At 38.6% G+C, this 72,089-nt stretch overlaps 2 protein-coding genes and 1 pseudogene across 4 annotated transcripts in view; all 3 read left to right on the top strand.

Moving 5' to 3' along the window:
• The window catches only part of LOC128511663 (inter-alpha-trypsin inhibitor heavy chain H3-like), a 96,663-nt gene extending 94,907 nt beyond the window's left edge, over positions 1–1,756 (top strand). For all 3 annotated transcript variants that reach the window (XM_053484616.1, XM_053484618.1, XM_053484617.1), the window contains 4 exons: positions 1–56; positions 843–991; positions 1,369–1,444; positions 1,533–1,756. The exon at positions 1–56 is cut by the window's left edge and continues 113 nt beyond it. In XM_053484616.1, coding sequence (XP_053340591.1) covers positions 1–56; positions 843–991; positions 1,369–1,444; positions 1,533–1,647 — 396 coding nt within the window. In that variant the 3' untranslated portion in view covers positions 1,648–1,756. The remainder of the gene's footprint in view (positions 57–842; positions 992–1,368; positions 1,445–1,532) is intronic.
• Positions 1,757–12,861: 11,105 nt separating this feature from the next.
• Positions 12,862–39,649, top strand: LOC128510946 (inter-alpha-trypsin inhibitor heavy chain H3-like; annotated as a pseudogene).
• A 26,122-nt stretch (positions 39,650–65,771) lies between these two features.
• il17rc (interleukin 17 receptor C) overlaps positions 65,772–72,089 on the top strand; it is a 13,357-nt gene continuing 7,039 nt past the window's right edge. Inside the window, exons 1-6 of the mRNA XM_053483688.1 lie at positions 65,772–65,909; positions 68,066–68,196; positions 68,619–68,832; positions 70,219–70,313; positions 70,555–70,657; positions 71,175–71,210. Of these exons, the coding sequence (XP_053339663.1) occupies positions 68,092–68,196; positions 68,619–68,832; positions 70,219–70,313; positions 70,555–70,657; positions 71,175–71,210 (553 nt within the window). The 5' untranslated portion in view covers positions 65,772–65,909; positions 68,066–68,091. The remainder of the gene's footprint in view (positions 65,910–68,065; positions 68,197–68,618; positions 68,833–70,218; positions 70,314–70,554; positions 70,658–71,174; positions 71,211–72,089) is intronic.

The raw sequence follows: 72,089 nt of genomic DNA on the forward strand, positions 1-72,089 counted from the left end.
AAGCGTGTGGAGTTTGTATGGGGGCAGACAGAGCCCAGCAGCCTGGAAACAGACAGGTAAGGACGAAATATAAATGTGCTAGCTTGTAATGTCAAAACATCACAAAAAAGTAACAAAACACCTGGAAGTCCAGGATTAAATCTCTAACCATGGAAGTATTACACATTTACACCACCTGCTGAAAAAGCATGCTTGATAATCAGCACAGGCAGTGATTTTGGTACTGAACACCAGTCTGATATGAAGCTACCTTAATGTGAGCTTTCAAGAAATATCGACAGTCTGGACATAGAAGAATCATCTAATGTGTGGAAAATAGTAGGCATACTTCTGTTGATGTGATTTTGCTAGCTGTGCACATTTAAATGACTTACCACACGCAATGCTTTCCTGCATTCATTATGCATTCCATGTAATGTCCAATTGTTTCCTTCCTCTATAGTTAGCAGGTAACTTCTCATCGTTTTTGAATGCGCTGGTGGAAAGTCCCAAACATCAATGGCTCATAATATGGAAAAAAAAAAAAAAAAGGAAAAGAAAAGAAGAGAACATACGTTACAAAGATATTTTGGCACTTACAGCAGCCATTACTCAGTTACTCCTCTATCTAACTTGGTAGTTTGCTTAAACGGATTCACTAGTCCCTGTCTGAGCCATTAGAAATATACTGTAGCCCTGTGAAGGCGAGTGCACACACTATAAAACAGGGGGAGGATACCTGTGTTGTTTTTCCCTTTAAAAGTGTACAGTACATGGTTTTAATTATTACGAAACACCATTAAGATCTTACTGAGTGCTAGACATGGCGTACTTAACTAACTGATCATTTTGTCATTCCACAGTGTGTCGATATTTCTAAGGAGCAATGAATTAGACGTCACCATGGGAAGTGTACGTGTTGTTTTCCTCCTTCATAGAAAACCTGAGGATGTGTTGCTGTGGCCTGTTATTCATCAACAACCCAAAAATGCTAACACCAAAGGCATTCTGGGTAAAAGACAACACAAAAGCAAAGTCAATTTTAAAACACATCATTCTTGAATCAAGTGTTTAAATGTGTTTAAATCAAGAGTAATGGTAAAGTAGTGCAAAATTCCTGTTTTTGTATTCATGACAAAGATTGTCACTGATGTCCACCTGAGACAGGCTGAATAGTTATTCTGAATCACAGGATTTTGGTAGAACCCAATTGCATATGACTGTTAAAGAACATTAGTAAATTAGGGCATTGGTTAATAAGGTTAAATATAAGAAGATGTACAGTACATAGCCATGATTAGCAGCTTGTTTAATTAAACAAAAAATATTGACTAACAGTGACTATTATTATTATTATTTTTTTTTTATTTATTTTTTTTGGTATTTAAGGAAAAAAGGAACTTCAGTATGAAGAGCTCTCAGAATCAAAGCTAAAAGTCCACAACCAGGAAGTTGTGTCATCCAGGTAAGCAAATAGAGCAATTCTACATATTTACATATGTTTTACATTTTATACACATGCTCTTAAATGCCATGTTTCTATTTTATTATAGGAGCTCTGCCATCGACTACAGATTTCATGCAGCCCCTAGTGTGGAGTGTTGGCTTGTACCATTCCAGTCTGTCCTGCAGGGAGAGATTTCTGACTTCACTGTCTCACAGCTGTAGAATGCAATGCTGAATATGTGAATCTTATTTTTTCAACTGAATGTTGGTTTATTGCTAAATATTTACTGAGACAAAATGCAATTAAATTACATTCCTAACTGCAACAATACAGAGTTATCAGGGTCTTTACTTTAAAGATCCAAGTGACTGCCCACAGATCCAGTGTTATTATAATAAGATGTCATGAAATGATACAAAAACTACATACACTGCCAAACCTTTACAGGGAAAGCCAATTGAACATATCCATTCAATTCAACAGAATTTTATTGTATTTGTATCTTTTAACAGTTGTCATTGTCGCAAAGTAGCTTTACATGATCAAAAGAAATTATGGAAGTTTGTATAAAATGTAAATGTGAGATCATGATAAAAATGATCAGATTGTCCCTGATGAGCAAGCCGAGGGTGATTGTGGCATGGAAAAACTCCCTCAGGTGGCAATAGGAAGAAACCTAGAGAGGAACCGGACTCAAGAGGGAACCCATGCTCATCTGGGTGAAACAGATAGCAAACATTGATCTGCAGTCATACTGTGTGTTAGAAGGCTAGAACTTCAGTATAACAGTTGATGTGTTTAAGTTAATATGGAGTGCAGTTTATTATTGGAGGCTCAGGTAGACTGTACGAAACTCCAGTCTTGAACTATTAAGTGATGCAGTCACAAGTCCTCAGAGAACAGCTGTCTGCTTCAGCCGAGGCCAGGACCGTATTCATGATAAAGTGGAACCATCACCACACGCATCCCAAACAGACCAAACTGGGCATCCATGCGACGAGGTCTACAACCAGAACAAGTCAGACAGGAGTGCAGAGAGGGCCTGGATTACTGGCGGCTCAGGAGCAGCATGTGTGGCATGACAGACAGACAGACAGATAGAGGATAAGAGAGACTTTGAATTATGAATTAATTTTACATTGCTTTATTTGTGCTATGCACATTGAACAATAAAATTCATGCGCCTTAGTAAACTGGTCAGTAAAATTGTCTTTAGACAATAAACTTTATTAATAAACCCAATAAAATGTAAACATTAAGTAGAAACAAATTATACTAAAAACAAATTAAAATATGTGAATTAATTAAATAAAAACAGCATGGTTGTTCATTAAGTTCTTCTGTAAAACACAGTGTCTGTAGCCAGGGACAAGGTATAAAAGCATAAAAAAAACTCCCTTTGACAACAGAAAGGGCATTCCTGTGTGACCTCAGGGTTTAAAAATGGACAGAAAAGTATTAACAGCGATAATACCATGTAATGTTTTTCATTGGAGGTCAGTAAATTTTTTGGTCAGTGGTCGTTTGTACAGTGCCCTCCACTCTAGTTTAACATCATCATTAAAATCAAGTACCTCTTACCATGGTGTGCCCACCCTCCCGGTCAGTCTTTTTTTATTTAAAACTTGACACAAGCACTATATAATAGCTTACCCGAGACTGTCACAATGTTTTTGTCAACTTTATCAGTCATCAGTCCAGGTCTGGGGCAAGGTCCAGGTCGTCTGTTAGTAATAGGTCCGTTCCTGCTGTGCTGATCAGATGTTGAAGTGTCACGAAACCTGATGTGATCAAAGTTGCTGATGTGTTCATGTCAGAGATGTCAGCAGATCCCTGTAGACCAGGGGCTCCTTCAGCAGCTAATGTAATGTCCTTCCTTTGTTTTTTGGTCTCCCCTGTTTGGCAGTAGGGTAAGGACAGTACTCCTGCTATCAGGCACTAACCCGGGTTGACCAGAAGACGTAGCAGTGGATGGTAAACCCAAATGCGAAAACAACACGAGTAGGCAGGATAACCACGCAAATTATTCTAAGGACTCTCTCAAAAGGGGAGCAAGGGGAAAAACAAAAATTTCACCCGCGTCCTATTAACACACACTCGAATCAGAAAGTAAACCCAAAAAAGTGAGTACTCACAAAATGGCTGGCAGACCGTCAGATATGACATGGGCGAACTCAATGTCTGAGCGATGTGAAGCGCAATCTTGTCTCTTTTTATGCTTCCTGAATCGCGACCAGACTACTTCCGGGTCCTAGTGCCGGTCATAGAGCAAGTGTGCGTAACACCTGCAGCTCAACAGGAGCATCCAACCCTTCACGCTTTCTTGAAAGACCTCCAGTATGTCCTGACCCACTGCTGCCCAGAAGGCCTTGTAGAATTCTACTAGGAGACCATCTATACCTGGCACCTGGACATTCTCCATGTTTTGATTAACCTCCTGAAGCTCCCAGAGATTTAATTCAATTCAAGTTAATTCAATTAAATTTATTTGTATAGCGCTTTTAGCAATTGTCATTGCAGCAAAGCAGCTTTACACAATCAAAATAATTATTTAAGTTTGTATGAAATGTGAATTTGTATGAATCAAAATGGTCAGTTTGTCCCTGGTGAGCAAGCCGAGGGCGACAGTGGCAAGGAAAAACTCCCTGAGATGGTAATAGGAAGAAACCTTGAGAGGAACCAGACTCAACAGGGAACCCATCCTCATTTGGGTGAAACAGAAAGCAGTAAATGATCTGCATTTATACAGTGTGTTAGGTGGCAGGCAGTTTATCTATAATAGCTGATGTTAATTGATGTTAATATGGAGTCCAGGTAGTTATTGAAGACCCAGGTAGACTTGTAAGAAGTTCCAGTCATGAACTATCGAACTGTCAAGTCCCCAGAGAAACAGTTGCCAACACCAGTCAAGGCCAGAACCATCTTCTAGGTAGAGAGAATCATTCCCAGACACCAGACGCATCCCAAAGAGACACACGGGGCATCCATGTGACGAGATCTTCAACCAGAAGCGGGGCACCAGGATGGGTCAGACAGGTCCGGAGGGCAGAGGGAGTCTGGATCACTGGCAGCTCAGGAACGACATGTGAAGCTCGACAGAGAGAGAGAAAGGGGGAGACAGGGGGAGAGAGGAAAGAGAAAGAGGGGGAGAAAGAGAAGAGGAGAGATGGCAGTTAGGTATGGTCACAGTCACACAATGTATAATGTGAATGAATATTAACTGTAGAGTGCAAGCAGAGTATGGACAGATATGGCAGGACTATGAAAGCATAACTAAAAGGGAGAGCCAGAAGGAAACACAAACATGAGGGCTTCCTGACATGTAAAGCAAACAATCACCTCACCATCAGCAAACCTGAGTGATCAATGAGAGTGAGAAAGACAGCATCCAAACATACCAGTTCACCATAATACTCTACATTCATGAGTCTCCCAGATCTGCTCCTTTACCTAAGGATTTACTCTCTACCGAGTTCAGCGGCTGTGCATCCTGGGAGCTTTGATAGGTTTTTGAGAAAGCTGTCCCCTATTGCTTGTGACCCTGACTACTCGCTGCTATACAGCTTTGAGTAGACGCCGCCTGTCTGCTTACATGTTTTTTCAGTGGGGTCCGATAAGAGATTCATTGATTTTTTTTTTGTACAGAATGCATGAGTCTTTGCTACAACCCACCACTGCTGTAGAAAGCTATAAGCTATTTTATCCAGCTTAAGAATGTTCCAAAAATGGATAAAAGACACTCATCTGTATCTTCTAAAAGCTGTCAGAGGCAACCGTGTGTGTGTGTGTGTGTGTGTGTTTTCTTGTTGTGAGTGTGAGGGCTAATGTGTGTATGCACAAGACAAGAGCTGGTGTGTGTTTGTGTGTGTGCTGTCTAGGAAAGAGCAGGGAAATACCCTGTGATGCAATTAGGGTGCGGATGTTGATGCGCGCAAGAAATTGGGAATTGAAGTAGGTATGGCAGATCGTAAGACATTACCAAGAAACCCAGATACTAGACCTTTTAATGCTTTATACGTCAAAAGGAGTATTTTGAAAGCAATGTGAAATTCTACTGGGAGCCAATGCAGTGTGCATAAGATGGGGTGATGTGCTCATATCTTCTGATTCTAGTGAGGACTCTCGCTGCTGCATTCTGGCCATTCTGCCTGTGGTCCAATGACTAGAACCTCTGTCTTGTTTAAATTTAACAGAAGGAAGTTAATTAACATCTCTTCCTGTCCTTCAAACATTGCTCAACATTGCTCAACATTTCTCATCTGGTTTTGCTGAGACATATAACTGTGTGTCATCAGCATAAAAATGAAAACTAATACCATGCTTGCAAATTATGTTTCCCAGAAGAGGCATGTAAAGAGAAAAAAGCAGTGGCCTAAAACTGAACCCAGTGGAACACCAAACTCCACTTAAGAACATGAAGAATAATTACCATTTAAATCTACAAACTGATAACGATTAGTCAAATAGGATCTGAGCCAGGAGAGGGCCATTACCTTAATTTCTACTACATTTTTCAATCTGTGAAGGAGAATACCATGATTAATGGTGTTAAAAGCTGCACTGAGGTCAAGTAACACAAGCATAGTGACGTAACCCTGATCAGAGACCAATAGGTGGTCATTTACTACTTTAACAAATGTTTTCTTTGTGCTGTGATAAGGCCAAGGTCCTGACTGATACAGTTTGTTTATGCTATTTCAATGAAGATATGAACAGAGCTGCTGCGCTACTATATTTTCCAGAATCTTGGAGATAAAGGGGAGGTTTGATATCCGTCTGTAATTGGACATTTGACATGGGTCGAAGTCAGGTTTTTCAATTAGTGGTTTAATAACTGCTGATTTAAAAGATTTTGAAACATACCCACCGCAGGGTGAAGAATGAGTTATTTTCAACAGGGGATCCATTATTGCCGGTACTATCTGCTTGAGAAAATGTGTCAGTATTCAATTCAATTCAATTCAATTTTATTTATATAGCGCTTTTAACAATGGTCATTGTCTCAAAGCAGCTTCACAAAAAATTAAACAATTTTTTATTTAATTTTTTTAGAAAAGAAAAGAAAAGAAAATATTTGTCTAGATAATAATGAAATGAATGAATGATGAATGAATGATGAATGAAATATCTCTGATGAGCAAGCCAAGGGTGACGGCGACAGTGGCAAGAAAAAACTCAATGGCAATAGGAAGAAACCTTGAGAGGAACCAGACTCAGGAAACCCATCCTCATCTGGGTGATAACAGATAGAAATAACATCATGTGTGTTGTGCAGGTGAAAGTTCAATATAACAGAAGTTGTGTAGATTAACATGAAATCCAGTTCAGCACAGGGAGTCAGTAGGTGCAGAGGGCAGATGGGGTCTGGATCACTGGAAGCACAGGAGCAGGATGTGTAGCTCCAGCCATCAGGAGTATAGGATCTAATACATCAGCCATTACAGAAAGGTTATCATATTTAGTGGAAAAAAGAGGATTCATAACCAAATATCAAAGTGGTTTTGAAAAAGGAAGAGGGACAATGGATCCTATTGTATGTTTAGAAAATGATATTAGAAAGGCACAGATAAATAAAGAATCGGTAATAGCAGTATTTTTAGATATTGAGAAGGCTTATGGTATGATGTGGTGGGAGGGACTTTTGATTAAATGAAGAAAGATGAAAATAGGTGGAAGAATATATAACTGGATAAAAGATTTTCTGGAGAACAGGAGTATACAGGTAAGAATAGGAAGTGAAGTGTCGAGTACGTTTCTGATAGAAAATGGAACTCCACAAGGGAGTGTGAGTAGTCCATTATTGTTTTCTATTATGATTAATGACGTTTTTAACCAAGTAGAGCCAGATATTGGTAGGTCTCTGTTTGCAAATGATGGGGCACTTTGGAAAAAAGGAAGAAATATATTATTTATCAATAGGAAAATACAAGAGGCAATTAGGAAAGTAGAAGAATAGGCATATGATTGGGGTTTTAAATTTTCTGTGGGAAAAACTAAAACAATTATTTTTTCTAAGAAGAAGATGGTTCCAGAAATGAGTTTAAAGATGTATGAGAAATCATTGGAAAGGGTAAAGGTATTTAAGTTATTAGGTATTTATTTAGATGTAAAACTTGTATGGTTTGAACATATTAATAAAATAGTTGAGAAATGTCAGAAGATTTTAAATATCATGAGATGTGTGAGAACTATTTATGTAGCAATAATTCAGTATGTTTTTAATTATGGTTGTGTGGTATATGGTTCTGCCTCAAAAAACCTGTTAGAAAAACTTAATAAAACCCAAGCCCAAGCATTGAGACAGTGTTGTGGAGCAGTTAAGACTACACCCATATCAGCTTTACAAGTCCTGGTAGGAGAGATGCCACTAGAAATTAGAAGAAAACAATTAATGGTTAATTACTGGGCTAACCTCCAGGGACATAAAGATGAACACCCTACGAAAAATGGTTTTAAAGAATTGTTGGGAACAAAATGTAAGATGTAGAACAAGTTTTGGGTGGTTTAGTAACATTTATGCAGAAGAATTGCTGGAAAATATTATCAAAATGAGTCCTACAGTTGTGATTCAGGTTTATGAACCATGGGTTTACATACCTCAAGTAGATCTGCATCTGTTGGAGGTTAAAAGAACAGAAAGAGAAGTTGACTTGATATCAGCATTCTCAGAGTATACCAGAATCCAATACCCTCGACATATACAAGTATATACAGACAGATCAAAAGATCCTGAAAGTCAAACAACTGCGGTTGCTTTTTTAGCCCAAGTTACTGGCAATCGGTGGATCAGTGAAGTAAAGAGAACATCAAATCATTTGGCAGTTTATACTGTAGGAATGATAGGAATGCTTTTGGCGTTACAGTGGGCAGAGGGGAAAAACTTTGACAAGGTTTAATTTGTTCAGACTCCGCTTCAGTTTTAAAGAGCTTGAGATCTTTTAAATCAATTCATCAAGATATACTTTTTAATATCCTACATATATATTCAAGAATTTTTTCAGAAAGGCACGTCAATCAGTTTCATGTGGGTTCCAGCGCACGTAGGGATAAGGGGAAATGAAGAAGTGGACAAATTAGCAAAACAAGCTTTACAGAAAGAAACAACAGAGATACTGTACAAATGCCATTAAGCAAATCAGAGATTAAGGTTTTGATATGGAGTAAAGTGGTTGAAGAATGGCAAGTAAAGTGGAAAAATGAAACAAAGGGTAGATTCCTTTATAGTTTAATAAACAAGGTAAATCAAAAGTATATAGGTAAATCAAGGAAAGAAGAGGTTATTTTTAACAGAATAGTATTAGGGCACTCAAATTTAAATAGCACACTTAAAATAATAGGGAAACACCCAAATGGACTATGTGATCACTGAAATGTTAAAGAAACAATAACTCATGTATTTCTTGTTTGTAGGAAGTATAAGCAAAAAAGAGAAACAATGATGAAAGAAATAAGAAAGAATATAAATCAGGAGATGGATTTTAAGGTTTTAATAAAATGGGCGAATGAAGTAAATAGTAAAATCATCCTCGATTTTATTAAAGCGACAAGAACGCGCCTAAAGATTGGCTGCCAACCGCTAAACTCTGAGTAGAATTCTGAATAGCTAAGTTTTACTTTCAGCTTGGCCTAAAATATAAAGACATTCAGTATGTACTCGGGGCTTGCCCTTTCCGTCACATGGTCTCGATTTCTTTTCCTCCCATGTCCCGTTTTTTTCTTTCTCTCTCCAGTTTGTTCCCCCCTCCCATTTTTTTTTTTTTTTTTGCCCCCTATTTTTTTTTTTCCACTTAACGAATGTTTCCCCCTCCTCAATGTCCCTTTAGGGGCTCCGTGAGTTTGGGACGTATAAAATCCCATGCTTGTTCAAAGGCCATACTTAACTATCTTGTAATTTAACCTGGTCATAGACTACGCTCCACTATGGTTGGTTTGAATGTTTTTTTTCTCACTACAGGACTATTCTTTCTCAATTGCTTAAAAAGTCATCAGATGCGAGTTTGAAACTGACAGGAGGGGGCAAGGGCGTAGCAAGCTTTTCAAAAGTGTGGGGGATAAATGTGGTTTGTTTGTTAACAATAAAAATGATGAATACAATGACAGAAGGGTACAAAAGGTATTAACATACAAGATATAAAAAGCTTTCAATTTAAATGAGTGATATTGATACCTGAGTAATGATACTAAAAACACACTCAGAACACACTTGCTAGACTTGCTAAAGATTTAGAATCAGAAATACTTTAATAATCTCAGGGAAAATTTATTTTGTTACTCCAAATATACAGACAACATTTTATACAAACAACACACTGTATATTCAGAACAAAAATATAAACAACTATGTACATATATAAATGCAACCAACAACAACAACAACTGACCAAATAATATATGACCAACTATATCTCTCATTTATTTCTGGTCTCCTTACATGAGACAAACTGCTCAGCAACCTTTTTTCTGTTTCCCCTGTCCAGCTCGTCTTTATGTACACGGCACACAGCAACACTGTTGAGGCGAGTTTGGGCCATGTTTTCAGCCTCCGAAGGCTGCTGAAACTCCTTTCTGACTCTGCTGATGACACTAGGAGGAGTCGCGCAACTGTTTCGACTTGGTCAAAGAGACCACGGACCTCTGAGGTCAATCCCTGAAGAACTGCAACAACTTCAGTACTAGACTGGAAGCTGTACTTCATTCTGAACAATGAAAGCTGAACTTTGAGGATGTCTGGGTTGATTTCTGGGTACTGTTGGAAAACAACATGTATTTTTCCAGTTAATAGAACTTGTTCCAGGTGCCTTAACATTTGCAGTCCTTCCTGCTCAAATCTTTTTCTAAACTGCATGTCAGCAACATCCAGAACTTTTCAGAAACAGAAGACCAAAGACAACATTTTCCTGCTGAAATGTGTCATAAAGCCCCTGTGCCTTACTAGCCACATCAGACTGACTCACTGCCATTTCAGCCAAAGCCTTGATTATGCACTCGTACTGGTTTAGCACAGTGGGGATGGCACTACTGCGAACGCTCCACCTTGTTGGACACAGAGGTCTTATAGTGTGGCATGGACCCTCACCCCCTCAGACCTTGCAATTCCCTTAAATATGTCCTTCAGTTTTAAGAGTATAATAATATAAATAATAGTATAAATAATTTAACAATTTACTAATGAACAAACAATGCTCAAAATATTAAAATCAATTGCACTGGCAATAAACCCATAAATACATTGCTTAACATTGTCAATTTGTCCCTCCTCATCAATTTCCCGCCTTCTTCATCACCGTTACTTCATGCATTGATGCCACACACATAACCAAATTTAGCTAAGTTAGCTACTGAACACTATCCCAATTAGCAATTACCATTAGTCTAAAAAAAGAAATATAATACAGAAAACATTCGACATGTCAATAAAACATAAACAGAAAATCTTCCCAAACATATATCAAGCTTATTTAAAAACCTCAAAAGCATAAACATTCAAAGTACCTGGAAAACAGAGATGTAAATAATCATAACAACCATAAGTTCCCGCCTCCTCTGCACGAGCTGACCGATAAATCTAACACACCAAGAGAGGCGGGACTTAAGGCAGAACAGCCAATCATCAGCCAGTGTCATGTTTGAGGGGGAGGGGAGAGGAGAGCTGAAGCGAGCGTAGACACAGAGTGGCCAGAGAAACGGAGGAGCGAATGCCAAGGGGTTTGTTCAAAACTGCGGGAAAACCGTAGAAAAAGTCTGGGTGTTAAAACACCCACATCCCCCACGGGGTGCGGCGCCCCTGGTGGGGGGGGGGGCAGTAAAACACGGACACCAGGTTCCAAGGGAAGAAGTGATCTTTCATTAACAATGTCAAGTCTAAATGCTGTCACCAGTATCTGCGGTTAGGTAAGTCATGCTGTTGGCCCGAGCTGAGCAGGACGGAAGGCGAGCAAGCCAAAGAAAGCAGCAGTCGCTGCTACTTAACTGGCGGCTCTTTTCTAGGCAGTGAGTTTCCAGAGATTTTGGACTTTGTAGGAACAGTCAAGGTTTGTAAGACATTCCACTGCAAAGACCTTCTCATCAAACAGTGTTTGGTGTTTTTTTATAGGATGACAGCGGGATGGTGACTGATAATCTGTAATCAGGCCTATCCCTTGCGCACAGCAGAGCTGTCCTTGGTGATGAAAGCCCGCTGTGAGTACCCTTTTTTGGAGCTTTTTTTTTTGGTGGTAAGAGGCACTGGCAATGAGGCTGCCGTCACAGCACCCCCCCAAGTTAGCTTCAAAGCTCACATCAGATGCTGAGAACAGAGCGTATTGTCCAGAGAGGTCGTCCGCATTGCGCTCTGGCAATGTGAGCAAATACGAAACAATAGTCTTGTAGTGAGAGAAATCATTGTGTTATGTAGTGATTTGTGTCAAAGAAGTGATAGGTTAGAAAATTCCCAATTGATTATTTCTTTGCATGAACACTGTGTGAAAAATAAAAACCCAAATACTCAAAATATAATAACTGAAACAAAATAAAAACGAATTAATTACTTTGAAAGTTAAATAATAAAATTAGTTAAACATAAGAAGGAGCTTTAGTCAAACTAAAGAGTAACAAAAGAGTAGTACAGTGTGACTGTGCTCATAATGAAATTTTACAATTTCAATATAAAATATTCTTTAAATATTCAATTTCACAAAATGCCCATAAATAAAAACTTAATGTTTAATTCTATGTAAAATATTTAACTAATTCCTAATCTATTTAATTTATTTTGGAATTCCTACTATTACATCATATCATGGTCTTTAAAATTGTCTTACTAGAGTTTAAAACATTATTTCATCAAATAACAATAATAATAATAATAATAATAATAATAATAATTAAAAACACTACTAAATACAGAACTACTGTATATGCAGTCTGGCAATCTCACCACTAATCCCCTAGCCTACACTATTATAACCATGTTACGAATGTGGAAGTTTGTAATAAAACATGGGAAAACAGAGGTAAAAGGATGGTAAACAGAAATAAAAAGAGGTTCACATGATTATGAAAAACAATATTCCAAGTCCAAAAAAACATAATAATTATAACAAGACTTCCTAAAGGAATATTTCATGTCAGTATAAAATAACATACAGGTGCATTTACAGCCATTACACCACATGTCCCATAAATGATGTACAGCGAACCTTTGTAATGTCTATCAAAAATGTATTGAAAACATATCAAAAACATTTTACTGGGTGGAATAGTTGGCCTTCTCCTGTGTGTTCATCTACCCCATGTATTTTCATTTTTGAAAACTGTGAGCACACTAGCATAAGGTAATAAGTACAGGCTGGGTGAGGCTAAAATTTGCAGTGAGCAGGGGTATTGACCGAAGAGTCTCAGAGGTTTGTTTAAAAGCTGATGTGCATTTCTCAGACCTGAGTGCTGTATGGGACACCATGGAGCGAACCACATTGGTACTAACGATCCTTGGACATTTACTTCTCTGTGTCACTTCGGCCCCATTTCGTCAGGTACAGTCAGAGTTTTCCACAAATCCTCTGCTTTTATATTCAATTATATTATCTCACCTAACTGTACTTTTAAATGGGCACTTTTAAAGACTTTTGCTAATTTAGATTTTATTCTTCTGCTGTCTTATTAAAGCATGAACAGGTTGCTTTTTTCAGTAGTACATAAATAGAATGTTTTCTTTTAAATTTAAGTTGACAATGTTGGTCAATTTCTTTGAATTCTCTTTTGGTCATTAATAAAAACTCTATACCTAATTTAAAACATGTATTTTTAATTTAAAATATAGAGCAACTCTGGGGTGAAAGTCTGCTGATTTGTTTGAGTTGTTCTGTTTGTGTTGCAGAAGTTACTGGAATAGACAGTGTGTTTGCCTTAACAAAGCCTCAATACACCGCAGTCCATGTGTGATAATAAAACGCACAACTGATTGGACATTAAATATGTTTAAAAAGATCATTCACACTTGAAAATCACATTAGCTGTGAAATATCTATTCACTTTTAATGTCCAGTAAGGATTATAACTCGGTTTATCCAAGCTGGACATGTTATAAGAAATTCATTTAGAAAAGGCTTAATTGTACCGTTTTTCCCTCAACACAGCAACAGAATGTCGACATCTACAGTTTCCACATCAACTGCACAGTAAACAGCCGCTACGCCATCACAGTCATCACAAGCCGTGTGGCGAACCGGCTCAATGAGTCCAAAGAAGTTCATTTCCAGGTCAAGATACCCAAGAATGCTTTCATCAGCAAATTCAGGATGTAAGTCAAACACAAATGTGTAATTTCAACAAATCTATAGTCTTCTATTGTCTTTAGTCTTCCTAAAGAAAATCATTTGCTAAAATTGTCTAATTATGGTTAAGTAATTTATTAAATATTAGAATTAGTGAGATTGTATAGAATGTAAATCCAGCAGTCATCTTTAATCACCAAATCCACTGGCAGATACAGTATAGAAAGAATTGTAATTCCCAAAACAGACTCAAGCAAATATTAAATATTACATCTGGACATAAAAGAATGCATACTTTCCACAGAATAGAAGTCAACAGATGTGGCCAAACATATTTAAGATGACAAAAATATAAATTTTTAGCTGCTTAAAAAGTCATCTGCTTACTGTAATAAACTTAATGTCTTCTTCTTCTTTGTCTTTCGGCTGTTCCCATTCAGAATCATCTGCCTCCATCTAACCCTATCCTCTGTATCCTCTTCTCTCACACCAACTAACTTCATGTCCTTCCTCATTACATCCATAAATCTCCTCTTTGGTCTTCCTCTAGACCTCCTGCCTGGCAGTTCAAACCATAGAATCCTTCTACCGATATATTCACCATCTCTCCTCTGAACATGTCCAAACCACCTCAATCTGGCCTCTCTGACTTTACCTCCAAAACATCTAACATGGGTTGTCCCTCTGATGGACTCATTCTTGATCCTATCCATTCTTGTCACTCCCAAAGAGATCCTCAACATCTTTTCTTCAGCGTCACTGTCTCTAAGCCGTAGAGCATCGCTGGTCTCACCACTGTCCTGTACACCTTTCCTTTTATTCTCGCTGATACTCTTTTATCGCACTACACACCCGACACTTTTCTCCACCCATTTCAACCTGCCTGTACCCCCCTCTTCACCTCCTTTCCACACTCTCCGTTGCTCTGGACCGTTGACCCTAAGTACTTAAAGTCCTGCACCCTGTTCACCTCTGCTCCCTGTAGCCTTACCGTTCCACTTAGGTTCCTCTCATTCACATGTAGTCCATCTTGCTGTGGCTAAGCTTCATTCATCTGCTTTCCAAATTTTCCTCCACCTGTTCCCTGCTCTTGCTACAAAGCACAATGTCATCTGCAAACATCATAGTCCATGGAGACTTCTGTCTAACCTCATCTGTCATCCTGTCCATCACCAGAGCAAACCAAAAGGGTCCTCATACAACACCACAGCTCCTCTCTCGGCACGCTTTCTCTAAATCTACAAAGACACAATGCAACTCTTTATTACCTTCTCTGTACTTCTCCACCAGCATCCTTAAAGCAAACTTAATAAACTTTCAATAAAAAATTTATTTGTCACATACACAGTCATACACAGAACGATATGCAGTGAAATGCTTACACGTCCAACCTTAAAAAGACCTTAAAAATAAAAACTTATTATTATGAATAATGTTTAATATTATCACCAATAATATTTGTGGCCATTAAGAATGTGCGTCTAAAGGAAAGGGATGTCATGAACTGCCGCACCAGCGCACGGGCAGCCATTAATGTGTTAATCTTTCTTAGGCACCTGTCGACAGCAAGCGACAGAGCTCATAAATGTTTCAAGCATAAACTGTGAATATTAATGTATTTATTCTTTATTTACTTTTCTCCTTCTTCTGTATCAAATAATGATTCTTTTTTGACTGTGCTTTCTCTATTCATTATTATTATTATTATTATTATTATTATTATTAATAGTAGTAGTAGTGCTGTGAATGTATAATAATAATAATTATATATATTTTTAAATTATTATTATATTTAAATAATTATCTTTGCTTTTGCTATGAATACTAAAAGTGCTAAATAAACTCAATGCAAATATGTTAATGTCACTGTAAATACTGACATGACATGAACAAAGTGGAGCCAGCTTTGCCAATTCCTTTTTTTTCTTTTTCTCTGTGTTTTTGTAACTACATTTTTGAGTCTCATAAATGCAGGTTTTACTTACATTCCAGCGTGTCCACCCTGATTTTTAATCAGAACTACCTACATATTTATGCATTTATTGCAGGCCTCTTTTGTAAGTATCTCAAACCAGTATTTATTCACATGAAAAGAAAAAATATCATGGGTTGGGTTTAAAGTCAACGCATTCACAGACGTTGCATTGTGAGTATTTTATCAACAGTGTGGGGAGGACATTATGTTTTGAAGTAACTAATTACATTACAAAATTACTGTCATTAAAAAAGTAATCAGTTACATTAAAGTGTTATTTTCTGATAAAAGTAACTAGTTCGAGTACTTTTCCATTGCAGAAAATAAAAACTCATGCACCTTGTTTTAGTCAAGACCTTTATAATCATTCTACCATCATCACTCAGGAAGGTTTGACCCATAATTTGTTACCTACTAATACTGTACCCCTCTCACCTACACAGTGGCCGGCCGTAAGTACGGTTCATCATAATTTACCTCGAGTTTTGGCGCTGTGACTAGTTTTCCATCTTTTCATTGGGAACAACTAAATACCTGAGTACTTAAATGGTGGACCCAACGCCCTAGATTACTCGTTACATCAAAAAAGTAATCCAAATACTCTAACGCGTTACAAAGTCCCCCCAACACTGCTTATCAATGAAATAAAACTGTTCACAAAGGCATTTTGCAAAAGGCAGCATTTATTTAGCAAGTATATGTTTGTGTTTTGTTGCATTTTTGGGGGATCAGTAATAACATACTCAGACCACAAATAATTATTTAGTACTGGACACAAACAGCAAAAAAGCTTGAAGCGCTTTGCGTGGATTCAAGCAACAAGTCATTTTCTTGGGGAAAGTTTCATGTTTAATGGTAGCAATTACATCAGACTTCATAGTTGAATTTGATATTTTTCGATCTTGATTTATTTTAATTTATGAACAGTTGTGGGCAGTGGCGGACTGTCCATCTGGAGGACAGGGAGTTTTCTCTATATACAAAAATGATGGAAACCATAATATTGCACCTTTTTACTATGCAGACAAATTTCAAATTCAAATTTTATTTGTCACATACACAGTCATACACAGTACGATATGCAGTGTGTGTGTCTCTGTTCTCGGGTGTGTCCATAGTAAAACAACTAAATTCTTTTTTTTTGGTGTATAAAGCCTGATGTAACTTTTCAGCAGAATAATCTTTGTTTCACTGAATAATCCGTGACTTTTCATAAATATGTAAAACCCATTGATATCTGCTTCCCAGGACTCATATTGACGTGTCAGCGGTTTACACCTATACACTTAAATTCCTCACACAAACACGCTTCTTTTGAGAGAAACAAAAAATATGAAGCACGTTTTTTAAAACCTCTATTGGAATGCAATTCTTATGTTTATAAAAAAAATAAACAATAAAACAAAAATATGTTATATTATATTATGACTTGAATAAAGCAGCTCACATCGGAGCGCGCTGTCGCCATGGAAAAGCCAGCGTTTATTTAGCAAGTAGCCTATGTAGCCTATTTGATTTTGTTGCATTTCTGTGGGAGTATGTTGGTATTTTTATAGAGAAATCTGGTCATATCTGCGCATGGATTTATAAGTGTTTTTGATTAAAATGCTACAGTTTTTAAAGTGTAGGTGAGTTGTTTTTTTTCCAGATATGTTGATTTTGACATATCCACGAAGCATGACATTCACATAGTTAACACTATCAAATCACGAAATTAATTTTCAGACAATTTGAACCAAGGCATTGCCATATCCCTGTTAAGACTTTACAAAAACTATACGACAAACTTTTTATTATGAATTTTTGTGCACAATTTAGGACATCTCAAATAATTATTATGGACATAATTTAAAGCGCATATACAAAAATTCATCATGAAAGATCTATTGTAAAGCAAAATAAAATTCATGCTTTTTTCAGCATTGGAAACAATATTGTTTTAGGCTAACTTATTACACACAATACTTTGTTGTACTTGGTCTGGCTTTTAGATAAAGTCCTTCCATGCGCCATCTGGTGGATATTCTATGAGGCACAACACATTTATTTAAAATGGTGCTTGCGGAATCTATATACATATAATTATGTATAGTAACATCTGACAAAAAGATCTAAAAACACTGAAGCAGCACACTTTGTGAAAATGTATATTTGTATCTTTCTCGAAACTTTTAGCTGCAGCTGTACATTTCTGTTAAATTGACAGGCCTTTAGAATACGAAAAAATAAATGTCAGACCTTTCCCAGGAGACTTAGGCCACAAGGAGGTATACACCCTGAACAGGGTGCCTATCAATTACAACACGCACACACACACCAGACAACTTGGGAACACCAATTTGCTTTAGCCCACCAAGCATGAGGAGAACGTGCAAACTCCACACACAGCTAAGGATGGGACCCTGTAGGTGCAAGGCCACAGTCTTAAACACTTCACCACGTGTTACAAATAGAAAGAAAGTAGAAAAAAGAAAAGCCAGAAGTAAAGTAAAGCTGGTTGCATAGGTGTGCACACCCCTTTCTAACAAAACATGTAAATAAACCATTCATGCATGTTTAATTAACTCATTATAAATGTAATTATCATACACCTCTCATCCATTAAGTGATTCTGGATAACAGAAGAGAGAGTGGAATAACCAAGAGAGGATTAGTGTAAATAATGCTTGAGACCTGAGCGTGAGGACTAAAGATTTAATGAACTGCTTCTTAGGGCACATTGGCTCAGTTTGATCCGTCAATAAGCAGTATCCAAGGCAGGGCATTCCCTTTCGTACAGTGTTTGGCTGGTAAACATCTCACAATCTGAAAGGTGCTCAAATGGCGGAAAATTCTGAATGAACAACCACTGCTTATAAATAACAATAAACCTGAGCAAACTCCATAAACCCAGAGAAGCTGTGCTTGATGCATGGCATGGTCATACACTGCACGACTCAAAGCATAAAGCATTACTTGATCTACAGTAAGTTATAAAACTTAAAGTTTTTGTGATGATTTAGCAACTTGCCAAAGAGCTACAGTTAATTAAAAAAAAGCTATGCAGTGCAAAAAGATTTTGCAGAATAACAAGAAGAACCAGCCTGAAGCAAATAACAGTGCTCACTAAAAGCAGATAAACTACAATAAAACCTGTAATTGGTCAGGTGGGGAACTGCGAGGAGCCAAGGTTATATTCAGATTTTGTTAGCATACAGGTCCATGCCTCTATAATTGTAGTTTAACTGTATAGAATAAAATTTAACACATACAAAAAGATATGTCTAAAAACCTCCTCATCAGGACCATAGAGGGAAAGACGTATGATGGAGTTGTAAAGCAGAAAGAAGCGGCACAACAACAGTACAGTCAAGCAGTATCTCGAGGAGAAAGTGCTGGGATTGTCAGGTATCACAGGAATAGAAATAAGAAAGAATGCTTACACACCTGTATTATTCCATTAATTAAGATATTATGGTGTATCTTTTACTTTAATTAAAATAAGATAAGCTTTTTAGCATAAGATATACCTTTATTATCTTATTTGAAACTACACTGAAAGACTCAGTTTAAGTTTTAAGACATAAATTAACCAGTTTAATTAACTTTCTACCTATTTAATTAACTATCATTGCCACTATTATACACATTAATGATGCTTGTTATGACTTCAGCTCAGTAGGACGGACTCTGGAGGACTTTAAAACCTCAGTGACGGTGGCAGCTTTCAGTAAGGTGACCTTTGAACTCACCTATGAAGAGCTGCTAAAGAGACGGCTGGGCAAATATCAGTTACAAATCAACGCTCAACCAATGCAGGTGGTGGCAGATTTCAAGGTGATTTAGGACATAAAGGACAAACAACATCTCTGTTTTGGTCCAAATGATTTTGTACTGCTAATTTAACAAACAATAGATTCAATGTCAGTAGGCAATTTTCCCATCGTAACAATGTTTAACAATGTTACCTTGCTAGATATGACTTACTGTACATTGAGTTAATCAAACACAATAAAAACTACTTTAGTTGTAGCCTTTTAAAAAAAACTTATATTCAAGTTGTCCCCACTAGATCGATGTCTACATTAATGAGCATCCGGGTATTTCCTTCCTGGAGATTAAAGGAGGGCTGAAAACTCAGGAGCTGTCCAGTGCTGTAACCAGTACTCTGGCTTCATCTACCAAAGAGGTGAGAAATGTTAAAGTTATGTAACTGTTAGATTCATCATGTTATATTATAATACAATGCATCACAATTATAACACAAAGCTAAATAATTAACTGCACACACTCATTTGCATGTGCAGGCATGGGTGAACTTTTACCCTGCTCGTGAGCAGCAGACAAAGTGTGAAGGTTGTGGAGAAAATGGACTAAACGGAGACCTGATCATAGAGTACGATGTGAAGAGACCAAAACAAAATGGAGAACTACAGGTTATTTATAGAAACATAAAATTGAATGTAAAAAGATTAGCGCATCAGTTGCTTTTTATTAAGTACAATAAAGGACAACAAAGCCATATCCTACTATTTAGACTCCCTTGTTTGTGATCTGAAACAACATTTTTTATTTATTTGTTTTTATTATACTTAAAACCCTTACTCACATTTTCAGGCATCAAACGGATATTTCGTCCACTACTTTGCACCCACAGACATTCAGAAAATCCCCAAAAATGTGGTTTTTATCATCGACCGAAGTGGCTCTATGCGTGGCAGGAAAATGGCTCAGGTAAAGATGATCAGATGTGTTATTGAGTCTCTTTGTGAATTTACATTTTATTTTGAGCTTTATTTATCATTATATACTGTGGGATTTATTTATTTTTTTAGTTTTTAGTTTTTTGTCATTTTAGACTCGTACAGCGATGCTAAAGATTTTGGGAGATCTTGCTCAGGAGGATTACTTCGGCCTGATAATCTTTGACTCCAGGATAGATGTCTGGAAAGCCAAACTCGTCCAGGCCACAGAGAAGAATTTGAATGAAGCAAAAGATTTTGTAAAGAACATTAATGATAGAGGAGGTACAGTCACTTTCAATACTGAATATCAAAATTGAGGGATCGTAGTGGTGGTCAGAGTAGGGTATACCTGTTACTGTTAAATATGTTACTGTAATATAATTACTTTTTTGGATAAGGCAGTAATGTAACACATTACATTTTAAATGCATGTAATTTGTAATTTACCAATGTCAATAATATTATGTTACTAGTGTTATAAATGTAGTGTTTAAAAATTAATCAAATGCATTTTAAAATCACGTTTTGTATGGTAGCATCAGTTAATAAGCATGCACTTTAATCAATCGTCTGAGAGCTTTGTAGTTTTACATTTGATGTAACGGTTGACTTTTTTTTTTTTGCACTAGGTCTTACAGGAAAATTGGTAATTTAATTGAGAAAAAACGAGGAAGGAGGGTTGAAGGAGGGAGGAAGAGGGAAAAAGGGAATATTTTTAACGCAGAGAAAGCCCTAGATCCGTTAACATTAATTATCGCCAGCCGGCCTGACCTTGCCCTTTCATGCACCTGCAGGGCGTCAACATAGGGAGCCTATGGAGTAAGTGAGGAGCGACAACAGATTGAGACACACGTCCATCACAGGTGCACGCTGTAACAGGTGTTTTCAAAGTACAGTAGAACCTCGGATTAAGTGTATCGCGGTTTACAAGTGTTCCACAAAACGAGCAAAGATTTGTAATAAATTATGACTTGAAAAACGAGCATTGTCTTGGTGCACCAAGTATCATCTTTCACGCATGTGCTTCTTGTTTTGACGGCGAGCGTCACGTGATTACAACTGAGCCAACAGTTTTTCTCTCTTGCGCTGCGGTCTTAGTGCTCGTCTCTTACTGGTATAATTAACATCCGTGCACGCGTGTACTATTTCTTATAACACACATGTATGCGCGCGAGTAAAGCGAAAAAAAACCTCAATACAAGGGTTAAAAATCTGTTTTCTTCCTCATCGCGGTGTGTGTGTGTGTAATTTGCGAGCGTAATTTGACACTGTGTGTGTGAAGCCACTTTTTCAAACACACACGATCACAGAAATGAAGGCGAGAGACACACAATTCGAAGAAACTCAGCTCTGTCGCTAATCTTTTTAGAAGTAAGGTGCTGGTTAATTTGTTTGTTTGTTTGTTTGTTTTACTTCACAGCAGTGATTGTTAGTTTGCGCTCACACGAGTGTCATGAGCGAAGTTTATGGCTAATTTTAGATAAAACAGTGTAGCGGGAAAGAGACGTTGATTTATGAACGCTGTTTACGGAAGGTGTAGTCCAGTGCGAGAGATGCATTGTGGGTAATACAGTCCGGTGTGTGTGAACGCGAATGCGAGATGTAAGCTAGGTTATAGAGCCTGAGTTTTGTTCTTTAGTAGTTTTTTTTGTTGTATATGTATAAGTGGAGGATTCACCCGAAAGTTTCTAGTATAACCTGACAATGCAGAAAATAAAAGAACCGGTGCATCGACCAGTTTGTCCATCTTATCATTACACGAGCATAAATTAACGGGCTGTTACTCTGTCGCAAGCAACATTAAAACAAGGCGGAGAAGCTTTAATAATTTAGGGAAGAACAACAGGCTTTCCGTTAATGTGTGTGTTTAATTCAGACGAAAGGAGACAGTTTTACTGTGTAAGATGAGGAGGGGAAGACAGGAGGGGCTGAAAGCAAGAGTCTCCACTTACTCTAGCCTCACACACACACACACACACACACACAGTGTCTGCAGAAAGGGAAACACTTACCTGTCGGGATTTATTTTTTACTTTTTTAAAAGGTAAAGTGCAGTTTAATTTGTTTTATTTAAACTTTATATTGTGTATTAATTATTTTTATGTATTTATGTGGGCTGTAGGACGAATAATTTAAGTTTCCATTATTTCTTATGGGAAATTAAATTTGTTTTACAAGCGTTTTGGAATACAAACCCACTTCCGGACTGAATTATGCTAGTAATCCGAGGTTTCACTGTAACTTGAAAGTAACGTAATTAGTAATCTGATTACTTTTACATGTAATAATCAGTTCAGCAAATTACAATTTTAAAGTAGTTATATTAGTTATTATTGTAGTAGATCATTTTTTCTGAGTAACTTCCCCAACACTGGTGGTGGTTAAAATCACAACTCTTGAGAATTATTATCAAAGCTGTATTAGTCATTCAGTTATGATATTCCGAGCTTATCCGAGCTACAAACCTATTGTTACAAGAAAAGTTTTATAAAACAAGGAAAGAGCAGTACACAAACAGATTTTTAATACAACATAAAGAAAACCAGGTGTAAAACAAAGAAGGAGATAAGTAATATGTTTAGAAAAACTGCGTAAATGTGTCTACACAATTTAAATAATGTGATAAGAGCTTTGGCAGAAAAAGTCGGGCTAGATTCTATTTAATTTGTTCCAAATACTGCAAATAAAAATGTTTGGTTTCGACTGCAACAAACTGTACATGATAAAACATGTGCTATAATCTAACCTCCTGTCATAAAGGGGTGGTAATGGCTAATGATGTTGCTGTGGGCATAAGGACATTAGCTCAATGGCGAAACACAAGCTTTATGATGACACACAGGCTTAATGACAATACACAGGACATTGCAGACAAGCTAAGCATGTAGCTGAAACGGGACACGAACAAGCTCAGAGACACGGAGGTACGAGGGACACAGAAAGGCGAGGGACTGGACTAGAGACCCGGGGAGTCGAGAGACGAGATCAGAGACTAGAGACAGGACTAGGGCTAAAGACACAGGGGGACGAGAGATGGGACTACAGACAGGACTAGGGCTTAACATGATTATTAGCTAAACACGGCACGAGGGAGCCAAACATACAGTGGCCTAAACGTCGAGGGAGCCAAACATACAGTGGCCTAAACATCGAGGGAGCCAAACATACAGTGGCCTAAACATCAAGAGAGCCAAACATATAGTGGCCTAAACGTCGAGGGAGCCAAACATACAGTGGCCTAAACGTCGAGGGAGCCAAACATACAGTGGCCTAAACATCGAGGGAGCCAAACATACAGTGGCCTAAACGTCGAGGGAGCCAAACATACCAGACCTAAACATCGAGGGAGCCAAACATACCAGACCTAAACATCCAAGGGACTACAGCAACACTAGAGACACAAACAGAACTTACAAAACCTGGTGATACAAACAAGACTGCACAAGACCGAATTTGCTCCACAAAAGACTAAGACAACTGGTGCCTTGGGACATGCTTCTAGGTTATGGTACAACAAACTCAAGAAATAAAATATAAGGCAAACCAAAATATAAACAAACCAAAATACAAAACAAAAGTGCCCAACTAGATGGCAGTAAATACTAACAATCAATGCTTCACCCAGTTTCCCAGACTAAACAGGTATAAGGAATTTAATGAGCTACCTCGTTCACCTGACCGAGGTGCCTTTTGGGAAACTGAGTCTGCAAACAAAAACTACAAAAAACTAAACATTACCCTCCAGTGGCGATTCCTTGCACCTCTGCAGAGACAAAACAGCTGTCTATTAATATAAATTTCTTTCATTGTATTAAATAACTTAATATGTATTAAATAAATTATGAATTATTTTTTACTGATCATCCACTCAGCCACAGACATCAATGCTGCAGTGCTGAAGGGGGTGAATATGATCAATAGATACCCCCGAGACGGCTCCGCCTCCATCCTCATCCTGCTTACCGATGGAGACCCTACTACAGGTATAAAAGGGTTAAACTGTATTATTAAACCTGACATTGTTAGAGTTTTTTTTTTATTTTTTGCTGACATTGTTAGAGGGTTTTTTTTTTTTTTTTTTGCTGCTTCATTTACTTATGGCCAATTCCTACTGACCACATCTGCTGCTTAATTTATTATGGTGTAAATATAAAAGAAAATGCCTTAAAACAGTTTTTTGTAATATCATCCACTGTTGTCTTAATGCTTTGCTCACAAATGTTCAACTTCAGCAGAGGTTGGATATCAAGATGCTGGAGTTAAAAAATCCTAGCTGACAATACTGCAACAATCAATATATATTTAAGTTTTAATACCCTCAAAGGAAATAACCTGCCTTAATGTATTTTTTAGGGATGCACCGAAATGAAAATTCTGGGCCGAAAACGAAACCGAAATTTTTGGATGCACTTGGCCGAAAACCGATACCGAAACCGAAAATGGCTTCATTAAAAAAACATGTTTAAAATATTTTCTTTTTGTTTGTATTAAAAAAACTACAAATTAATTAAGCAATCAAACTTTTATTGATAATAAATAACAGTAATAAGGCTGTTTAACAATAACAAAACTAAATAAAATTTCTTTCTGTAACATATTGCAACTTTGCTGTCCTCATCTGAAACTTTGAAGTGCTTCCAAACCGCTGACATACTCCGTGTTTGATGCGTAATGACAGCGCGAACGAGACGGGAGGATGGGAGAGGCATGGCGACAATTTCGGCTTTTATTTTCGGCGCTTTCTTACGTTTCGGCCGAAACCGATAATGCTATTTCGGCCGAAAATTTTCGGCGGCCGAAATTTCGGTGCATCCCTAGTATTTTTTATACTTTAAATCAATGTTTTGAGCAAAATTAAATTACAACATTAGTGAGTTGTAAAATAAAACAATTATGCAATTATAAGTATGCATTTAAATAAGTGACATAACCTTAGTACAATAAAAAATCTAATTCCATTAAAGTTCGTGCACAATTGGAATTATGAGGTTTTAGCTTTTAACAATACTGTAACCATCGACACACTTTTAACTTTCAATTACCTTTTAATTTTATTGTTTTGAAATTGTAATGCATACTATTCAGGATAAAATGTCTTTATGTAGTATGACATGTATTAATGCATTTATTTACTCCACTAGAACCTTAGTAAGGACTGTCCCCCACAGGTGAAACCAACACAGGGAGAATTCAGGAAAATGTCAAACAGGCCATTGATGGTAAATTTCCACTTTACTGCCTGGGGTTTGGATTTGATGTTAACTTTGATTTCTTGGAGAAAATGGCGCTGGAAAATGATGGAGTTGCTCGCAGGATCTATGAGGACTCAGATGCTGACCTCCAGCTACAGGTGAGATACAGCATAGGGGTCATTTTCAGTTATATCCATTTCCATGTGCTTGTTAGGCAGAGCTTCAACTCCATTTCATGCTTTCATGCTTAGGGCTTCTATGAGGAGGTGGCCACGCCGCTCTTAACTGATGTTCAAATAAACTACAACGGAACAGCGAATCTCACCCAGACCAGTTTCAGGCAGTATTATAACGGCCCGAGATTGTGGTGGCGGGACAAATCACAGACAACAGCCTGGAGACTTTACAAACTGAGGTCATCGCAATCTCAGTAAGAACCCCAGTGCTCCTACAGTTCTGGACCCGGTTTCCTGATAACGCACACTCTTGACGCGCTAAAAAGACTCTTAAAATATATTTTACTTTTCTAAGTATGTTTCTCGAATTGTCCCTTAGGAGTCTTCTTAAGTAGCTGCCTCTTACATCCAACGTTACAAGGCGCTGTCTTTTTACTATCTTACCCTGCAAAAAAAAATAAAACATGCTTAACATGTGGAAGCTCGCGGACCTTGCAGATCTTCGCGGAACATTGGGTAAGCACTTGGGGCGATCACGTGCCTAATGCCTCTATCTCACCTATACGGTTTAACTCATGGTGAGATACGATGTCAGGCACCGCGAGCTGCCGCGATTAAACATGTTTCATTTTTCAAGAGGAAAGATGCAAACGTAATCACAGCGCAAAAACCCGCAGTGAACCATGATAAACCCTACTTTTGGCCATCACGCGAAACCGTCTAGGTGGGTTAGGGGTATAACACCGTATCTCACAGCTAGTCAAACCGCAGTGCTGAGATAGCTGTATTAAGCATTACAATCACTCAGACAAATTAACGGATGCAGGGTTTGAAACTCCCAAGTTTATTTTCTTATTTATCTAAATCAAATTTCATCATAAAATAAAACGTGTCAAAAGAAAAATGCCATCCAGTCATGAATGATGGCTAATGATCAATGAAACATATTTTAAACAAAAAGCAGCAAGCAGCTGGACATGATGTGTAGCGTAAGTATGACGCGTTGGCCTAGTAAGCGCAGGTCTAAGCAGGTCAGGAAGCTCCATAATCTGTTGCCTTGGAAGGTGAAACCTTTTTTTTTTTAAATAGCCACCTCAGGCAAAATATGAAAAGGGCTGAAGTTTTGCCTAAAGGAAGAATTTACATGAACCACGCGGCTCAACACGCTATATCGCTGCCAAATTGTTTGCCACCTGTTCAATATTAAAAGTGATTGCCAATTTTAATGCATTAGTCACATTATGAAATAGGCTCATTAAAAGTCACCCTTATTAGTTTTGATATCAAATATAATAAAATTCTTAAACAGGCCTACAGTATATTCCATCATTAATACGACTTTGATAACGTGCCATAATGTGCTTCCATACACCGCTGATTTATAAAGACTGCTGCACAGTGGCGGAGACCAGTGTCTTGAGCTGAAACCACGCTAAGAATGACCAACCTTACGAATGTGTGACTTACCTAAGAGATACTTAGGAGTACGAACGTTTTGGAAAATGCGCCATAACGTTAGAGAGAGGTTAAGGTACAACTTACGAACTATTTAGCGATAAGAAGCTTTCAAGAAACCGGGCCCTGTTCTTAAGTTACCGTTTCCTGTACATCTGTTACTTATTTGTCAATGTTAATCATGCACAAGTAAAAAAGTAAATACTACAGTCTGATTCGATGAAACCCGAGTGGACTGGTGAGATCAATAGTCTTTACACCAACACTTTACATATTTAACCAGAGTATCTATTTTGCAGGCTATCTCCCACTTTTTTATCTCTTTATTACTTACAGATAGGCTCAAAAGTTACTTACCAGGACTCCGTGTCTACACAAGACATCATTGATGTTTTACCACAACATGAAAACTTCATCCAGAGACTGTGGGCTTATCTTACAGTCAAACAGCTCCTGGAGAAAGAGTGAGTGATCACCCTGTTAATGCTTTACATAAATAACTTTCTGATTTTAAACCATGTTTTAAGTTTTGCATTCATGTGTTTCAGAGTGACACTTAAAGGGGATGAGAAAGAAGCAGCCAGGAAAAAAGCTCTGGATCTCTCTCTCAAATATGAATTTGTGACTCCACTCACCTCCATGGTTGTCACCAAGCCACAAGAAAATGAGACACAGGTCGCCCACAAACCCAAAGAAGGGGAAGAGCCAAGCACAGTTCATCGGAGTAAGTATACAGGATACGATAGCATGGGTTAAAAACCCAGTGGATATTAAAAATCATCAAGCAAGCCAATTTTTCAATAGGTTTTCATGTTCTTCTTTATTTAATTTAAAGGTTACACACAATAATCTGCCTCATTTAGCTTCTACATGTTTACATTATGTTTAAAAATACAGTTATTATTATACATACATTAACTTTATTTTATGAGTCTAACATAAGCATACTAATTTTTATCATGACATTTTTATTTTTGTTTAATTTGTATATTTTACTTAAGTGGATTTTTTACCTTAATTTTAATTTACAGGTAGATTTTTTTAGTGAACAGCTGGTAAAAATTTAAGTGGCCCCCAGTGGCACAAAAGAATGTATGTAATGGGAAAAAATAATGACAAATATTTCATTTATTTTGTTTACGACTGTCTTGTTTATTTATCACGTTAGTTATTTGTACTGCTATAACATCATCAATCAGCTTCTTTTGAATTATTCCAACTATACAGTATATTTTAAATATATATTTCAATTGTAAATTAATAAGTAGAGGCACTGGTAAAAACAACTACTTACAATTACTCGGCAATAAGTATACTAAGTACAGTGGAACCCCAGATTGTGAGTTACACGGTTTGCGAGTGTTCCGCAAGACGAGCAAAGATTCACATACAAACACACCCCTCCTTCTCTCGCCTTTCCACACACACACACACACACTTGTTCTCTCTAATGGAAACACTGCTCTGTCGCGATTCTTTTCAAAGGTAAAGTGCAGGTTAATTTGTTTTTATAATATTATTTATTTAATATTATTTTACAGCATTGATTCCATTAGTATGCGCTCACGTAAGTGTTATTAGTGATGTTCCTTGTTAATTTTTTTCATTAAAAACAGTTTTCTGTTAATGTGTGTGTATGTGAAACTTAAATAAGAGAGGAGGAGGGGTCACCTTGTAAGACGAAAAAAGGGAGAGGTGGGTCGGATTCCTCCTCTCCTCTTACTTTAGCTTCACACACAAACACACACACATAGCGCCTGCACACATGAAAGGAAACACTTATCTGTCAGGATTTAATTTTACAGTGCAGGTTAATTTGTTTTATTTTTACTTTAGATTTTGTATTCATTATTTTTAGGTTTTAATTTTTTTGGGCTGTGGAACGAGTAGTCTGAGTTTACATTATTTCTTATGGGGAAATTTTATTTACGAGTGTTTTGAAATACTGGAATGAATCATGGAATGAAATACTGGAATGAATCATGCTCATAATCCAAGGTTCCACTGTATTATCTTATTTTCTTTTGTTACCAAATGCCCAGTGCAGTTAATATCAAACAAGAGAGGAAAAGGTAGGAGGATGAATAATCTAGGCTACAGATTATTTTAATATACTACATTTAAAGCACTCTATTTTGAAATACTTGTGGTTCACCGTGAACATTAGTCTCCTTTTTAAAATATCATCTCATGGTGTTTTGATAACATACTACATTTGTGTCTCAGGTTACTTTAATATCTTACATTGGGTATGTTAAGTAAAAATAAAATGTAGCAGAAAACCAAATAATTGTCCTTTCTTGATGCAATCGAACATTAAGTGTAAATGAACACAACATTATTCTCACAAATTAATCATTAATGCAGACTTCACATTGATGCATACACTGTTTTTATTCTCCCTGGAACAACAAGATAGTGTTAGTTTATGGGACATTTTTGCTTGCTTATTTTGCCTTTTAAGCATTTTTTTATTGTTTTATCCAAGGTACCGGACCTCCCAGGGGTAACCCAGGTCTAGGAATACGACTACGCTCTGGGCAAGGGCCTGCACATTATGATGGTATATGTAAACATGCCACTTATCAATTTTAAATGAACAGATAATTTTTACTAATTTATAATTCCTTATGGGGAAATGTATAAATTTTTATGCTTGTTTGTACAGATGCCAATTACTTTGAAGGTAAGTTAATTATGTAGTATATGTAGTGGATTATGTTCTATACAAAAAAGTAGTAACAAATTGTATGAATGTTTTTTAATTGACTTATGACATTTTATCAAGCACTTGACAAAACAAATTTTCCAGTCCCGAATGTTCATTCTTCAAAACTACTGACCATCAGTGCACAAGTACAGTTTATGCAATTAACATGCTTTATTAAAACTACAAGAGATTTATTTAGAATGAACCTGACATTCTGTACTAAACAGTACACTAGGACTAAAAAGGCTTGTGACAGAACCATTAAATAAATACAATTTAACTAATTTGTGATTTCTCAGATTCTTCTCCTCTGTTAAAAAAAAAAACTCTTGCAATAAACTGCTGGTTTTAACATAAAATATGAGTTGAACAAGTGAAATTTCTGGCACCTGTGTTTCATGTTGCTTCATATAATAGTGTAACAATGGATATAACAGGAACATGATAACGTTTCAATAGCGCGCTCTTAAGGAACTTAATGTTATACCAAGCCCTTAATAATTGAGAAATTGATAATACCATGAACTAGTTGAAGAATTAAATAATAAGGGCAATGACCGTATTCTAAAGAGAGAAATACATGTCAGTATTTACAGTGACATTAAAATATTTGCATTGAGTTTAATCATGTACTGTAGCATTTTTTGTATTCATAAGACACTCAAAGGCTTATAAATATAATTAAGAGAAAAGCGCACATGAAGGAGAGAATCACAATTTCAATTTATATTCAGGATCTTTTATTTTCCTTTTCTTTTTTTCACCCCTTGTTTTGTGTCAGTAATGATTCTTCTTTGACTATACTTTATCATTATTATTTTTCAAAATTATTACCTTTGCTTTTTGCTTTCCTTCTTCAGTAGTTTTCATACCTAATACATTTGACTGCACAGTTTAATGTGTGTTATTTTTTTATTTTGTGACTTGATTCTGGGTGTATGCAGGAACCGTGACATATTGTGTGTTTTGTTTGATTCTCTCTTAATCACCTGTGTTAGACCTTTAATGTTCTTGTGAATGTAAACAGTGATGCAGTGTTTTGTGTTTGATTAAACTCAATGCAGATGTTGTAATTTTCTTTGTTCTTCTAGATTATACAGAACCTGAGTCATGCAGGGGTAGGTACGGTGTGTGCGTGGTGGGGGCATCGCATGTGTGTGCACACAAAACTATATGCTTTATTTTCTGCAAGCTTTTCTTAAAGGTTGTCAGCTTTGCCACATATTTTAGAAATAAAAATTATATGGTAAATTTATCATCATTATTAGAAATCTATAACATTTTAGATTTATGACATTTAAAACTGTTTTATTGTGGATCAAACTGCAACATGTAATATATCTTTCAATCGTGTTCAATCAGCACTATTTCCTAAAATATCACTGTGTTAATTTTTTCATTTTTCATTACTGTTAAACCTTGGATTGTGAGCATAATTTGTTCCAGAAGCATGTTTGTATATCAAAGCATCAATATATCAAAGTGAATATATGAATGTATACTGTGTAGGACAACTTGTACTACAAGTATGAGAGAGAGAAAAACTATCGGCTTAGTTGTGATCATGTGACACTCGGCAGAAAAAGCGCATGTATACTACTTGTATATCAAGACCTCACTCGTTCATAAACCCATAAATGCACCAAAAAATGTAAGGCGCTAATGGCGCTTAAGAAATGATACCAAGGCTTACTGAAGCATTAATGTCAAGAGTGGGCAGCTGAAATTTTTTAACATATTCCAAATTTCCTATACATAGTATCGGGAGGAAATTTTTCATGCAATGTGAACAAAAACAAGAGAACTCTCACTGAGCGCAAAAGAGTCTGTAAGGAGTCATTAAGGAGCTCCAAGAAGTAGCAAATTCGGCTAAGTGGAAGGGAGGCATTATGCACAGAAAACAGAGATTCGTTTATGCCCAGTACTTTTCACAACAAATTTATGCCTAAGTTATCTTATATTCATTTTATCTATTTATTTTCGCAAACTAGACTCGACATCTTAACATTTAAGATTGGGGGAAAAAAAGCTATTCAGTTGGGAATCGTAAGTCAGTGTGCCGATTCATCTATGTCCACATTAACTTCAAAATAGATTTTTAAATAATTTATTACATTTATAATAAAGCTGCGGTTGGTGAAACAAACAGCGATAATGTTACCAGCGCTGTAGCTTGCTCCGCCGCTGGGACTCTCGATGAGTCCGTTCCGAGATCCAGTGCCGGAATATTAATTTCACTGCTCCGCTTGCCCTGGTTTGCTCGCACTAGCCCCGTCAGGGCTGACACCAATGTAGCGTTTTACTGCCGGAAAGGATGCTGGAGAGACGAGAGAGCTTACTTGCTGCTTAATGCAATGGCTGGGAGTACTTTATTTTGTCACACAGCATGTATAGCATGAGCAATACATTCACTTGAGAACCTACACCCAATTCAGCCTAAGCATGAACCAGAGCACATTCAATAGGTCACACACACACTCCACACACAAACATGGCCGAAGCCCCCAGCACAAACAACCTTCCCCAACAGGGTGAACACAGAGAACCCCTTGCAAGGCATGATGGTCGACAGTCGCTGCCCCGCCCACGCCACAATATATTTAAAGCTTTGCAAATTTTATACCCTATAACAATAATATCCCTTTAATGCTTTGTAAGCTCTTGGCAAGGCTTTTGCCAAAAGATGCATCTAAGTAAAAATCAGGAAAAACCTACTAGAACAGCTGAATCCTATTTAAACAATACAAATACTCAAGGTCATGCTGTTGTACTGAATATCAGCATGGTTCTTATGCAATCTTAGCCGGCATAATATAATCAAAGGCATCTCAGCCGTGATAATATTCAGTACTATAGCATGACCCCGAATGTGAATGCTTTTATACAACTGTCCCACAAACACCATTTTATTTTTAACAGATTATGTTTATTTAACATAGTGTTGTTTAAGATGACATATTATCAGGTGTATTTTCTTGCTGAAAGTGCTTCTGCTGGTTTTGAATGTGGGTTTGGCAGGCAGTCCTAGTGATGATAATGTCTATTATCACCAGTCATGGAATGCCGCTTGTCCATACATTCTCAGAACTAACTGCTGTATAATTAGGGTTAATCGGAGTTACTTTAAATAGTGCCAAGCGTGTCCTGACAGCTATTTAACATAAGTTGAAATGTGATTGGTTAACTTGGAACAAATCCTCTAATATCAGAGGGTGTGCAGTTATGCACCTACATTTACAAAATAGATTTTTTTCTTTTTCCCTCTCCCAAAAAATCTGTTGGATTTTTTAGTTAAATTGTACACATTCTAGACACTTTATAGACATTTTGACACTTATATAAAAAAAAATTGCTTTCTTTTTTTTATCGTTAAAGACTACCAGGACAGAGGTATGAGGTACCTTATTCCTCCATTGAAGGAATCGGGTATGTGCAGCATATGTATATGTATAATATGCTTTAGTTTTGTGTTACGTATATGAGAATCTGCAGTAGATTATGCACTATGCCTATATTGGGTCTGCAGTAAAGAATAAAAAAGTTTTAAAAATTTAAAATTAGGCATGTTTTGCTTTTGCTGTTGGTAAAAGTTCATAAAATTTCTTTCAGCAATACATTAATTTTCCATGTTTTTTTGTCTGTTACATACTATTAGGATATCAAAGAAGACAAAAAAATAAACGACTATCTATGCCTTCAAAACGACAACGACGACCATCCAGGCTCAGACTAATGAGAATAGATCCCATTTCCGAGCCTAAAGGTACTATTAAATAAATTCGAACATCAAAATTTGTTGCATCTTATTCTCATTCCATCAGTTTGCAGGATGTTTTTGGTCTTTACTCTTTCTCTCTCTCTCTCTCTCACACACACACATGCACACTCAGTGAGTAGTGTGAGGTTTTTAATCTCTGCTCAGCCAAAACAGATCTGTTATGACACACCTGGAGACCAGAAGCTCCGCCTCCTCTTAGACAACTCATCAGGTGAGTAATTTAAAGGTTTGGAAGCTTCCAAGGTTTTTTCTGTCATATAAAAACATAAAGGGTACAGCAGGTAGAGAAATGCGGAGTGGTTAACCCCAAAACTATTAAAGTCCAGCAGAAATCAATAACAATAATTAAGCTTAATAATATTTAAATACAATGAACTATAGGCATAAAACAAATAAAACTGTAAATGTGTGCAATGAGCAGATTACAAATGTTACATGATGTGTATGTATAGGTAGCAGGCGTATAGTGTAATGTTTAGGTGTACTGAAGTGGCATATGTAAGCAGTTTGGTTAGAGGGAAATTCCTCTCTCTATAACTTTGACAGTTTTTCCCCTCAACCAAAGAAAATTTGACTAGAATACAGAGAGATGCTTAGCCAAAAATAAACAAAATTATGCTTACTGCTAACAACCTAATAAGCAACTAGTGTAAAATTGCATCCACATCTAGGGCTATGATTAATAGACAATGACCATTGTTAAAAGTGTTAAAGAAAATTGAGTTGAATTTAGTATCCAAAACTTTTTCAATATCCACATTTTTTTTTTCTTTCAGATTTAACATTAAACATTCTTAAGTTTGATGCCGTACAGTATGCTCTTGCTGGGTTGACACATTCCATTTGATTTAGTAGATAGAACCTTTTTACTTTAAAAAATGTCCCAAAATGTACACAACTTCACATAATGTAAATAGATTGTCACAAAATAAGAATGCGAATTAATAAAGCCACAGTTGATAAAGCATTTATGATACTAAAAGCCCACTGCAATGATCTTGGGGACAATTTAGGACACAGTGTATGTTATTTCCACTGGTCATTCTCTCTCATTTTGTTTCTCCATAGACATATCTATAAATGGACAACTTTCAGATAAAGGTTTCCAGCTAGTTGTTATTCATTATAAAACAGCGACGCTAAATGTGAGCACTGCCACAAGTGTCTACTCTGATCAAGGGACGAGTGTGGAGTTTGTATGGGGGCAGACAGAGACCAGCAGCCTGGAAACAGACAGGTAAGGACAAAATATAAATGTGCTAGCTTGTAATGTCAAAACATCACAACACAAAAACACCTGGAAGTCCAGGATTAAATCTTTATGATTATGTACTTTGTATGAAACTTAAATATAGCCCCATCCACTGTTGTGTAGATGACAAGATGGCATTATTACCTTCATCACTACAGCCGAAAACAATGAAATCACTAATTTATCAATATATTAATAAAATGGTCAGAGTCTCCTTGCTGTTTTTCCCCGATGCATTGATAATCATTAGTCCACTTCTGCCGGTGCGAAAACCTTATGCGTGCGGCTGAGTGCTGATTAGACCACATAGGAAATTAAAGAGCAGGATCACGATGTAGCCTCAACATCCTGGAGCCCAAACCTTATTTAAATTTACTTACAATATAACTAATATTATAAGCAAATAACAGTAGCCCACAATTAATAAAGAATTTTTATTTAGACTATAAATAATACATCTTATATGGCTCTTTGTCAGGGTAAATCATTCAGTGACAAGCCTGTAAATTTCCATGTAAAACTGGTACATCTGTATAAATAAATAATTTAAATTTATGCATTATGAGCTATTGATCATTGATTTATGTAAATAACTTAGATGTAAGTAAATGCTTATTGCTGCGCTGTTTGGGGGAGTGATGTGCTGATGGTCTGTATGCTTTGATCTGAGAGAGAGAGAGCGTGTGTGTGCGTGTGTGTGTGTGTGTGTGGTGTCACCAGAGAGGTGTGACTAAGTCTTACATATTTATGAAAAGAATAACAGCGGCTTTGCTGAAAAAAGTTAGGCACATCACTCACACTTTCAAAAAGTGAAACAATGTTTCAGTCATCTCCATATTTATATTCAGCCCCAATCCACACTCTCCTGCTCCTATGTCCTCCCCTACAAAGAAATCAGTCACAGTCACTACTTCTGCACTCCCAGCAATCAATATCTCAGTGGATCAGGTAAAGCATGGCCTCAGGAAGATCAGCCCTACAAAAGCTGTAGGTCCGGATAAGATCAATCCGAGAGTCCTGAAATCTTGTGCTCCCCAACTATTTGGTGTCCTCCAGTACCTCTTTAGCCTGAGCCTGTCTCTGCAAAAAGTCCCTGCGCTGTGGAAAACATCATGCATTGTGCCGGTACCCAAAACACCACGTCCTTGTGCCCAGAACGATTTCAGGCCTGTTGCTTTGACATCGCACATTATGAAGGTGTTCGAGAGACTGATCCTGGATACACTTCGTCCCCTGGTGAAGTCCTCTCTGAACCCTCTTCAGTTTGCCTATCAGCCGTTCATGGGAGTCGATGATGCCATAATACACCTGCTACATCGTACCTACTCTCACCTTGACAAGCCTAGGACCACAGTAAGGATGATGTTCTTTGACTTTTCCAGTGCCTTCAACACCATCCAACTGGCAGTACTGGGGGAGAAACTAATGAACATAAACATTGACACCCGCTTGGTTTCCTGGATCATGGACTATCTGACCTGCCGTCCCCAGTATGTCCGACTACAGAACTGTGTGTCCGAGACTTTGATCTGCAGCACTGGAGCTCCCCAGGGGACTGTACTGTCTCCGTTTCTTTTCACCCTATATACATCTGACTTTAGATATAACAGGTTAGTCATGCCACCTGCAGAAGTTCTCTGACGACTCTGTGGTTGTTGGGTGTGTAAAGGAGGGTGACACCTCTGAGTACCAGTCTGTGGTGGATGACTTCGTTTCCTGGTGTGAGCATAACCACCTACAACTAAACATCAGGAAAATAAAGAAGATGGTTGTAGACTTTAGGAGAAGCAATACCCCTGTGACTCCTATATCTGTAAAGGGAGAGATAGTGGACATGGTCTCTGAATACAAATATCTCGGAGTCCATCTGGACAACAAACTTGACTGGTCACTCAACACAACAGCACTCTACAAGGAAGGACAGAGTCGGTTGTATTTTCTTCGAAGGCTCAGGTCTTTTAACGTCTCTAACACCATTCTGCGGATGTTCTATGAAACCGTTGTGGCGAGTGTCATTTTTTATGCTGTGGTCTGTTGGGGTGGTAACATTAGGGTGTCTGATAAGAACAAACTGGACAAGTCAATTAAAAAGGCCGGATCGGTGCTAGGCATGGAGCTTGACTCCGTGGATGTAGTAGCAAAGAGGAGGATTCTATCCAAAGTACAATCCATTTTGAACAATCCTTCTCACCCGCTACACAGTGTCTTTGCTGAACAGAGGAGCAGTTTCAGCCAGAGACTGGTTACTATCAAGTGTTCCACAGAGCGCCACAGAAGATCCTTTCTCCCAACGGCCATAAAAATTTACAAGTCTTCCCTGTAACTCATACACACATGTATGTGGATTTTTCACTAACTGTTACACAACAGGACATTATCACATACCATATTAATAATATAATTACTGCAATACTACTTCCTAATAAAATATGTAATACAAGATTACATACAATAATACAATATTACATAAACAATACTAGATTACTGTGCAATACTTACAAGTGGCCCTGAGTCATATTCTTATGGTACTTACTGTTTTAAGACCTTTTTTTTTTTTTTTAAGATTATTATTATTATTATTTATTACCTTTATTCTTTATTACCTTTCTTAGTTAACAACTGTGAGCACCTGTAACCGAGCATAAGCAATTTCCCTCTGGGATTAATAAAGTTATTTGAATCTTGAATCTTGAATATTATATTCTCCATATTTAATTTCGAACATTTTGCATGCTACCATTTGAGAAACTGGAGAATAACAGATGTTCATTTGTAAATAACTCACTACACCTCATTGGACTCAGCATGAACCAACCCAACAATGTGTTTACCCAGCATTTTTTTGTACTGCATAGGAGTGTACTGCATAAATATTTAGTACAACAAAATTCCTGAAAAACCTATGAAACATTTACCTAAATGTAAGAAAATTAAATTTTTAAGTTATTCTAATGTTCTATTCTTCTAGTTATTTCTATACTTAAAGTTTGATGTCATTAAATGTAACATCTTTGAAAATAATAACAATAAACAGATACAAACAGATAGGATACAACACTTGATTCTTTTTACAAATAAAATTATCAGCTAGTGAACTTGATCATCTGCCTAAACAACATTAAACCGATGTTTTGTTTTTTACTCACTATTGTACAGTAAATGTCAATAGCTCTAGTTCAGATTTTTTATGTATGTTGTATAAAGTACTCGGTTGTGGAAATTACCATCACTGTAGTGTTTCGTCAACATATGATTTTTTGTGACTTAAGCTCTAATTACATTTTTAAAAACTGCAGAAACTAAAAATGTCACTTTGCGCCTTTTGGCAGTCATTTCACAAATTACTTTGAAATGCAACTGATTTATTTTGCCCGTTGCCATTATGCTGCGGTGATGAGCACAGCGGTAATAGGCAATTTGGTTGACTACCTACTGTACTAGGCATACTGCAGCTAATGTGATTTTGCCAGCTGTGCACATTTCCTTGACTTACCAAATGCAATACTTTGCTCAGAGGGTAAGGAGCTCATGGTCCTAGATGTTTCCCGAATTCCTTGTAATGTGTTATTGTTTCCTTCCTGCATAGTAAGCAGATAACTGCTCACCGTTTTTTAATGTCCTGGTGGCAAGTCCCAAACATCACTTGTCTAATAATGCAAAAAGAAAACATATTTCACAAATATATTTTAGTACTCACAACAGCTGTTGCTCAGTTTCTCCTCTATCTAACTTCATAGTTTGCCTAAACGGATTAACTAGTCCCTGCCTGAGCCATTAGAAATATACTGTAGCCCTGTGAAGTTGAGTGCACACACTATATAACAGGGGGAGGATACCTGTGTTGTTTTTTCCTTTTAAAAGTGTACGTGGTTTAAATTATAATAAAACACTATTACATTAAAAAGTTACTAAGGCATACTTAACTAACTGATCATTTTGTCATTCCACAGTGTGTCAATATTTCTAAGGAGCAATGAATTAGACGTCACCATGGGAAGTGTACGTGTTGTTTTCCTCCTTCATAAAAAAACGGAGGATCTGTTGCTGTGGCTTGTTATTCATCAACAACCAAAAAATCCTAACACCAAAGGCATTCTGGGTAATACACAACACAAAAGCAAAGTCAAATTAAATTAATTGGTGTTTAAATCAAGAGTAATGGTAAGGTAGTGTAAAATTCACATTTTTTCATTTATGATAAAGATTCTCATTGATGTCCACCTGAGACAGGCTGAATAGTTATTCCAAATCACAGGATTTTGACAGCCGGACTGTCAAAAAGCATTTTTTTTTTTTTTTACATGAGGTGAAAAAAGGAAGATGTGCGTTGTCACGTAGCTTGTTTGATTAAGCAAAATAATTTACTGACAATTACTTAAGATTTTTTATTTAATATTTAAGGAAAAAAGGAACTTCACTATGAAGAGCTCTCAGGATCAAAGCTCAAAATCCACAACCAGGAAGTTGGGGCATCGAAGTAAGCAAATAAACAATTCTACATTTTTACATAATTTTTTATATAATATACATGCTCTTAAATGATATGTTTCTATTTTATTATAGGAGCTCTGCCATCGACTACAGATTTCATGCAGCCCCTAGTGTGGATTGTTGGCTTGTACCATTACAGTCTGTCCTGCAGGGAGAGATTTCTGACTTTACTGTCTCACAGCTGTAGAATGCCTTGCTGATTATATGAATCTTATTTTCAGTTAAATGTTGATTAATTGCTAAATAATAAATACTTACTGACTCAAAATGCAAAAAAAATTTAAAGAGTTATCAGGATCTTTACTCTAAAGTTCCAAGTGACTGCCCACAGATCCAGTGTTACTCATTATAATAAGATGCCATGAAATGTTGTTTATTCATAACTCTGGTGCAACAAAGAACAATACACAAGTATTATTCGTAATACTAACTTAGTCATATCCAATCTCCGCCCCCCATGGCTAGTGCGCTCCCACTACTACTACCACTCATTTGGGAGGGCCAAAGAATATCCGAACCATGTGACGCCAGTCAACCGCATTTTTTCAAACTACTCGCTCGGGAGCGGCGTAACACACTTGAAGGATAGCACTATCCGCTTCTTTCACTTGCATGAGCACACAGACCCTCCTGATTGGTTGTAGAGACGTGATTAGTGGGGGAGCACTAGGAACCTCTCATCCCTCCCCTCTGAGAGAGCTCGGCCAATCAGCTCTCAGAGAGCTGGCCACTCGGAGGACAGCGCTATACGCTCCTTCCACTTGGATGAGCACACAGACCAATCAGCTCTCTTTCAATAACACATACCTGTCATTTTTTCCAAAACACAAACTTGTACACACATACTGCTCACATATTACTGTAGCCCAGATTGTGCTAAATACAGTCTAATCAGACTTTAGCCATTTCTATGTTTATAAGTAACTGAAAAATACACAATTGTTATGACATATCTGAACTTCTCCAGAGCCCCAAAACACCTGCAGACTCCTTATTAAGTTGTTAGTTATAATAAACAGGAAATAAATGTATCATCTTTACAATAGTTTCAATGAGGCTTTAGTTGGAGATTTAATTTAACTAAATAAAAACTAGTTTTTCAACTAATATTTTCTATTTTATATTATAAGTTTACAATTAGTCAGCAAGACTGCCTAATTGTTATGTACCGTAACACCCAAGTAATTTAAAATTGTTTACAGTTGGCTGTAAACACAAATAACATAGTAAGATTTTAAACAAACTTTATGCTTCATCACAAATCTCCCAAAAACGACTTTATATATTATTTTTGCAGCTGACACATGGGTTTCTGTTCTTTAATTGTATAACACTACATAATAATTAAACTTTTATTCAAACGCAGTTCAACAAAAAAATAATAGAAACCAGAATCAGCAGCACTACATGGAAACTAATATCAAGGTGTACTGGTTGGGTAACGTTAGGGTGAAGGACAGTTTACACTTTGTTCGAGTTGTTCTGTTTGTTTTAAGATTACAGGAATGAACTGAGTGTTTACCTCAACAAAGCCAAAAGAAAAAGAAAAAACAAATAGTAACAGCGATACTTATGTGACTTAGACGTTTTAATGTTTAATTTTACTTATAACATAATGATAAATAAATCAGAGAATTTGTCAATGTTATTTATTTACTATAATGAATTAAGCTCTGTAAATTATAGATGGCCACAAACAGTCACAGTACCATCAAATAGTTAAAAAAAAAATCATAAAAAAATTAATTATATATATATACGATACCATGCTCATCTAATCATACCCATACTGTACATCTCTTGGTCTTTTAATGTCTCTTTGCTTCAAGAGCTGTGTTCTGTGCAAATAATGACAAAAATGAGAGTAAAATGCAATGTATTTAATATGATAAACACAAATGGGCAGTGGAGTTATAGAACTGTACAGAAAAAAGTTTTTAACATGAAATGGTTTTCAGATGTTTTTGTATTGTGCAACATTGGTCATAAGTAAACAGTACTGAGGTTGTTTACACATGATGTAAAGTTACAAGCGCAGACTGTGCGGAGCCACTGGCAAAGGCAGTATCCACGTTTTTTATTTACAAGTTGCATGGGTTATCATGGAGCAAGCAACAATCTCATTAACTGTTTTTGGATGTTTACTCATTAGTGTCACCTCAGTGTTAGCATCAAATTTTCTAACAGAACTAATAGAGTGACTTTTAATTAGCCTATTTAATAATGTGACTAATGCATTAAAATTGGCGATCACTTTTAATATTAAACAGGTGGCAGCGATACAGCGTGTTGTTGTGCTAAACTGAAGACGGGGCCGTCCGCGGAGCCGTGTGGTTCATGTTAATTCTTCCTTCAGGCAAAACTTCAGCCATTTTCATATTTTGCCTGGGGTGGCTATTTAAAAAAAAAAAAAAAGTTTCGCCTTCCAACCTGCTCAGACCTGCGCTTTTCAGGCCAACGCTCTATGTCTCGATGTCCAGCTGCTCGCTGCTTTTTGTTTAAAATATGTTTCATTGATCATTAGTCATCATCCATGACTGGATGGACTTTTCTTTTGACACATTTTATTTTATAATGACATTTGATTTAATAATATTTGAAGAAAATAAACTTGGAAGTTTCAAACCCTGCATCCATTCATTTGTCTGAGTGATTGTAATGCTTAATATCGTTATCTCACCTACGCGGTTTCGCGCGGTGGCTGTAAGTAGGGTTCATCATGATTCACCGCAAATTTTTGCACTGTGATACACTTATGTCACCTATGCGGTTTGACTTACAGTACAGTGAGATGCGGTGTTGGGCACCGTGAGCCGCCTCAAGTGACCACCCGATGTCCCGCGAGCTTCCGCAAGGGCCGGCAAAAAAATTAAACGTTTAATTTTTCTGGCGGAAAGATGTAAACGTAATCACAGCGCCAATATGGTAAGTCATGATGAAACTTACTTATGGCCACTGCGCAAAACCGCGTAGGTGAGATAGGGGTATCCTGCATGTTGTTTTAGTCATGACCTTTATAATTATTTTACCATCATCATGACATCTTCCACCTCTTGCAGGGGTATTTGACAGCACTGAGCAGCTCCTTTAGTGGCAGGCTGCTGCACCCACGATGTGGGAAGGAGAGATTCCGCAAGGCTTTCATACCAACTGCTGTCAGACTGTACAACTTAGACTCTGACCACAGACGCACAAGCAAGCGCACAAACAAACAAACACACACATCAAATACACCATTGTAGTTATGTGCAATATTATGACCGAACATTTTAAACTTTATAGTAATGTGCAATATTTCCAGTCATGTGCAATACCATGGTGGAACCTGCAATTTTTCTTTCTGTCGCGGGGAACCACCATAACTCGGCAAAGTGCAATTTAAAACATTTAAAACATTTATGTGTGTACATATATTCATTGAGTACAAACATATTACTTAGTCAACAGTGTTTACTGAGTCTAAATATATATGTAAATATTTTTTACTACACTGATGTCCATATTTTATAGCCAGATTGTATAGTATACATTTATACTGTTAGTATTTTTTATTTTATTATATTTTTTCCCTATTTTTATTTTATTTTACTTTATTCTGTTGTTTCTTAATTTTCAACTTTGTACTGTCCACTTGCTGCTGTGGCAAAACAAATTTCCCACTTGTGGGACTAATAAAGCTTTATCTTATCTTATCTTTATCTTATATTATATTTTTGGGTATAGAAGCCCAGCCATGTGCATTGACCCTGTAGAGCTCCAGACGAACAGTTTTGGTGGAAACAGGAAAGTTGAGGTGCACATTTAAATCGGCAGTGAGTTGGGCAGCTGTGGTTTTATGCTTATTGAATTTTATCCGGGTTAGCACCCAGACATCGCTTTCAGACAGCTTCCTCTTGTGTCCGCAGTTACTCCTGTTGGATGTGGTTCGTCCTTCTTGGCGGTATGCTGAGGTTACCCCGGATACTGTGGCTCTTAATACATCACAAAGACATGCTGTCTTGGTCATAGTTGAGCCAGTGAGAACAATTTGTCCTCTTTTTAACTCTGATATGTCACCCATAATGTTGTGTGCATTGCAATATTTTAAGCAAAACTGTGCTATTACCCTGCTAATTAAACCTTCACACTCTGCGCTTACTGGTGGAATGTGCAATCAATGAGGATTGGCCACCAGCCTGGTCAAATTTAGCCATGAAACCTCCAACACTAAATTGCCAATGTTTCAGTTTTATTGTCCAACCCTTGTATGTGTGTATCTATCTATCTATCTATCTATCCACACTACGTTCAAAAGTTTTAGAACACTTGCAAATTTCTTTTTTTTTTTTTTTTGTTTAGTGATTTATTTTCTACATTCTACAACAATACTGAGGATTTCGAAACTATAAAATAACACATATGGAATTAGGTAATTACATAACAAAAACAACTGTTGGTTGTTTTTTTAAGACACAGAGGTCAGCCTTTCTTTAATAGTTCTTGCAAGAACAGTATTGTCAAGTGCATTTGCAAAATCCGTCAAGCACCATAATGAAACTGGCTCTCATGAAGGCCGTCCCAGGAGGGCGAGACCAAAACCTACTTCTGGGTGCCCTAAAATAAGCACGAAACTGGCCCCTAAACTCTGCTGGTCTAGTCGCGAGAACCCGTGACATCATGAGCGGTGAGCAGAGTTATAGGGAGCGTTGAAAAAAATGGCGGAGACCCAAAGTCCGTTAATGTGGAGTGCGGACAAAACAAAAGCGCTTTTGGACATCTCCCGAGATTTAGCAGAAATTGGAAAGTGATTGAAGAAAAAAAAAATAGGAGGAAATAAGAGAAGAACTAATAGTCGCAGGATTCACACGAACACAAAAATGTTTACACTAAATTAATATTGTTTATGATAAAAAATTACATGAAGCGATTTTTATTATAGATAAGCAATATGAAAATATACATATAAATGAAAAAAATATATAATTTATATATTTTTCCCTATACATGTCTTTTTATATTGCTTATTTCATAATCAAATTCATAAACCTATTAATTTATGTTCTAATATAATATTTGATAGAGGTTATGTAGGGCAATGTATTGGGCAATCCATGGCAGAGAGGCATAACTTTTTCTTTATGTGGATTACACATGTAAAACCAGTTATAATCCAGTTTATCAGTTTCAGTTTGATTTCATTTTGATTTTCTTTCTTTTTGCAAAAAATAAATAAAAAATCAACTGAATTAATATCAAACTAAATATTGCAAAGGGAAGGGTTGTAGTTATTAGCAAGGATAGAGTGCATTATAGTACAGTTGGTTTTCATTTTCTAAATGCTAAATTTTTATAGCAAAAAAGTTTTACATTTTGTTTATTTAATTGTCATTTTTTGCAACTCATAATAGACTGTACCAAAGCGCATTCATTTTCATACATATCTTTACAATTATTATTATTTTAATAACAAAAAACACCCTAACTTTCATTTAGCAAATTATCTGTTTTATTGCCACAAGAATTGTCTGTGTAATCATTTATTTTAAAATGTACATTGAAATAATTATTAATCAATTAAACAAATAAATTAACAAATAATCCATACTGTAGCCTAACAGTGTAATATGTTTGATGTCCTGTGAGGTATTTCTCTGTAACCTTGTGTATTCTTCTGTAAATAAACGTTTGGGGTTTTGGTTATGCACTTGTTAGACGGTCCCTTAGTGACTCCATCGCTCTAAAGCGCCGGTAAGCAGCGTTTCTGACAGATTTATCTACAGCAGGCTGTAACCGGAGAAGATCTGAGAAAATATATATATTTTTGTAATGGCTTTTCTGTCCACTTCAGAGTAAGAAAATATGCGATTTGTCATTTTTGTGTGTTTATTTCTTGATAAAAAATTAGATAATCTCGGTTCACCTCCATTGCTCAAATCTCCCCCTCTTGGTCGGCGATTGCGAGTGACGTCACTCCCCACACAATCCCGCCCCACAGTATAGACCCGCCCCTGATGCTGATTGACAGGTTTCCGTGTAACGTGTTGGAAATGCAATTGCAAATGGATTAGCGATTGTGTTTGAATTTTGGCGGCTTGACGCGCGACGCAGAGAAAGTGAAAAAGCAAACGTGGTCATTGATTTTGCTATTTAAATATGACTCATGACTTGTAAGACATGGGAAATACAAATTGAGAGTGAAGAGTGCTTGGGTAACTGCATTGAAAGGAACTTGAACACTGCAATTACTTCCTGATTAACCTTCAACCCAAGAGTCACGTGGTCTAAACCAACCACTAAGAAAATAGCTTAAATGATCTGCATCTTTGTTGTAACACTGAGCTGCAACTAGATGGCGCCAGAAACTTAAAATCAAATGTATGCCATGACAATGATAATGGACGTAAATTGTTGCAACAAATAAGAACACAAACTCACAATATTTGTTGTTAATAAACACTGCAGCCCCCTCCCCCCCCCCCCACCCACCCTCATTTCTTCTCTCCGCTCAACCTGCAGTCCCTGACGGACTGAACTGTCTGAGAACCAGTGATGGTGGAGCTGGGTCCGGCATTAGCTCATGCTATGTTTTAGTAAAGCAAATAACGCATTCACAATACAGTATTCCTGCCGTATCTAGATCAATGCACAGAATTTGTCCTTTTTGTTTGCCAGCAACGTTTCGTGTCTGATAACAATAGAAGGGAGAAAAGGTTCATGTAAACACACATCTTTTACAGTATCCAGGTAAACTGATAAGTTGAAATTCGAATGAAAATTATTTCAAAGCGATTGAAGAAACCATTTAAACTTAGCTACTGACTGGTGACTGACTAGGACAGAAAACAACATATGAATTTGAATATGAACTGAGTAATTTTTCACCGTGTGTCACTAATTCTAAGAGACAATGAATTAGATGTCACCATGCGATCCATGAGGGTTGTTGACTCGTGGCTTTCTATTCGTCGACAACCAAAAGACGCCACCAAACAGGGCATTCTGGGTAAGAGAATTAAAGCAGTTCTAAAAAAAAAAATAGGTGAGCTGGGAGGGTGCAAGCCCAAGTTAAGTTCTAATACTACATATAAAAAAGGATGGCTTAAATAAAGAATGGTGGAATATTATAGATTTGGTTTTAAATTTGCTCATGCTGCTTTAAAACATTACATGTGACAGTACTACTGCTGAGTTAAAACATTTATTTGATATTCAAGGAGAAACTGGTCTTGAGTTTGAGAAGTTACCAGGAATCAAAACTTAAGATTTTGGACCAGGACGTGTTGGCAGAATTGTAAGTCTGTGCAATACATTTTATCCTTAGTATATTGTGTTTTCTTCGTGCTAATCTTCAACTAAACTGCATGAGTTTCTTCACAGGAGCTCTGCCATTAACTACGCACTTCCTGCAGCCCCTACTGTGGAATGCTGGTTTGTACCACTGCAGTCTGCCCTGCAGGGCGAGCTGTCAGACTTCACGGTCTCTCAGATGTAGCGTTTCATGACAGATACAGTATATTAACCCTAAACTGCTGTCAAAATGCAATGTCCACAGTGCATCTAAAATGTGCCAGAATTTTCAGCACAGAAATGTTTCGGCATAATAATGTGGGTAAAAAAAATAGGCAATGAATAGAAAAGGCAAAAATATGTAATCTTGACCTGGTGAAATAAAATATTACATTCTAGCTGTTGTGTGGATGGGGCACAGTAACTAACAGTGTGTAGGAAATTGTTAAATAAAGAATGAAGACCTGAATACAGGACGGGTATTTTACATGTGACCTGCAGCTGTAATGTAAATTTACCTGGAACAGCCATACAAGCGGCTGAAGCAGCTAACTACTTTTCAGATTATTACAGTGTGTTATTAAAGACTGTTACAAACTTAAGTTTAAAGAATGGTCACATATGACCCAGACTCAAGCACTTGAATGTAGTCAGACTGGGAACATTCCATGTTTTTAGAAGAGGAAATCAATGGTGTTGGTTAATATGTAGAGCATGCTACCTGACCTGTTATGCAGGATGTTCAAATCTGGTCAAAGTCATGTCTTCTGTTAAAATAGAAAAATATATATGCAAGACAGAGATATTATTAACAGTGTATTATGTAACAGTGAGCTTCTCACATATTTAAGATTGCACCCTAAAAAAAAAAGCTGCAGAAATATGAATTTGCCTCTTAATCCATTCTAATCACATTAATGACACAAGATGGCCGAATTGGACAAGCAGATTTCACCTTCGTGTTATTCATTTATAATTCGTATTCACATGGTAAAGAAGTACTGTAGCGTCAATCCCCAAAAAAAAGCACTTTTAGACTTATAGCAGTTAGATATCACTCACTCATCTTCTATACCGCTTTATCCTGTATTCAATTCAATTCAATTTTATTTGTATAGCGCTTTTAGCAATTGTCATTGCCGCAAAGCAGCTTTACACAGTCAAAAGAATTATTTAAGTTTGTATGAAATGTGAATTTTTATGAATCAAAATGCTCAGTTTGTCCCTGGTGAGCAAGCCGAGGGCGACAGTGGCAAGGAAAAACTCCCTGAGATGGTAATAGGAAGAAACCTTGAGAGGAACCAGACTCAACAGGGAACCCATCCTCATCTGGGTAAAACAGAAAGCAGTAAATGATCTGCATTTATACAGTGTGTAGGGTGGGAGGCAGTTCAGCTATAATAGCTGATGTTAATTGATGTTAATATGGAGTCCAGGTAGTTATTGAAGACCCAGGTAGACTTGTAGGAAGTTCCAGTCCTGAACTATCGAACTGTCAAGTCCCCAGAGAAACAGTTGCCAACACCAGTCAAGGCCAGAACCATCTTCTAGGTAGAGAGAATCATCCCCAGACACCAGACGCATCCCAGAGAGACACACGGGGCATCCATGTGGCGAGATCTTCAACCAGAAGCAGAGCACCAGGATGGGTCAGACAGGTCCGGAGGGCAGAGGGAGTCTGGATCACTGGCAGCTCGGGAACGACATGTGTAGCTCGACAGAGAGAGAGAGAAAGAGTGAAAGGGGGGGACAGGAGGAGAGAGGAAAAAGAAAGAGGGGGGGAAAAAGAAGAAGAGGAGAGATGGCAGTTAGGTATGGTCACAGTCACACAGTGTATAATGTGAATGTATATTTAGTGCAGAGTGCAAGCAGAGACTCCGGCAGGACTAACTATGACAGCATAACTAAAAGGGAGAGCCAGAAGAAAACACAAACATAAGGGGGAACTGAGATGTAAAGCAACCAATCACCTCACCGTCAGCAAACCTGAGTGATCAATGAGAGTGAGGAAGACAGCATCCAAACATACCAGTTCACCATAATACTCTACGTCCATGAGTCCCCCAGATCTGCTCCTTTACCTATGGCAAATCTATTTATAAAAATGCTTGGCTAAATAAATAGGTTTTTAGCCTGGACTTAAACACTGAGACTGTGTCTGAGTCCCGAACACTATTTGGTAGACTATTCCATAATTTTGTTGCTTTGTAAGAAAAAGCTCTGCCCCCAGCTGTAGTTTTCATAATACGCGGTACTGACAAGCAGCCTGCATCCTTTGATCGAAGTAGGCGTGGCGGATCGTAAGACACTAGCAGTTCGCTCAGGTACTGCGGCGCGAGACCATTTAATGCTTTATATGTCAAGAGTAGTATTTTAAAATCAATGCGAAATTTTCACAGGGAGCCAATGCAGTGAAGATAAGATAGGGGTGATGTGCTCATATCTTCTGGTTCTAGTGAGGACTCTCGCTGCTGCATTCTGGACTAGCTGAAGCTTATTTATGCATCTAGCTGAACAACCAGACAGTAAGGCATTACAATAGTCCAACCTAGAGGTGATAAAAGCATGAACTAGTTTTTCTGCATCGTTTAGCGACAATAAATTTCTTATCTTGGCAATATTTCTGAGGTGAAAAAATGCTATCCTAGTAATATTATCTACATGAGCTTTAAATGAAAGGCTGAAATCTATAACCACACCAAGGTCTTTTACTGTTGCACTTAATGGAACAGAAAGGCCATCTAAAGTTACGGTGTGATCCAAAATTTTACTTCTACAGTAGCTGTATGCGGTCCTATGACTAGAACTTCTGTCTTATCTGAATTAAGCAGAAGGAAGTTAATTAGCATCCAATTTCTTATGTCCTGCACACATTGCTCAACTTTAGTAAGCTGTTTTTTCTCATCAGGTTTTGCTAAGACATATAACTGTGTATCGTCAGCATAACAATGAAAACTAATTCCATGCTTACGGATTATGTTGCCCAGAGGAAGCATGTAAAGGGAAAAAAAGCAGTGGACCTAAAACTGAACCCTGCAGAACGCCAAACTCCACTAGAGAACATGCAGAATAATCACCATTTAAGTCTACATATTCAGGGTCGCGTGGACCTGGAGCCTATCCCAGAAGACTTAGGGCACAAGGCGGGATACACACTGGACAGGGTGCCAATCCATCGCAGGGCACACACACAAATACACTCACTTACACACTACAGGCAATTTAGGAACACCAATCAACCTTACCTACATGTCTTTGGGCCAAAGCTGGGGAACAATAGTCTGCTTGAGGGTGGGAAGCAGGGGAAAAGAAGGGGAAGAGGGAGGAGAAAGGAAGGAGGAGAAAAAATGAAGAAAAAATTTTTGAAAAAAAAAATGAGATGAAATTAGACTTTCATTGTAATTTTAAGAATTGCATCAAAAATTATCATTTTTATACATTAGGCAGGGGAAGGTTGTGGATCCCAATGTCCCAGGTTCGATTCCCAAAAATCTAACAAGTGTCACAAACATTTAACAATACTGCCTAATTAATCATGACATTAGGTTAGGTTATTGTAAAAGTATTATAGTTTGTTGTTAAATGCTTCATGTTGTGTCACACAAAAAGTAAATTTGACTAATATAATCAAATTAAGAACTAATAGATTAAACATGAAAAGAAATGCAACAGTGTATTTGCCTTCTCTATATGACTGTGGCCTGCTGGAATGAAGGCAAATTCATTACAAATGAAATATTAATCTGGTGATGTACTTTAAAGAGGTTCATTTTCTGTCCTTTTTTTTTTTCATCTTTAGTCAGTAAAAAAAAGCCAAACTCTGCATGACTCCTGTTTGTAAAAATATTTCTGATAGAAATAAATCATAAAGCTTCTGCAAAAATATAATGCAAATCTATTAGCAAATTATTGTATAATTATACAGTTATATATTGCACTCACTTATTATCTCTCCACCTTCTTCCTGTTCTTGAAAACTAAAAATATGTAAAAAAAAAAAAAAAAAACCTATGAGGAAATACATACAAAGAAAAACTTAAGAATTACTTTCTTTCTGGTAAAATTGGTGATAAAACAACAATAAAAAATAACAGAAAACATGTATCTGTCATGAACTAACCCGAGGAGAACAGAAGACGTAGCTTTAGCGGTTAGCCCTTTGTAGCGTGAATGGTAAACCCAAACGCGGAGTGACACGAATAGGCAGGATAATCACGCTATTTGATCTAAGGACTCTCACAAATGGGGAGCAAGGGAGAGACACAAATCTAACCCGCGTCCTATAAACACACACTCAATCTGGAAGTAAACCCAAGAGGGTGAGTACTCACGGTTCGGTGAAACGGTCCGAGGCGACATGGGCGAACTCAAATGACTGAGCAGAGTGTAGTGGTTTGTTTACCCTTTTTATACTTCCTGGTTCGCGACCGCCTTACCTCAGGGTCCTAGTGCCGGTCGCGCTCTGAGTGTGCATGACAGTACCCCCCTGTCCAGGACCGGCTCCAGACGGTCCTGAGGTGGAGGATACCCGACGACGGTAGTCCCGTATAAGTTCAGGATCGAGGATAAACCGAGCCGGAATCCACGACCGTTCCTCGGGGCCGTAACCTTCCCAATCGACCAGGTACTGGATTCCTCTACCCCGAGGGCGCGAGTCAAGGATCCGGCGTACGATGTAGGCGGGACCACCGTCAATGATCCGGGGAGGAGGAGCTGGGGGGGTGGGTGGAATCATGGGTGATGTGATGAAAGGTTTGAGTTGGGAGATGTGGAATACTGGGTGGATTCGGAGCGCCGCAGGCAGCTGGAGCCGGTAGGTGACTGGGTTTATCCGAAGGGAGATGCGGTAGGGACCGATGAATCTGGGTGAAAGTTTCTTGGATTCAGTGTGAAGGCGGAGGTTTCTTGTGGAGAGCCAAACTTTGTCACCTACGTGGTACAATCGTCCCGGAGGGTGTCGGCGGCGATGCTGGGTGGTGTAGCGGGCGTTGGCTTGATGGATGGCCCGATTGGCGATGTTCCACAACCGCCGACACCTGCGGACCAACTGTTGGGCTGACGGTACGTCGACCTCCGGTTCTTGGTGGTTGAACACTGAAGGTTGGAAACCGTAGCATACCTCAAAGGGGCTGAGCTTTGTGGCCGACGAGACGTGGAGGTTGTGTGAAAGCTCTGCCCAGATGAGGTAGCGAGCCCAGGAGCGCTGTCGGTCTGCTATGAAGCATCTCAGATAGCGCTCTAGTTGTTGGTTGGCCCGCTCCGTCTGACCGTTAGTCTGAGGGTGGTATCCAGAAGATAGACTGCAGGTGGAGTCGATCAGACGGCAGAAAGCCTTCCAGAACCTGGCAGTGAACTGGGGGCCTCTGTCCGAGACGATGTCCTTTGGGAACCCATGCAGACGGACTACATGCTCTAATATCAGTTCCGCTGTCTTTTTGGCTGATGGGAGTCCGGCGAAGGCCACCAGGTGCACGGCCTTAGAGAACCGGTCGATGATGGTCATGATGGTGTCTTTTCCTTCGGAGGCCGACAGGCCCGTGATAAAATCGACGGCGATGTGCGTCCAGGGTCGGCGAGGGACGGGGAGAGGTTGGAGTTCGCCGGAGGTAGGTTGGTTGGTGTCCTTAGCCCTGGCGCACACCGGGCACGCCTGAACGAACTCCCGGACGTCCTTCACGATGGATGGCCACCAGAAGTCTCGTTGGAGGAACTGCAGTGTGCGTCGTATGCCCGGGTGTCCTGAGATGGGGGAGGAGTGGCCCCACTGGAGTACTTCTGACCTCATGTTGGTGGGCACATAGAGCCGTCCAGGCGGCACACCCGCCGGTTCGGTCTCTGTGGTCTGCGCCTGGCGAACCCTCGTTTCCAGATCCAATAGTAGGGGTGCGATGATCTTGGAGGGTGGTAGGACAGGCGCGGGGTCTACCCGGGGGCTGTCAGTTTCATGTTGACGAGAAAGCGCGTCTGCTTTGGTATTCTTAGACCCCGGGCGGTAAGAGAGATGGAAATTGTAGTGCTCAAAAAATAGAGCCCACCGCGCCTGTCTGGGGTTTAATTGCTTGAGGTTTCGGATAGTGATTAGATTTTGATGGTCCGTCCAGATGATGAATGGGTCCCTGGCGCCCTGGAGCCAGTGACGCCATTCCTCCAAAGCCCACTTTATGGCCAACAGTTCGCGGCCCCCTACCCCGTATCGCTGTTGAGTGGAATCGAATTTTTTGGAGAAGAAACTACATGGGTGTAGTTTCTGATCTGGACCTCGTTGAGAGAGGACAGCTCCAGCGCCCACATCTGAAGCGTCCACCTCTACAACGAATGGTTTACTGGCGTCCGGGTGGAGGAGGATAGGAGCAGTGGTAAAAAGGGAGCAGAGCTTCTTAAAGGCAGAGATGGCAGTCTGGTTTAGTCGAAAAGGGGAAGATGATGGGCGAGTCAGGGCGGTCAGTGGCGCGGCAACTGTACTGTAGTCCCGGATAAAGCGACGATAGAAATTCGCAAACCCGAGAAACCGCTGAAGTTGCTTGAGGGTCTTGGGTAGGGGCCAATGACGCACAACTTCGAGTTTCTGCGGGTCCATGGCCACACCCTGGGGCGAGATGATGAAACCCAGGAACGTGGTGGAGCGCTCGTGAAAGGCGCACTTCTCCAACTTACAGTACAGCTGGTGGGCAAGTAATCTCTTTAGAACCGCCCTGACGTGCTGGATGTGTTCATCAACAGAACTCATACAGTAGATGAGTATATCGTCCAGGTAAACGAATGCCCACCGGCCTAGCATGTCCCGGAGGACATCGTATATGAAATGTTGGAAAGCGGCGGGGGCGTTGCACAGTCCAAATGGGATCACTAGACTCTCATAGTGTCCGGTAGGGGTGATGAAAGCCGTCTTCCACTCATCGCCCTCTCTGATGCGTACCAAGTTGTAGGCGCTCCTGAGGTCCAACTTTGTGAAAATGGTAGCACCAGAGAGAACGTCCAGGGCTGAGTTGGTAAGAGGCAACGGATGTCGATTCTTGATGGTGATGTTATTGAGCCCCCGATAGTCAACACATGGGCGAAGTTCGCCTCCTTTCTTCTTCACAAAGAAGAACCCCGCGGCAGCAGGCGAAGAGGATGGCCGGATGGTACCATGGCGGAGAGCGTTGGTCACATATTCCTCCATAGCCTGCATCTCCGTGGATGACAATGAGTAGAGGTGGCCGCGGGGTGGAACAGTTCCCGGCTGAAGGTCTATTGCGAGGTCGTACGGTCTGTGAGGAGGAAGATGAGTGGCCCGTCTCTTGCAGAAGACCTCCGCCAGGTCCCGATAGGCGGCGGGGATGGCGTTGACGTCGACATCGGGGGCCTCGGACTCCCTAGAGCACGTCCCAGCCGCAGCCCGTAGGCACAGTTCGGTACAGGTCGCGCCCCACTGTAGAATCCGGTTCTGTCTCCAGGAGATAAGAGGGTCATGTTGGATGAGCCACGGAAAACCTAGGATGATTGGAGGAGAGGAGATGGGGGTGACATAAAAGTTGATTTGTTCCTGATGTGTATCGATGACGAGGGTGATGGGACGAGTCTGGGTGGTGATGGGACTGGTGGAGAGGGGCCGACCGTCGACAGCGGTAATCCGAACCGGCTGGGATAACGCCTTGAATTTTAACCCCAATCTTTTGGCATAAGAGAAGTCAATGAAGTTGCCTGCGGCACCGGAATCGATGAACGCAGTACTCCTAACTTGTTTGTGGCCAAAATGGAGGTGTACTTGAACCGTGAGACGGGAGGAATCGGTCGAAGTGGAGGAGAGTTGGATGTGACCCGGTGAGTGGTCCTCCTGCCTCACCGGGTCTGGCCGTTTCCCGGTCGAACTGGACAGATAGCTCGGTGGTGCGTCGCTGACCCACAATAGGCACAGAGTCCCTCCTTAAATCGTCGCTCCCGTTCTTCAGCGGTCAAGGAGGCGCGTCCTAATTGCATGGGTTCCCCGGCTCCTGTGTTAACCACGGCGGGAGGTGGAGATCCGGCAGGTCCGGTGGTTGTAAGAGTGACGGTAGATCGGGCGTCGAAAGCCGGGGCCTGGGTGAAGAAGGTAGGCGAGGACATGGAGGGCGGCAGGGTCCGAGGAGCTGGCTTCGGGCGCGAGAGCATGCGTTGGTCAATCCGAAGGGCCAATTGGATAAGACCCTCCAGGGTCGCGGGCAACTCTCGTCCGGCTAGCTCATCCTTAATGCGAGACGCCAGTCCCTCGAAGTAAGTTGTGCGGAGGGCGGCATCTCCCCAGGTGGTCTGGATGGCGAGGGTTCGGAAATCCGCCGTGTAGCGACTCACGGACGACCCTCCCTGCCGTAAGTGATAAAGTTTGGTACCGGTCTCCACCTCACCGGCAGGATGTTCAAAAGTGAGCTGTAGTTGGCGTGAGAATTCATTGTAGGAGTGCGCTGTGTCTGAGTCGGAGCGCAGTACCGCCGTGGCCCACTCAGCTGCCTGCCCAGTTAGCAACGAGACGAGAAGAGCAATGCGTAGCCGATCGGTGGAGTATTTGGTGGAATTGAACTCAAACACCAGATCTAGCGCTGTCAAAAACACACTACATTTCCCGTCTGTGCCATTCCATTTATCTGGAAGCGAGAGAAAAACATCAGAAGGAGGGGGGGGGGGTTGATGCCCAGCAACAGCCGCGCGGAGTGCAACAGCCGCGCGGACTGAGCAGAGTGTAGTGGTTTGTTTACCCTTTTTATACTTCCTGGTTCGCGACCGCCTTACCTCAGGGTCCTAGTGCCGGTCGCGCTCTGAGTGTGCATGACAGTATCTATGTATATAGAGATCCAATCTGTAACTTAGACACTATTTACACACAAGTTTTTTAAAAATGATTAGTCTATTTTTTGTAGCCCTTTAATCATTATCTTTTTTGTCAATGCATAATGAATTTGTGTGTTGAGGGCTCTTGTAAATGTCAGAGGGTCTGACAAAGATGGCGTCTACTACAGTAGGTGGATCCTAAAACACAAGACACAACAAGCCATGGTCATGGTAAATTCACCCTTTGTTTTGGGACGTCAGCCGCACATGATGCCGAGCAGGGGATGCCTCACGCTGCTTGTCATATGGCAGAAAGAGAGCTATGATGGTGCAGACCTGCTGGTTGCTGAGTGTTAAACCAGTTTCAGTCCTCGGCCAGGCGGTCCACTCGGTCCATTCATGGGACAGTGCTTATCCACAGCCTGGTAAATATAGCACATACAATGAAAGTCTATAACTATACTACTACAAGCAAGAAAGCAATACACATGGCACTGTACAAATTCTCACCAAAAGACCTAGCAGCTGTTGCTCAGGTGCTGCTGGCTATCACCGTGGTGGTCCTGGGGGACCTGGGGGAATGAAGACTAAAACCTTTGTAAAACCCAATTCTATTTACGAGGACAGAAACATAATAGCAATAGACATAAATCAAATTTAAGCTGTGAAATTATACTAACATTACCTTGCTTGCATGTATCAGAGTCAAGCTTAAGTTTGGCTTTAAAGCAGAGCCATGAACCCCTCCGACCTTAGCTTTGTGAACTGCAACCAAAAACAGGATGCTTAAGTGGTGTCTTGTAATTATTTTAAATAATTATATCACACACACACACCTGTATTACATAATCAATGGTTTGCGTGCCCTTATGAACCTGGGAGAAGTGTTGTCTGGAGCTATGTGCTTCTGGTAGGGTCTCTCAAGGCAAAGTGGTCAAAGTGGTTTAAAAAAAAAACATGATAAAAAGAGGAGGGATTACAGTGACGGAAGCCTGGGGCCCATGTCTGGTGTCAGGCCTGGAAAGAGTGCCCATCAGCAAGTGCCTGGTGGCCGGTTCTGCCACAAGGCCCAGCTGGGCACAGGCCGAAAAGGCAACGTAGACTACTGTCCTCCCCATCTCGTGGATCCACCACCTGCGAGAGAAACCAATGGTCTTGGGTGGGCTGTTATTTGGGTAGCAGTGAAGGAGTCCTTCAGGGGTATGTTATTCCAGAGGACTTTAGGTGCAGTTACAAAGTACTGGCGGGCTCAAAGGACAGCAGCCGCAGCATTAGCAGAGGCAAAGCAGCGGATGTGGGAGGAGCTCGGAGAAGCCATGGAGAAGGACTTTCGGGCAGCAGCAAGGTGCTTCTGAAAAACCACCTGGCACCTCAGAAGGGGGAAACAGGGAATCCTCCTAGCTGTGTACAGCAAGGATAGGACACTGTTGACCTCGACTGACTAGGTAATCTGCCGGTGAAAAGAGCACTTTGAGAAAATTCTGAACCCGACAAATTTTCACCCTCTGTTGCTGAGACAGAGCTGAAGAATGACAGGTGTTGACATGAGGTAGTCAAACAACTCCACAGTGGTAAAGCCCCAGGAATTGATGAGATCCGTCCAGAAATGCTGAAGGCTCTGAGTGTCGAGGGACTCTCTTGGGTAACACACCTCTTCAACATTGCGTGGAAGTCCAGGACAGTGCCTAAGGAGTGGCAAACTGTGGTGGTGGTTCCCCTTTTTAAAAAGGGGGACCAGAGGGTGTGTGCAACTACAGGGGCATTACACTCCTCAGCCTCCCTGGGAAAGTGTATTCTAAGGTGCTGGAAAGGAGGGTTCGGCCGATTGTCAAACCACAGATTGAAGAGGAACAATGTGGATTCCGTCCTGGTCGTGGAATAGCAGACCAGCTTTTTACTCTACGCAGAAATCCTGGAGGGGGCTTGATCCTGGTCCTTATGTCATCATCAGTCTGTGACCTGCAGCGCATGCTGGATCGGTTTGCAGCTAAGTGTGAAATGGCAGGGATGAGGATCAGCACCTGCAAATTTGTGGCCATGGATTGTCTACTCCAGGTGGGGAGCCTCCAAGTCGTTACCCCAAGTGAGGGAGTTTAAGTATCTCTGGGTCTCGTTTCAGAGCAGCGGGAGGGGAGGGGGGCGTCGGTATCGCAGTCACTTTACCACACTGTTGTGATGAAGCGACCTGACTTTGGATAAGAGCTTAAAGATGATTGGTCTGAACCAATAACCCTATATATATATATATATAGCTTAAATAGTTAATGCTAAATGTGCAGGAAAAGTTACAATATTAAGAAAACTAATATCAAAATCTTTTTTTTAAATGTCAGTAAAGCATTTAGATATGTAATATCAATGCTAACACGTAGTTAGATACACAGCCTCTGATCGACTGACAATTCAAACTGCACAGCTTCTAATTAACTCTGGACACACATGCTTTGCCTAATCGACAACTCAGGGAAACAAATCCATTGTTTAAATGACAAGCCTGGAACTGAGCCACCTATTAATCAACAGGCCCACCACCAAACAGAGCCTCTGATTAACCGTCAGGCCCAGAAATATAGCCTCTAATTAATGCAATTGAATCTTATATAAATTAGCACAGTATTGTAGATGCTATATGGAAAGAAAGTGTGCACACTAGCAACCTAAAATAGAAAAAAGAGATGAAATGTGTTAATTGTCAGTGTGTATATGTGTACATAAAGTGGTCATCCAGAAGGTCAACGTACGGTCTGCTCCGCTGCCCCAGCATAACAAATGTGCATGACAGGCAATGTCAGCCTTGCAAGTACTTTTTGGCAAAAACCTTCCAACATTACTGGCAGAGAGTGATTTTTCATGGTCATTTGCTATTATCATATTATATAATTCTAGGTAACCATTAAAGGATCAATGTAGAACCCTGCAACAAAGTGCATCCTATCAGAAAGCATTTCAAATAAAACCATTTTGGGAAAATAAGGAACTCTTAAATTTTGAGATCCGTTAAATATGCCTTTTTCTAAGGATGTCCCATGAAGTAGCTACATTTTAAATACCTATGTTTTAAAAATTTACTGTTTTAAGGATTAAGATTCTGAAAGGCAAAAAAGTTCAATATAAACAACTAATATTTGTGAAAATTAATTTCTTGATAATGAAATCTTTAATAATATTAACGATAAGGCAAATTACTGGGTACCTGTGAAACCTACACTCATCTCCAACACTCACATGTTTACATTCCATCCAATTTACAATAGGTGTACTCAGACTTTTATTTGATGCCATATGTTACTGTTGAAATTAATTTATGAAAAGTTTTTTTTCTCTGAATCAGCTAACCGTACATCTATCCAGACCTTTATTACATACAAGCACTGGCAAATGTTTAAAGAGGATCTGATAAGGCTGAGCAAACTGCAAAGCTTAATTAAGACCTGAGAATGAGTGTGTGCGTCAAAATAATCTGTGATAACATTCATTTACGCATTTGTGTGCGTACACTGGAAGCCATTTATCTAAGCAGCAAATACACTATGAGCTCAATAGAGGCAAGACAATTTCTTAAACATGAGAAAGCAGCTGTAACTAAGGAACAGGTTTGTAAAAACTATGACTAGGCATTGACAATGCAAACATTGTTTTTAAGTCAAAGCAAACCAACCTATTAAAATACTAAAAGGAATGTAATAAACTGCCTTGCATTATTTAATAATAAAAATAATAAATAAACCGTATTGACGGCTCACAACATAGACATAAATATAGAGGATAAAACCTAGTAGCTGAATCTAACTGAATCAGTCCACCTCTGGTTCACAGTTTTGGTTGTTACAGTGTCACAGACCTCAGTTGTCCACATAACCTTCAAATATAAGCATAACCTTAAACATAAAACAGAAAGCATATTTAGGTAATGAAGGTTTATCTTTGTATATTTATTTGGTTGTTGTACTACATAAGGAAATGCAAAGAGACTTTCACAGAGATTTCACTATAAAACGTGGTGTTTAAAAAAGTTACCACCATAACATCAATAATTTTTTTTTTATACTAAGTAAAGATTTTTAAGTGGAAACAGCGCTCTTATCGAAATATATTATCAGTATTTGGGCTGCGTTAGTTTGGGTCATATTTTTGACTCTCTGTATGAGCAGCATGACAGGGATGGTCTCATACACCTTTTTAATTTTCTTAATAGAGCAGAGAAACATCAAAGATAACAGTAAATTTGTACACATTTGTTAGTTGCATAGTTTACAATTATTGAAATGTATGAGAGGCAATGCCTAGTTAGGTAATTTTCTGAAACAAGCATCAGCCAAAGAGGAACATTTACTGGTCATAATGTCACTTGTCCAGTTAGGAGATCAAATTATCTGTTTTACAGCCAAACAAGTCAAATGTTATTGGTGATACAATGAACTGACTCCCTGAACAGAGGAGAAATTCTTATCACTATTGTGACATAATCAGGACTGGTTTTTTTTGTTTTTTTTTAACAGGGCATTTTCATCTTTAAGCTGAATACATTTGGGAACGAGGTTCCCATACATCATACACCACATTTTAGATGTATGGCTTGCAGTCATCCAGGAATATCAGCAAATACAGTATGGAGCTGGTATTTTATGGGGATCTTTTAGTCATGCAGCCTAGCAGGGTACAAGAGCAAGATGTGCAAGAGCTCATGTCACAAAGATGAGTTAATTACAGTGCTCCAGTCCTGTGAATGTCTGGTTTTAGATATCTCAGGAAGACTAACATCATTTTTCCCGAATAATGAAAGCAGGAACAGTAAGTAACTTGACAAGGTGAACCAATTAAGTTATGTAGCATGCGGCGTCAAGCGAGGATAGCTTCCACACCTTATACCATGATCAGTTAAAGTATGACACAGACCACTGTTTTCCCTTCAGTGAGTCGCAGGATAACAGCCTTTACACTTCACCAATTGCATGGAACTTTGGCCTTAAATGACTCAAGTCTTAAAGACTGTAGTTTCATAGGATTTCAATGTGTATTGGATAAAACATTCATTTCATAATCAAGGTTATACTGTGAACTTACCTGTCTTAACTTTTAAAAATGACATTAATGCAGCGTGTGTTTTTTATATATTGCATCAACATTTAGACTTACCTGCATTTACAAAATCTATCACATTAATGCAACATGTGTTCCTCCTACAGTATATTGCATTACACTATAACTTACCTGCATTCACATTCCTAATTGTTTTAATGCAACAATATATTACATCAACATTTGAACTTACCTGCATCTACATTTTCAATTACTTGTTTTGCAGAAATACAGCAATTTAAAAAAAATATACAGTATATTGTGTCACCACTAGCTTCTTTTGTTTCCAATTAGAATATTGCAGCAAAGCAACATTTGTTATTCATAATCCTAAACATTTGGACTTACCTGCATTTACAATTAAAATTACAATAATGCAGCATGTGTACTTTTTTATATTCCAACAATCTTTAAACTTACCTGTGTCTACAATTTCAATTACATTTAGGCAGAAATAAAGCATGCGTATTACTATATATTGCATCATCATTTTAATTTATTTGTATTTAAAACTCAAATTACATTGATGTATCAATGCATTCTGTTTTCTTTATATATTGCAACAACATTAACTTACTTGGCTTACATTTCCAAATACAATAATGCAGCAAAGCAACATTAATTTAGCAATGCAGCATACTTTATATCATACATCAACATTTGAACTAAACAGAATCTACATTTCTAAATGCATTAATGCAACAATGCAGTATGTATTATTTGTATTCTACATTAATTCAATTCAATTCAATTTTATTTATATAGCGCTTTTAACAATGGTCATTGTCCCAAAGCAGCTTCACAAAAAAAAATTAAAGATTTTTTTTTTTTTTTTTTAAGAAAAGAAAATATTTGGAAGTGTGTATGTGTGAGAAAAATGTGTCTAGATAATAATTAAATGAATGAATGATGAATGAAATGTCTCTGATGAGCAAGCCAAGGGTGACGGCGACAGTGGCAAGGAAAAACTCCCTGAGATGGCAATAGGAAGAAACCTTGAGAGGAACCAGACTCAACAGGGAACCCATCCTCATCTGGGTGATAACAGATAGAAATAACATCAAGTGTGTTGTGCAGGTGAAAGTTCAATATATCAGAAGTTGTGTAGATTCAGTTCAGCAGTAGGTGCAGAGGGCAGATGGGGTCAGATCACTGGAAGCACAGGAGCAGGATGTGTAGCTCCAGCCATCATAAAGCAGAATCTAGCTGGAGCAGGTCCTTCTCAAGATGCCTTAGAAACCTTGCAGGGTTGGCCTTTGTCTACTGAAGCTGGCACAATCTCCAGATGTCTCAGGATGGGTAAAAAAATACAGAAAAGATGGAGAGAATTAGCGTAGTTGCCATTCAGGATAGGTGTACTGGAGTATGAGGTTATGGGATGAGTTACGCGTATGCCAGATTAAAGAGATGCGTCTTGAGTCTACTTTTGAATTGGGAAACCGTGTCTGCTCCCCGAACAGTGTCTGGAAGGCTATTCCAAAGCTTTGGAGCCAAATATGAAAATGCCCTGCCCCCTTTACATTAACACTTGAACTTACCTGCATCTATATTTCCAATTACATGTGTGTTTTATATTTTTCATCATATATTTAAACTATACAAAATAGTGTGTTTGAGGCAAACTGGGACTTGTGATCATTTCTGTTGACTGAAGACATGAAAGCAATCAACATTTACAGAACACTTCAAGCACAGTACAGTGATGTTAGCCAAAGTAAAACATTAAAATGGTGCAAAAGGCCATACATCAATGGCGATCCTGGACACGGTTGCTCAGAGCCCATTGCGGTCATTCCGGTGAAAGTTCAGCAAGGGGTATCGATGGATAACTTGTTGCCCCATTGCGGAAGACAGACACCTCTGTGGGAACTCTACACAAACCCATTAACCACCACCACCACATGCATATTACAGGAACTCAGCTGAGCTTGCTCCAAGCCATTTCCACATTTTTGCACCCTTAAAGGAGTTCCTGGGAGGCCGGTGTTTTAGACGTGAAGCACTGCAGTCGGATTTTGGCTCCGGCATATTGAGAAAACTTTCTGTCTTGATGTTATGCACACACTAGCGAAATTCTGGGGTAAGTGCGTTAGTGTAGCAGGGCATTATAAAGAGAACTAAAGGGAGTTTTTACTCTCAGAACTGTGTTCTGTTATTCTGCACAATTGAAAGTCCAGTTTTGACTCGAACACCCATAGGAGTACGAACTCTGATATACAACCACTTTTAGCTTACAAACAAAACCAATATGAAACAAAAAGAATATGTCCAGGCTTACAAATTCAAACTAACAATTTAAATTACAACCATGGGCAATCTACTAAAATATTAATCTAACATAATATAATAAGCATCATTAATCATGTAATCATGCATGATAAATCTATAAATCTACTTAATTCATATCTATACTGCTTTAACCTGGATGGGGTGCCAATCCATAGGAGGGCACGCACGCCCTCATTCCCACACTACAGGTCATTTGGGAATGCAGATTAGTCTAATTTAAATGTCTTTGGACCTCTGAAGGCGGGAGTCAGACCTGGACCCTGGAGGTGCCTATGTTAGCCAGTTAGCTAACACGAAAAAAGCCTACCAGCACAAACAGACTCTCTCTCTCTCTCTCTCTCTCTCTCTCTCTGGCTGTGGACATGTCGCTTCTTTGTCAGCTCTGTCTTGTTCCTCTTTGTTACCTGTTTTGATGCTGTTTGCCATTTTTTCCTCAAAAAGTCTCATTAATATTTATTTACCCTTATGACATGTTCTTAAGTTACATATTTTCCATTTTCAGACATTTCTATGAAGCACATAATTGTAAAACACCTTAAGACAAAATTTTACATACTTAAATTTTTTATAGAGAAAATGGATCTTTAACCTCTCTAATGAGACTTGCTTTTGCTTTACACGCACGCTGTACACACACGCATACAGACACAAAATAAAATATGTTTTACACACACACGTGGTCACAGTGTTACAGTAAACAGTACACGTGTGCACGGATGTTGATTATACCAGTAAGAGACGAGCACTAAGACCGAGCAGAGGAGACGAGAGGAAAAACTCTCATGCATATATATATATATATGTGTGTGTGTATGTGTATGTTTGTTTATTATGCTTAAATAATAAGTAAAGTCTAATTGCAGGCAGAAGGAAGGTTTTTCCTGTAGCGTTCTTTGCTGTTCTGTCCTGTCGTGTAAACAGCATCTGTGTTGCGTTTCCAGTCCAATCTGGAAAGGTAATATGTAAACTCCAGTTTTTCAAGTAGATTTTCCTGTACAGTATATAAAAATTAGATATGTAAAATGTTTTTTTTAGAACTGTGACATTACGAAATAAATTGACAGATAAAAGTTTATTTTTAGCTTTAAATTTCTTTCAGTTACACAAATGTGCAGTAGTAAACAAAGTATGATATATGCAAATACATGAATAGTACATGAAAATCTTTTAAACTGCTCTCCTGTGTGAACTCTACTTTGGTTAAATAGTGTTTAGTACCACTTTACATCCCTTTTTGCAAAATCTGTTACTTTTTGCTAGCTTCCCTTTTTTCTAACTCTGTGCCAACCGTGTTTATTCTTCAAATATTATAATGTATATGTAATATAATATATTCAAATAATACATGTGTTGTGATTTTTAAAGAATCTTTAACTTTGCACTTCTAAATATTTAGTCAATTAAGACGTTTACATACTTAAAACATTAAATTGTAATTAAAAACATTTCTATCCCCTAAAGACTAATGATGTCTGTACGAAAGGCACAAATGGCTGTAGAACAAAATGTACAATAATGGTGCTTTTAGTTAATCAGTATAAACACCAATATTGACTGTACCCCCGTCTTTATTATTTTATTGAGTGTACCATGTTCTTAATCCAGCTGGTTAAAATTAATTGTCTCCACCCTCCATGGTTCAAACACAGTCTGTGAAGAGAAAAAAAAAGAGATTAACTGAGATCCTCCCGTTATTTTTTCCCATACACATTTCTCAGTAGTCCTCTTTAGCAGCTTTGGTTTCTGGAAATGTTTAGTCGATTACAATAAGTTGTTTAAACAACAGTGATTGCTGAATGCACTTATACATTCATTACACACTGTAAAATGTCAATGTCATTGCTGTACTGATGATAAACCACCACCCAGATAATACGAGTCCAGTGGGTCAGTACATCGCACAGGGCAAAAGATACACCTAGTCAGTATTTGTACCTATAAGGTGTGGTACAATGGCATGTCTCTGTGTGTGTGCCTTGGATTGGCACCCTGTCCAGGTTGTACCCTGCCTCATGCCCTACTGTAATATGGATGGCTTGATGGTTAGGGTGTTGAACTGCTGACCAGGAATTCCCTGGTTTGAGGCCCAACGCTGCCAGGTTACCACTGTTGGACTCTTGAGCATGGTCCAAGTGCTCAGATACAGTTATATACAGATATATATGTATATTTGCAGTGCCAACACAGACATCTGGATCATGTCATAAATAAAAGGGAAGAAATGGGTACTTTACACTCTTTGCATTTTATGTTTAATGATTAACCGGATTAAACTCGACACACTGACTGGTCTGAATGGATTCAGTGAAAACATGAGAGAGATCTCTTTAATGGTTGATTGGCTTTTAGTTTAGCATTAAACCAAGTTTGTTTCCTTCCAAAAAAAAACCATATTTACTCGAATAAAGTAATAATAATAACCATTATTATTATTATTATTATTATTATAATCATAGATGCCCTTCTGAAAATGTCAACAACACAAAATCTAAAAATTGACACTGTAAATCCAGTACTGGTGTTTTGTGTATAGTGTATTGCAGTTGATTTGGGCAAGTCTCATCTGAGAGTGATTATGTGTTACAGTTACGGTAACACACACACACACACACACACACACACACACCTAGTACAGATTTTCTCAAAACATCACCCAACATACTGCCTTTCTAAAAAGTTAGGGTCCAATAAGAATTGTCAATACTAGAGGTGTGCTGGGGAACAGTGCAGGCATGGAGTGTGTATGGCTCATCGTGGGCGTGGCTTCAGGTTTCACTGCGTCATCCGTTTCCATAGAAATAAAGTACAGTGGGTTATTATAAGGCTTATACCCTCAATAATAGAGGTTTTAACATCGGCATTAAGGTTGTAGTGTAATACTGGTAAGAAATATACGATACAGTCCTAAGAGTTACACTTTTTTATTACTTGTACATTAAAAACAACGACAACAACATGCATATTTGAGTCGTAGTTCAGGAATGAGACACGCCCCCTTCCGGGAATCCGGACGTCACGAGCTCACCTGGGAACGCAGCTCGAGACCTGCGCGCGACAACAGGTAAGCGCAAACCTACTCGCCAATACATGATTAGAGTGTTTAATACACAAGTGTTTATACAGTGTTTAATACACAAGTGTTTATACCTTTAATGTCTTGGAACAAGTTGGACTTCGGCTAATTTGTTGTTTTGATTGAGCGCGAGCCGGTGGCGTTCGTGCCCCGTGTGTTTCCTTATTACACGAGCTGAGAGTGAAATACGCTCGGACACACACACACACACACACACACACCAAAAGCAGGGCATTTCACTTCCACAGGGTTACATAGAAATAATAATAATAATATATAAATGCTACATCATGTGCCGCTTTTTGTTCTTGTCGTTGGTTGTTTTTGTTTTTGTTTACAATCCTGAATTATTCAAACAAAACGTTCGTGAAGTTAAAACGCAGTGAAAAGAATCTAGTGCGGATCTCAGAAAGCTGTTCAACAGCAGGATAACCTGATTAACTAGCTGTGTGTGTGTGTGTGTGTGTGTGTGTTGGTATCTGGCCTCTACTCTATTTCTGCTGCTGCAAAAAAAAAAAAATTGTGTTGTTTACACTTTTTGTGATGTTGTGTTGATCAGTTGCATAAAGAAAAAAATAACTCTTGTAGGTTTTATCATTTTAAAAAACATTTATCTGAATATTTGTACTCCGCTCTTAATTTATTCTTAATAATAATTGTGTTTATAACTGTAGCTCTTGTCACATTTAGTCCACAGTACACAGCACACACAATACTGACATGAAATATATGTGTATATATATACTAACTATTACCTGATTAACTAGCTTTAAGTGTTGGTCAGTAGTTCAGTAGTTATTATGGATAAACTCTCTGCAAATTACGTATTAAATTTAGTCTATTTCTGCTGCCGAACAAAAAAAATCTAACGTTATATACAATATTTTATATCAAAATAAATTGTGACATTATATACACTATACTTACTCTTATTTTTTTATTTGTGCATATTGTGAGGTGATAAATTTGCACTTTAAAAAAATAACAGTTATCCTAATATTTGTACTCCACTCCTAATTTATTCATGAAAATCTTGGGAATTGATTTACAGTATAGCTGAAGCTCTTGTCACTTTCAGTCCACACAATACTGTAGTAACATTAAAGAAAGATACAGATTTATAGATTAAGAGCATTATTCAGTTCAGTAATTACCACCAGACGGCTTAATTAAAATTTTGTAATTTTCATTCGCTTCTTTTTTTTGGTTCCGAGGTTGAGGAAAGTGAAAGTGCTGAGCCACGTCCTTTGCATAGCGTTAATTGAGATAAACTGTATGGAAATTACATATCAAATTCAAACACAAAAATTGTGATGTTACACACTATATCAAATTGTTCTTACTCTTATTTTCTATATTGTGTATCTTGTGATGTTGTGATAATTAATTGCTTAAATGGGGGGAAAAAAAAACTCTTGTAGCCTTTAACATTTAAAAGAACAGTTATCTAAATATTGGTACTCCACTCTTTCAAATTCAATATAATCATAATAATATTGGTCATAATAATTTTATTTATAGCTGTAGCTCTTTTTAATTACATTTTTTTTACATAGCACTTTTAACCGTGGTCATTGGAGCCAAGCAACGATGGATCAAAAGTATCAAAAGAAAGGGAAATGAGAATGAAATGTGTGAAAATATGTATGAATCAAATTTATCAGATTGTCCTTGATCATGTCATGTCAAGTCAAGTAGGCTTTTATTGTTGTTTAAACCTTATAGTTCATTACACAGTGAAACAAAACAACATTCCTTCAGGACCAAAATGCTACATAGAACATAAATTAACAAAACTAGCTAAGAACTATATAAAAAAAAAAAAACGTAAAGTGCATGTGCATATGTGCAAAGAAAAGCCACAACACAATGCAACACTCTGTGATGATGAGTTCAGGTAGCGCAAATAAATCGGCCATGAAAGGACACATAAAAATAGTTAAGGTTTTTAATGTAAAGTAGTAGCAGAGTTAAAAATAAAAAAGAAAACAGTTGAGTTCACAGTACACCAGCACACACAATACTAACATAAACAATACTGATTTATAGTTTTTGCATTATTCATTTCAGTAATTACCAGCTGAGAACAACTCATAAATGTTTTTATTATTGTGATGATCATTCGCTTCTTTTCTGGCTCTGAGGGTGAGGAAAGTGAAAGTGCCGAGCCATGTCCTTGGCGTGGAGCTCGCTGTTCCTCGTGCTGGCTGGAGCTTGGCTGTGTGCAGCAGATCTGAGGATATATGACTCGCAGAAGATTATCGCCTGCTCTCAGGTCAGCTGCACAAACACAAGTTGTTTAAGGAATTAAAATTTAACACCAAATCAAATAAGAAATTAGTTTTGCACTGATGTTAAAATATTGTGTCCAAGAATTGTGAAGTGATTTACAGGAAAGTCTGACACTAGAGGAATTAATTCCACTGTCAGACTTTAATCAGTTAGTAATGTATTTCTTTCATCAAGGCTGTTTTGTTTTGTTTTGTTTGTTTATTTGCATTGTCCTGGATCAGAATGTTGCTGCTCGTGTGACTTGTGCTGCTTTCATGAGCAGGACTTATTTGAAAAAGAGATTTTATCTTAGTGCCCATATCTTGGTTGAACAAATCATTCTGTGACAACAACGCTGACAGTGTGTGTGTGTGTGTGTGTGTGTGTGTGTGTGTGTGTGTGTGTGTGCGCATGTGTGTGTGCTAGGGTCTGACAGAGTGCAGAGTCGATAATAAGAACTTTGTGGTTCCACCATCTGACTTCGGGCCCGTGGAGGTTTTGTCTTTCACCCTGGAGCCTGCTCTCTGCCTCACAGCAGCGAAGGCGTATAAAGCTTGCCTCCTGATCAAAATCCAACTTCAAATTCTCTCCAATGATGTCAGTGGAGAAACATCAGAAGAATCTGAAAATGAAGCCCATGGTGAGCACACGAAGCACAGCGTCTGTTTGTGTAGGCATGTTTGTAAAAGTGCAGGAGTGTTTTTAACGTTTTTTTTTTTCAACAGTATATTCCATATTAACAGAGCTTCTCACCCTTCAGTCACCCTTAAATGTAGCCCGTAAAGCTCAGAGCATTGTAGCCATTATATGTTTTGCAGTTGTTCTTAACAAACATATACAGTATTGGGCTCAGGATTGTGCAGTTAAGCACAACCTTTTTTAGCACAACCTGGACAATATGATTAAATTTTAGTTCATTTTAACCAACTATACAAACATGACTGAGCAAAACATTAGTCACCAAGGCGAAGAAATAACACCGCTACATGTGATGAGGATAATAGTAATAATAATATGCTGATTGTGAGAGTTTTACATTTTTGTGATGTCATTCCCTTATTCCAGCAGTGGTAAACTTTACACTTTATAAAAGTAATGATAACTTCCGTTCTACCTGACGTATCAGAAAACCCAAATACGGGCAATTTGGGAACGCCAGTGAGCCTAATCTACACGTCATTGGACTGTATGAAAAAGTTTATTTAAAATCAAAATGTTTTTAGCTTTTACTTAATTGTTAAGTCTTTCTCGTTATAAGGAGTTCTCTTGTGGACCTCAGGAGGAGCAGCGAGACAATATCGAGAGCGCACAAGGCTTCATTATCAGGAATACAGCTGAGATTAAATCTCACTTTTCTTGGTCAGGCCATAATTTCATAGGTTATTACTTATTTTTATCATCACCATAATTCTGCAGAGCTATAAAATTTAATTATATGAGCAGGGGTGTGCAAACTTTTTGCCTTTTTAAAAGTTTGACAAAATCATTTCCATGTGGAGCCTAAAATAGCATGTGTGCAGGTGTCATTAATCATGCGCTCTCTCTCCCCCTCTCTCTCTCCCTCTCTCTCTCTCTCTCCCCTTCTCCCCCTCTCTCTCTTCCTCTCTCTCTCTCCCTCTCTCTTTCTCCCCCTCCTCTCTCTCTCCCCTTCTCCCCCTCTCTCTCTTCCTCTCTCTCTCTCCCTCCTCTCTCTCTCCCCCCCCTCTCTCTCTTCCTCTCTCTCTCTCTCCCTTTCTCCCTTTCTCCCCCCTCTCTCTCTCTCTTCCTCTTCCTCTCTCCCTTTCTCTTTCTTTCTCCCCCTTCTCTCTCTCTCTTCCTCTTCCTCTCTCCCTTTCTCTTTCTTTCTCTTTCTCTCTCTCTCTCTCTCTCTCTCTCCCCCCTCTCTCTCTTTCTCTCTCTCTCTCCCTTTCTCCCTTTCTCCCCCCTCTCTCTCTCTCTTCCTCTTCCTCTCTCCCTTTCTCTTTCTTTCTCTTTCTTTCTCTCTCTCTCTCTCTCTCTCTCTCTCTCTCCCTCTCTCTCACTATAGCTGCAGTAACCCTGTGCTACGCATCTGTACCAAATCTTCATTCCTGCAAGAGGATTAAGTTTATTGTAAAATTCGACTCGGAGAACAACCAAGAGGTGAGCACAACCGAGTCACTGCGACTGATTAACGGCTGCACATCTCAGAATAACCTTTAGGATTCTTTGCTAGGCGTGATTAGAATTCCTCTGAGAGTGGGTGGGATATTTTTGTAACAAATGTTTATTCTTTCATGTTTGTACTGTAAACACTCCACACTTCCTGAAATGTATGTATTTAACTGTCGAATGCATGCACCTGCCCAAACCGTCACAAGATGGCGTTATGTTATTTGTGTAGGTCATGGAGGTGGTGGTGTACGACGGTGTGTTCCTGGGAAGCTCTGTGAATGTCACCATAAACAAGATGTCTCTGGAGGTTGACTTCCCACAACATAACACAGGTGAGACTGTTTTTCACGGCGCCGTGGCGGACACACTTCAGTGGCAGTGCAAATTCCCTCTGGAGATCCTCTGAGACTGAACCTCTGTGACGGTTTGATGCCGAGCGATAAGCTCCTGTTACAGACAGGGCTTTAGCACAAAGAGCGGTAACTAAAGAGACTGATCATACTCAGCGTTAAACGTACAGTAATACGATATACATAATACCCGTTTATAACGTCACTGCAGGTGTAAACAAATATGACGATTCGATATTCTCAGGCGCACTAAACAGTCTACAGTCCTTTAACAACAATGCAGCCATAAACAGAAAAGGTACAACGACGTCATTGCTCGGTTGTGTTAATCGCTTCTTTAATCGAGTGCTGTGTATGTCTGTAACTGGACCTGTTCATTTTGGGTTTTCAGGAAGTGCACATCTACACATTCCCTGGAAACAGATTCCATCTCTATTTGTAGTCACGCAAAGTAAAGTGTAATTGCTAAGCTTGGTGTTTTTTATTTCATTCTCAACAGTGTGTCCTGAGTTTCCTGATTTAGAAGAATGTAAAAGTGAGTATCTGATGTCATTTCTGTCACTCTGCGCCGTAATTATGCCTTCTTTTAGCTCCCTTGACTACCGCCATGACAGAAAGAAAGCTGATGATTAATCACATTGTTCTGCAATCCATATTAGGGTGTGTGTGTGTGTGTGTGTGTGTGTGTGTGTGTGTGTGTGTGTGTGTGTGTGTGCGTGCGTGTTTGCATGTGGACTCTGGAGTAACTGTTTATCTCAGTCTTATGATTTGCTGTAATAAATTGCGTCTATCAGAGTAGGTCAGTGGCTGTGGAACATGAATCATCTTGCTTGAGGTTTATTGGATTGTATTTTCCGTGACGACCAGACTGGAACCATGGAAGTGTGAGCCGGTTGAAACAGGAGGCCTCGACTGTGCACTCTTATTTATCTATTTATTAATTGGTTTATTTAGTTTTTAAATTTAAGTGCTATTAATAATAAACACTAATCTTATGGTTGCTTAATTAGTTTGTGTTAAAGGTTTGATCTGAACTATATCAGTTATATATAATATCACAGTGTTACTCACAGCAATGACTTGTGAGAAGTGCAGTACCTGTGCTGTTACTGTAAACGTAAATGTTGGACAAAAGTAATCTGTAAACTGTAACCTGTAAAAGTTTGGACAAAAGTTTTAATGTGTTTTCTACATTCCTGAACAATACTGTTAAAGATAAATAATTCATAAACTATGAAATAACACACATGGCATTAGGTAATGAACTGCTTGTAACAACAACAAAAACATTAATAGCAACAGTTAGTTTATTTTAAGACGTGGTGGTAAAAACTGTCGAGTGCGTTTGTAAAACTCATCAAAACATCAGGAAAGACCATGTAGTTAGATGTAGTTTGACTGTTAGTCCATACTC

Source organism: Clarias gariepinus, chromosome 23 (assembly GCF_024256425.1).
Source record: "Clarias gariepinus isolate MV-2021 ecotype Netherlands chromosome 23, CGAR_prim_01v2, whole genome shotgun sequence".
Lineage (NCBI taxonomy): Eukaryota > Metazoa > Chordata > Actinopteri > Siluriformes > Clariidae > Clarias > Clarias gariepinus.